Here is a 72,089-nt window from a genome sequence, read left to right as displayed (position 1 = left end):
CTGTGAGGCCGCAGTAGAAATGCACATGGTCACGGCCCGTCACACCACGGTGCAGTTAACAGTCGGATAATGCTGGAATAGAAATAGCTCATACGACGTTTTATAGTTGTTCCGAATGGCTGAAAGGCAAGGTGAATAGCGAGAGTCATAGAGAAGAGAGAGATGCAATATCGTTTAAATGTGTGGATAACGGCGCACATTTTTAGACAGTCTCTCCTGCAAGACATTCATAGTGTTTTCACATGAAAAATGAGTTGTGTCAAGACTGAAAAAAGAGATCTAGAGAGAGAAGTTTAAACCCCAGCTCTTTTCTCACCTCAGCACAGCTGGCCAATGACAGCGTGAAGCTGGTGTGAATGTCAGATCGTTGGTTTCGGAAAGTTACAGACAATCTGACAAGCACTTGTGAAGAAGCACACCAGTAGTTTAAAGTGTGATATATTGGGGCATAGGATTTTCTAACAGGGATGTGACACTGTATTAGTGCCAATACTAGCTTGTGAAAACAACTGGTGTAATAATAGGTAGTTGCCAATGGCAGATGATCTTTATTTGTTTAAGTATATGCCTGCACTGTGTAACAGTGATTTAAAATGTTTATCTGCCACGTAGCATTATGAGCTCACTCAACTGCAGCAAACCAGCTAATCCAATATTTATGGATGAACACTGTTGTTAAAATTACATTTCTAGTAATAGTCCTGAACATAATAGCTTGGGTGTCTTTAATGGATGGCAGCAATAGTTTGATCAAAGCCCTCAAGAGCCATTTTACCAGCCTATTGTTTTGTATCTGAAGACAGCATAGTTATGAAATATCATTAAGTGGTCTTGTATGAAATCTTAGATATAAATGGATAGATTTAGCTGAAACCATTTGTGACTTTGATGATCTGTTGGTCGTTAATTTATCTGTCACGAGGAAGCCACTGTCACGTTTCCTATGTAATTTTTCTTCAACTTGCCTCTGTGACACATGGAGTGGCTCTTTTGATATGTTTTCTTACGTAATTTTCTCCCGTGTGTGTGTGTGTGTGTGTGTGTGTGCCTATTGCAGAGGAGTTGGAAGAGGAGAAGGAGAGCCCGACAGAGACAGACCTAACAGAAAAACAGAAACACCAGCTTCGCCACAGAGAGCTCTTCCTCTCCCGGCAGTATGAGAGTCTACCTGCGACACACATCAGGTACTGTACAAAACTCACACACACACTGGATCCTACATCTCATCATCTGCAGGCAGTGCTCATGGATAGTTAGCCATACAGCCAGTGCTGCTCACTTCCTGTGTCTGTGTTTAACATAGTGCTTGTTCCCTCCCTCTCTTCCTATTAGGGGGAAGTGCAGTGTCGCATTATTGAATGAGACTGAAGCCGTTCTTTCATACCTTGATAAAGAGGTGAGTCAGAGAAACGAAAACTTGGGATTTGTCATCTCTTACTGGTTTTTGCTTGCTGCAGACTGTTAGAGCAGGTCTATTCATACATAGAGAAAGGCCTAGGGCTGCAACTAACGATTACTTTCACTGATTAATCAGTCCATAAAAGGTAAGAAAATAGTGAAAAATGTGCAGTACAATGTTTTAACGCCCAAGATGATGGTGTCAGATTACTCGTTTTGTCCAATCAACACTTCAATGCTCATTATCACACAAGACAAAGAAAGCAGAAAATTCCTCACATTTGAGAAGCTGCAACCATAGTATATTTAGAATTTCTGCTTAAAAAGTGATCTACATGAGTAATTGATTATCAAAATAGCATATTGTTTTTCTTTCGATTTGATTAATTGATAATTTTTCAGTTGCAGCAGTTATCTTTATTTCTTACTAAAACTTTACCTTCTTGTTTTTATTTTAGCACATTACAGTTTTGCAGATATTACAGTAAGGATTAATCTGGGGAACAGCTGGGGAGTACAGGTTTACCAATAGAATATCTTAGAAATCTTACAGTTCTTTCATCCTTTTTTCACACCGGGAATACCAGGAAATTTCCAAAAATGTTTAAGGTTCAAATGTATAATAGAGAAGTAACTGAGATTGACAGTGTAAGAACCATGTGGCTTAAAATACGGAGGCTGATTGGTGTGTTGTTTTCTTCAGGATACATTCTTCTACTCGCTGGTGTATGACCCAACACAGAAGACCCTTCTGGCTGACAAAGGAGAGATCAGAGTGGGACCGCGTTTTCAGGCAGATGTACCTGAAATACTACAAGAGGGTCAGTCAGAACTGCACATGAAGTGATTCACTCAACACATGATTTATTAATTACGCATGCAGCTTTTGTTGTTTACATCTGTGTCAAAACTTATTTTTTTTATCTCTCATTATCCACACCTTTAGTGTGTGTGGGGGTGGGTGTGTGATTGGTCTCAAAGGGTTACAGTGGGAAAAGGCAGTTGTTCTTTGGATGCGTGAGAATATGCAGGCTTTGATCTAATAATGGAGACAATAGCAACTCTTTTTCCCTTGTTGAAGTAAAGTAAAATCAGTCATCTGTTAGAGGTTTAGTTGGTGTTAAAGCACATGATTGACACTCCTTGTTTAGAGAGTGTCCACGCTTGACGTGAACAATGAGTGATATTGTCCCATGACCTGATTACACAAATGCAGCTTGAACGTTTCCATAAATCTTCCATATGAGGGTCAAGTATTAATGGTAACTTAAATCAATATTCCAGAAAAGCTGACTCAGCAATTAACCACCTCACAACTTCAGTAGGGTGAAAGGGATTTTTTTTTTCCTTGCTAGTGTAAACAAAAGTTGGAAAAATGTCTACATCCAGTATGCTCAGTAGAGGGCTTTAATTTTACAACTTGCTCACTGAAAGCATTTATTTGAAGCTGTAGAGTTGAAAGTCTATTATTGCTAAAAGACATACTCAAAGAAGATGGAGCTACAACTGTACATTGAGATGAATATGTACACAGTGAATAGTGGAAGAAACCAACCATTTTATCAAAAGCACTCTCTTCTGTTCAGTACCATCATATAGTATGTGGACATTTACAGATGATAGCAAATTACTGGCTCTACCAGAAAAGTGAATACAGCAACCTCATGGGTTGATAGTCATGATTACATTATCTAGCAAATAACCAAATTATTATTCAGTTTCTTCACCTTCCGACTGTGTTCACGCTCTTGTGCTGTCTGTAAGCTGTTGTCTGTGTGTGTGCTGCAGGTGAGGCAGATGACAGGGACCAGTCCAAGCTAGAAGAGAAGCTGTGGGATCCAGAGTGTCCACTCACCAACAAACAGATAGACCAATTCCTAGTAGTGGCACGGTAAGACCTTTCACCTCTGTCAATTTGGTCAGAAGGTTGTCAGTGTAGAGGTTTCATGTAGCAGCATGTTATGAACCTGATTCCTACTACTACTTAAACTCACTAACAGACAGATGGAACAATTTAACGTATTAGCATAGTAGAACCCTCACTGCTGTGAGGTTACATTATTCAGTGCCATTATTTTCCTCTGTTTGTTGATGCTAATGTGTAGTAGAAAATTACTGCATATGTATGTATAACTTGTCTGTGGATTAACTCCAATGGGGCATTGCCACCTTTATCCACACTTTGACGTGAGAGTGGTTCCAGACTGTCCAGACAGAATGATTATAGGACCTTACCTTCTTGAGATATGCTTGTTTTTGGTAACTGGTTCTGACTGCATTTTGGTGTTTAGAGCAGAAAACAAGATAGCTAAAAAGAACCATACACGCCCCTCTTTGTGACCTTGTTTTCTTGTATATCTAGAATAGTCAGTCTAGTTCTGTTTCCTGATTTGCACCATTTTTTGCTCCCTATTACTGGAAGCATATTCTGCTGTGTGTCTGTGTCTGGTTATTTTTTCTGGGAAAAAAAAGAAAAAATTAACGAAAACAATTATCCTTGCTGAAGAACATTTATAATGATGCAGTAATGAACTGGTATTTGAATATTACTGTGTTTTTTGTTTTTTTTTAATACATATTCTGTATGTTTGTGTGTATTTTTTCAGAGCGGTTGGGACCTTTGCTCGAGCGTTGGACTGCAGCAGTTCAGTTAGACAGCCAAGCTTACACATGAGTGCAGCTGCAGCCTCACGAGATATCACACTGGTGGGTTGGACACACACACATAAACACACACTCACGTTGTAGTACCTGATCGTAACTTAAATGATAGATTATAACCCCCTTTCTACGTTGGTTGCAGTTCCATGCGATGGACACACTGCATCGCCATAATTACGACCTGTCCAGTGCGCTGAGTGTACTGGTCCCAGCGGGTGGCCCGGTGCTATGCAGGGATGAGATGGAGGAGTGGAGCGCCTCGGAAGCCGCCATGTTCGAAGAGGCATTAGAGAAATACGGCAAAGACTTCAACGACATCCGACAAGACTTTGTAAGTCTGTGTTCATCACTGCACTCACACTCTGGCTTGTGCAAAGTCATGTCAGTAATCTGTAACTGCAAACTACCATAGTGATGCTTGATACAAAAACAATAATTTTTTAATGTTCTGTTTGATTTATTAATTTCAAGTATTTTGTGTTTGGTGTTCAGGTGTGTGCTAATGTCATATTTTGCATTGTTGTCAACCATGGTTCTACCGGCAAATTACCAGGATGCAAAACAAGTTATAGATAGATTAGTCAGCCCTAAATGTGGTTAATCTTATTTCCCCTGGACTCCAAAACTGAATGTCAGAATAATAAAGTTTGTTTATCTTGATGAGAAAATGAGACAAGACGAACAGGAAAAACATGCTACATTTCTCAACATCCAGTTTGTCCAATATCTGTTGTTTGTTTCAAGAGTATCTTAACACTAAATCCACCTTTTTGACTTATACGTATCCAGTCACTTTATTACACAATCTATCGATCCCATTTTATAGTGTTTTTTGCATAATAATTTTCCTTTTTCCAGAGAAAATCTAGTAATTCTGTTCACTTGACCCCCAAAAATATGTGAAAAATTGATGCCATACCCTGCGACGTTCACCTACCGTCATCCGCCGTTTAAGCGTAAGCCGCTCATCCTTTGTAAGCTTGAAAGATGTCTGTTCAGTGTTGGTAGTTTCACTCTTAATCCAGAACTGCAGTTGTGGTCAGCTTGAATACTTTTTCCTCCTTCTGGGAAAACTTGTCACAATGGTAATCCATTGTAATCTGCATGAGTTCAAGATGACCACAGCCACTGCTCTGTGAAGGACAAATTACCAATTTTAACAGCCGCCTTTCAAGCCTACAGGGGTGAGTATTTGATTCTATTGAACTTTCCTTTCCACCATCTACCTATACTGTACAATAAAGGCGGGATATGGGTGCTCATGAATACTTATTAAATGTGTGAATCACTGTGTGTGTTCTCGTCTGGGGCTCAGAACTAAGCAAAGCCGGTAATTTTCAGCCTCTGTGGTCACGATGCCCCTCGCTCATGAATATATATGAAGGCTTTTGCACCCAGATGGCGGGAACATGAGATATTAATATCGTTAATTTGCTCTCTGTCTCTCTCTCTGTCTTCCCCTCCCTCCACACTACTTCATTCTTTCCTCTTGTGAAGCTGCCATGGAAGTCTCTGACTAGTATCATAGAGTACTACTACATGTGGAAGACCACAGACAGATATGTGCAACAGGTGAGACGAAGTATTTTCAAAACAACACAATAATTTTTTTAATGGCTTTCTGCTGTGATGAGGACAGTCTGAAAGATTTTCAGTTTTTACCTTTGAGTGCCAGGCTTAAAGGTGCCCTGAGGAGTTTTCTTGTAAACAAACAAAGTTTCTGTTTACATTCAGTGTTTCGCACTGAAACACATTGTGTGCATCCTCAAAGCCTACCAAGTAAAACATTTGCAAGGTCATTTTTTTTACATTTAGATGAGAAAAACAAAACAAAACCACTGTTTGTAAAGTTTATATAAGATTTTGTTTGTCCTACCTTTAGGGTTTAAGCTTATGTTTATGATATTTTATTTATGTCTGTGTGCATGTATCTTACATATTTCTGTAGATATGTTCTGCATGTCTTCTGTTGTACTTTTATTGGCTACTGCATTGCAAATGGAGACTCCATTGATTTAGTATTGCACTTCCATAAAGTTGGACGACTGGTGAGAGACAGATTTGAAAAAGTGCTCAAAAAGCAGAAGCTGAGAAATCTTAAATTTTAGTCTGTAGTATGACTCAAACTTCAAAAACATTGCATCCTGCAACTCTCACAATGCAACTCAATTACATCTTTCTTTAGCTCTTCCTTCCCTGTTAAACCCTTTTGTCTTTGAAACTCCATGCACCTCCCTATATGTGACTGCTCCCTCCCTCCAGAGCCACAGAATACATTATACAGCTGTTTTTACAGGCTGAGTAGTACTCCCTATGACAAATAAGCTGACATTTTTATGTGTAAAATTGGTGAAGTGCCTCTTTAAGGGGACAATAAACTGAAGTGAATTTTGCATGCAGAAAAAGCTAAGAAAGTTGTCAAAAAAGCAAAAGCGAGGGTTGATAAGTAAATGGGAACACTGCTTTTAGAGAAGAGCATCAGCCAAATATATAACATGAATATCAATCCATAAACTGTTTTACCTACAAGCTGGTCTGACAAAGTATTTTTCATGTAATTCAGCTGTATAGTTTATCAGAGTAAGGTGACTAAAAACGATGGCATTTCAAGAAGAAAGGAAACCCCACCTTTGAAATGCATTGACACATTTAATGATTATCTTTTGTAATCCTGCAGTCCTATTTTCAGGCTGCCTATCAGAGTTAATTTTGAAAGGTGTCAAACTGTCTGAGAGGATTTTTTTTTTTTTTTAATCAAAGACAGCTGTTGATTTCTTTTGTTAATGAATCAATCCATTGTGATTCTCTCTGAGCAGAAGAGACTGAAGGCAGCGGAGGCAGAGAGCAAACTGAAGCAGGTTTATATCCCCACATAGTAAGTCATTTCATTTCACATTTATAGATGTTGGTATTATTACTGTACCTGTGACTGCGAGATGATCATTGTTTTATGCATAATTAATACGTTGTGATTTAAAACACTGCAGAATGCAGCTGCAGTCAGTCTGTTTCTTAAATCTCTTCCTTTTTTTCTTTCTGACAGTAACAAGCCCAACCCCAACCAGATCTCAATGACCAATGGCAAGATGGCGACAGTGAATGGAGCAGGCCCTGGGGCCTACCATGCAGCAGGCGGGGGCAGAGCCTGCGAGAGTTGCTATAGTGAGTTTTGTTTTGTTTGTGTGTGAGAGAGTGAGTGAGTTAAGCATGGCAAGTGTGAAAATAAATCACAAAGGCAGTGAACATGGATAAATTAAAGGAAAATAAATGCAGTGTTAGCCAGCTAAAAGGTTCATTTTTACTATTGAGCTCTTCTGACGCTTATTTATCTTGACAGCTGTTACTAATCCAGTGATCATCTCCCTTCGCTTTCACTTCTGCTCATCAATTCCTGAAAGCAAAGTTTGGACCTACTATGCTAACAAGTGAACAGTTCTGTTGATTATTTTTTTGATTAACTGTCAGAAAGTAGTGAAAATGGCCATTGCAATTTCACAAGGTGATGTCGTCAAATTGCTTGTTTTGTCCGACCAACAGTCCAAAACCCAAAATATTTAATTTACAAAAATATTACTCAAAGAAAAGAAAATAATTAATCTTTTATCAAAATTTTTGCTGTTTCATTTTCTGTCAACTGATGATTTGATTAATTGACTAATTGTTTCGGCACTAAACGCTATATTTTACCTTAAACGCAAACTGGTTTGCTGTCAAATGAAGCGCACCAAGGAGCTAGCACTTGCTAGCGTTCTTAGCGTCGTCAAAACAGCTACCTAAAGATAAAGCACAATAAAAGCCTTAAAATGGTTGACTGGCAGAAAGCTTTAATTGTAAAGCAGCGACAGGAAGCGTTATGTTTGTATTAGTAGAAGCTCAACTGCAACCACTCATTCTCTAAGCAGAGCAAATGAGAATCACAAAATATTTCTGAATTTATGATAGATTACTGTTTATGACAGCCAGTCACGGATTTTTACTTATATAGCATATTGTGGTTTAATTTCTTACGTCAAAAAGACGCTAAAAACTGGAATCAGGAATCGATATAGAAACAGAATGGATGAGCAACATAACACAATCAACAACATGCAAATTATACCCAACCCCACTAAATACTCTTTAATCCTGCCTACCAATACATTTATGCAGACAGTGGCATGCTCTGATGTATGGACATTGATAAAATCATTTAGTGAGAGACTTGAGCAACTGGAAAAGAAATCAATATGCTGAGTGTCTTTAGAGCAATTTTCTCCTGCAATGCTTCTAATCTTCATTAATGCGTTTCGTACATTAACAGCCATGCAGTCGGCCCAATGGTACTCATGGGGACCTCCAAACATGCAGTGCCGCCTGTGCGTTTCCTGCTGGATGTACTGGAAGAAGTACGGAGGCCTGAAGATGCCAAGCAGAGCAGAGGGCCCAGAGGAGAGGACCTCCCCGAGTCCAGCAAGCAATGTAAGCTCAGTCAGAAGGCACAAATGTAAAACACATGGGATGTAGTGGAGGAGAAGGGTGAATGTGAAGAAATCAGGGTGGCTGCAGTTCCTGAAAACATGTTTAAAATCACCTAATCTTATGGTCTTGAAGGATTACAGAAAAATAAGGCACTGTAAATGAGTTCCTAAAAATGTTGATCCACACAACTGCAGCTATGTAAAATTTCACATTATATACAGTATATGTGATGTTTTGATCTGTCAACATCAATTATTCAGTGAGCTTAAAACATCACATACTGTGTCTCACATATTAGCTGTAAATTCACACTTTTACTGCGTGGAGAAGAAAACTGACCAAAATTTGTCCTGTTTTTTATTGTAACCGGCAATAAAAGGCCACACAGCTGCTACACTGGAGTTTACCCTTTTTCATGCTGATGTAAATAATATTTTTAAGGAAATTCTACAAATAAATATGCTCTCTTTATGTTTCACATCACGGGTCTATTTTTGGTCTACCCTGTTTCTGGGCTAAATAAGCCTCTTACACATGACGAGATTTTGACTTCATAGAAGCAAGTACGGGTGTAATTGATAACATAAATGATGGCTCTGTTTAATTGAAGTATCTCAGTAAAATGTTAGTGAGCCTCCATGCACAACACCAAAACCCTGGAAGTGGCTGAAATAAATTATTAAAGTTATTAATTAGACCACTGCATTTCCTGCCATGAAAAAAGGTCTATTGTAGCCAACTTCTGTTCCACTAGCCTCCCTTCCACAATGTACACTCAACCTCCAGTTATCTAATGCAGTCTAATACAACAGCCCTGCAATAAATCCTTCATAAAGGTTATAATGTTCAGTTTTTGACAAAACTGTTTTTAGGAAGGTGCTAATTCAACTTGATGGTCATTTTGGAGGCTGTAGTTACCCTCATTGACATAAACGTGGACAAAATATACAGCAATACAGTTCAACAGCACCACAAACTGCAGCCTCCAAACTGACTATACAGTTGAGTCAACACATCTCTAAAATGATTTTAACAAAAATGTGACATATTACCTCCATGAAGGTATGATTTATTGGTGGGCTGTTTTATTCGACCATATAAGTTTTAGCTATGTGTACCTAATAAACGTTTTGGGGATTTGTTTTGGTGGCTTTTTTTCATAAATTTTTATTCAAAGGCTAAAACATGATGTTGGTATTTCACTCATAGTGAGAAGCTGGTTGAGAAAATAGATTTTTAGGCAGGGCCTTTTTAAACACTTAAAATGCTTTTTAATCAACTGTACAACTGTATTCAGTAGCCTTTTCTCTGTCCCTCCTTCCTTCCCAGGAGCCTCGCTCACGGAGTCACGGTCCTCGCCAGTCCAACCACATGGTGCCGATGCGAAACAGCGGCAGCCCCAAGTCCTCCATGAAGACCAAGCAGGCTTTCCTGCTGCAGGCCACCCGCCTCACCAAGCTGGCCCGGCACATGTGCCGTGACATCATCAGGCTGCGCCGTGCTGCGCGCCGGCCCTTTGTCCCCATTAACTGTGGGGCCATAAAGGCAGAGTGTAAGAGCTCTTTCAATTCCTCCTAACTTCTGCCACATGGACACACACATCTACAGACAAAACAAAACATATGCAGACATACAGAAACACACACACTCACCATCCTTCCTCACCCTGACTGCCTGCCATCAACCCCCCATCTCTGCCTGTCTCTGCCCCCCGTCTGTCTCTCTTTCTGTTTTTATTATTATTGTTATTATTATTATTTTGGTTTTTGTATTCTCCCACCCCCTGTTTCCAATAAAGACTGCCTGTCCTCATAACTATGAGTTTTGATCATCTTTTCATTCGTGTTTTTATTTTTTTATTCTTTTATCTATCATGGTTCTTATTCACTGTGAACTGAAAGCCATTGTTGGAATTACACACAAAGATTTTATTGGTAAAACAGGGCAAATCTACACGAGCACGCCTGCACACACTTTAAACATACACACATAATTGATTTTGCTCCTGTCATTAACAAGTGGACTGTAATAGGATCCAATAGAACTCATATACTAGTCTGAGCCATATATTTGCTGAAGTTAGAGAAAATGTATTTTACTAAGAGAAGCTCTATTTTGCACAGCGCCCCTGGTACAGGCATGCGCACACTGTGCTGTCATGGCTGGATGAGTTGTCTCAGCCACGAATGTTTATTGTAAATACTGAACTTAAGCTTCAGTGTGTTTGCCATCACCATTTTTTTTTTTTTTTTACATTTTTGTTACTTTTTGCGCACACATTTTTCCTCATGCTGTTAATGATATGTGGTTTTGTGTGTATTAGACAAAATTAATTGTGTTTTGGTTTATAATGAGCTTTAGACTGATAACACTTGAAAGAAGGGAGGTTAAAGCTGAAGTAAGGATCTTATTTGTCTGGTACAAAGAATAACTAGCTGCTCTTGCCTTCTTTGCTGCTGGCTGCATCTCCCACTGTAGATCAGACTCAGAAGGAGTCACCAACTGGACCATGTCCTCTTGGATGCTCCCTTGCCATACCATCCACCCAGCTATTCTCCTGTGTTCAAACCATGCAATATTCATATGAATCCATCGTGTTGCCTCTTCTCTTGTAAATCCTGCGGACAGGATTTGCCATTCAGAGCCATCCCCACCCCTCCACTTGGCCTCCTCGTTCTTTCATTTTCTAACAACTGTTGCAATATTCTCATCTCATCTTTCTACCTCTTTTCTTTCATCACTGTGTGAATGTGAGCGTAGACCTCCAATAAAGTCACACCTGAAAGCATCTCTTCCGAGTCCTTGTGCTTCATGTGTCCCGTGTTATCTGTCCATCAACTCCACAACACTCAGAGGAGCCATAAAGGCACGCCTTCCCCCACAGCATGGACTCAACATGCAGTGCCTGCTATCATAGTACCTTCATATTTTAATGTTATGTGTTAACAATATGTTGTTTTTTGTGTGTGTGCATGTAAGCATGTACTTTCATCTCTATGTGCATGTGGGAGAGATTATTTTTTTAGTGGACATGCCATCCCTTAAAGTAAGTCACCACATTAACAGAGTGATTTGCTCACTTGACTCCTGCCTCCTGTGTTGAAGCTCTGCATTCATTTTAAACATGAAAAGAGGTCATTTTCATTTACATAAGACATCCTTGTTTAATTCATAAACACGTTACCTTTTACCAACAGCTAGGACTGATTTTATACACAACTCTACCAACCTGCTGACGTGGTTTTTACTTGCATGATTCTGCAGAAATGTTGAACAGTATTTAGTATTCTTGGGCAGACAGTATCTCAGTAGATAGAGGGAGATCATGCAGTCTGAGAGACACTGCACTGCTTTGTAAAATGTGTGTGTGTGTTTGGTTTAGACATGTTAAGGGTGTCGGAAGGGCAGGGGACACGCCTACCCAAAACCAGAGCCGCCCAAAGGAGCACTCTGACCAGTGTTCTGCAGTTTCTAGGTAAATCAACACACACAAATGTTTGAGCAATACAATTTGTGTGTTTGTCAAATCAAAGGAATGTGAGTAGAAATTATTCAGATGGTCTATAGGAGCCAGTTGATGCAGCTCCAGTGTGGTGTCTCTTCCAGAGTCCCGTCCGGCAGCCCACGCCCCTCGCTCCCATCGCACCCCGGGCCTGCAGACGCCTCCCCCTCGACGCCTCCTCTCCTCTCTCCCACACGGCCCCCACGGCATGCTGGGAAAACGCAGCTACCATCACCACAGCAGGGCTGAGCCAGACAGGCGCTCAGGTACACACACAGACACACATTTCTTTAAAAAACAGAGCTGAACTAATTCCACAAAAGTAATTATGACTTGTTTTTCAATAATTGTTGCTTAACTTAATCCTGCCTAGAAGCAGAAAGTCATTACTTGTATTACATCTGTTAAACCCCCCCAAAAAAATTGGAAAATGCGTCCCGTCTAGCTTTTAACTAAGTTACTTATGATGTGAATGAACCTCGAGGACCAAACAGTGTTGATATCCAATGTTCTTGTCATCCTTTTGCTTGATAAAATCAAATTAGTGGAAATACACCCGGAGTTGATAACCTTTTCTGCCATTTCTTATCTAAACTAGCTCGTTGGAGAGAATGACAACTAATTCTAATGAAAACGAATCAGCAGATGGGGGTCATTTGGATAATTTGGATGATTCAACTTCAGTCTGACACTTTGTTTTTTATTGGTAACTTCACTATTTTTACTGAAATTGAAACACAGTCATTTGTTGCACCACTTGTAACTAGGAAAAGTAATAAACTAATCAATACTATTCACAACTGACAGATTCCCTCATGCATACTTTGCATCTTTCTCTTGTTTTTGCAGAGAACCCAGGTACAACAGGTGGACCCCTCCTGGTAGGTGTCTTATACCTTTTTTTTTTTATAAATCCTGTACAACTGCGTCACTGCTTTTGTAATAAAATTATATTAATTGTCTTTTTGCAGCATAACGGCCGCAACAGCAGCAGTGGAAACACCCGAGGCGGAGTGATGATCCGCAAGAGACGACCCAACTGGATCGATGCCCCTGATGACAGCTTCTTCCTTGTCACCCGGGAGACCAGGTAAGCAAAGGTGACCCTTTTCTGACCTCTGATTAGCTGACTGTGTGTGTGTGTGTGTGTGTGTGTGTGTGTGTGTGTGTGTGTGTGTGTGTGTGTGTGTGTGAGTGTATGTGAGTGTGTGAAGGGAAAGCAATTGATGCTGAGAGCTGTGACAGAAAAGGACACCAAGTTATTTTTTTCCTGTGGTGACCTCAGACAGCTGTGTAGTGCAAACACACAAACATAATACATATGTGCCTAAATTCACACAGATCCATTGAGTTGAAACAGTGGCAGGCTGGGGAAGCCTGCAGAGTCCTGTTGTCATCAATGTCCCTCTTTTAAATTTTTAAAAACACTAATACAGCTCATACAGCTTAGAAAAGCACCAATTTTGACTGAATTAAGATATTTTTTGATTAGAGGGAATGAATCCCAGAAGAAACTAAAAATAGACAGGGCCATAGCTACCATTGTCAAATATATGATGTTTATATCTTACAGTTAAACATTTTTGCTGATTTTCTGTATTTTCAGGCGAGTAAAATAGAAAAATTCTGCAGGATTCAGTGATGGTGATCGGACAACTGAGCGGGCATTCAGATGAAGTTGCCTATCATGTCACTTGGGCCAGCCACTCTAGTTCAGCCTAAGCAGATACAATGTAGATATCAGGTCTGGTTAAGCCGCTGATTATCTGCTCTTTGCTTGGGTGAGTGTAGTTTTTAGAGGAAGCTTGAAGGTACGTTAGGTCAGGGCTAGAGGATGGTGTCACCTGTCAGAGGGCTCAGTAGATTTATGACAGCAAAGCCTGATACTCACTGCAGGACTAAGTGATAGGCCGAAACATCATTTAACATCAGTACTGGGCTTCCATAGGAATGCTCACTTACATTATAATTGAACACAATTTTATACATGTGGGTGTTGGGGGGACTTCGACTCGTGACCTCAGTATTTCAAAACTCCTGGCTACGGCCCTGAAAGTAAACAGACTGAGCTGCTTTTGTTTGAGGCTGAAGTTTGGCCGTCACAATATATTACATTTTTAAGCTAATGCCTCACTGCCAGGTTTACATGCATTTAAGTATTGCTGCCTAGATTGATTCAGTTCATTTTTAGCTATGCTAGCCACGTGGCTCCAAAGATTGCAATGTCGGTCAGTCGGTCCACCAAAATGACTTTTGGATGGATTGCCATAAAATTTGATACATACTTTCAATCCCCTCACGATGAAGTGTAATAACTTAGCTGGTCCCTTAACTTTTCATGTAATGCCAAAATTTTAATTTGTCCAATACATTGGTTTATGACTAAATACTCACAAAACTAATGACATTCCCATCAGCCTCAGCTGTACTTTGTGTTTAGTGCCTAAGTACAGCCTGACAGAGCTGTTAGCATGGCTGTAGACTCTTGTTAAATGCTGCATTTACATTCCAGTTTTTTCAAGACTCAAATTGAATCAGATGAAATTGTGTGCAGAGAGATTTGATGATGCATTCAGTTGATGCTCAACAAATGAAAATGAAATAAAATTGCTCCTCCATTAACAAGTCTTCACAAAATGTGATGCCTCAGCCTACTCTTTCCACTGACCGATATAGGCTGGTATTGATTTTTTTGCCTTGTAAACAAATAATTTGCTTAAGACGGCATTACAGGTATCACATTTTGGAAAGAATGTCTTTTAAAAAACTACTGATCCAAATGTCTCAAGAACCCCAAACAGCGGATTACTCACTGTCATGGTCTGTTTCTCTTTGCAAACACTGACCATCAGTATGCGTTTTGTTGTAGACATGATTGAATATACAGCTGAATAAACATGCATTTATATTTTACACATAAAAAATCAGTTTCTTTTTTATTTTGCTCACATATAGAGACACACGCTCTCTCACGCACTCAGATGCACTGAATGAGTACATCTTTCTCTGTATGTGATAGAGAAAGATGTTCTTCCATTAAGCCTGTGTCTAAATGAGCCATGGCACCCAGCCCTCACAGCCGCCCTCCGACCGTCGGGGCTAAAATTAGAGCAGCTAACTGGTGCAGATGGGCCAGTGAGGAGCCAGACACTGCTGGGCCTTGAGTGGAAATATCATTACCACATTAACCATGGCTGCACTCGTATGGATCACTCATTTACCACCAAGATCACCGTGGCTGTGTGTTTGTGTGTGAGAGAGATGGCATTGTTCCTAATACTGTCCCCTTTGTAATATTATACTGTCATGCGCTCTCCTTGTAGAGACAATTAATGCTTTTCTGAATAAAAGACATTAATAGATCTGCTGTGAAAGGCTGCTGCTAATGAGAAATGATCGGAAGTTTCATTTTCTTCCCTTCTCTGTCTCTTTATTCAACTCTTTCTATCTCTTAATGTGATGAAGAACGCAGTGTGTTACAGAGCAGAGATAAGGAGTGGGAGATCACTCCCACTTATTAAGGAAGGAAAGAGAGACAAATAGAGACACAGACAAAAAGAGATGGCAAAATAAAACTTTTCTTAGCATAGGTTACACAGTGCGTTACAGAGTGTCATAAAACCTGATGATGAAGCTGATGAAAAGTCAGGGGAACAACAAATTATCATAATACTGTCATAATTCTGTGGGGGAAAATGAACATCTGTACCTAATTTTACGACAGTCCATCCAATAGTTGTTGGGACCTTTCCCTCTGAACCAAAAATGTCAGCCTACGGATGGTACTAGATGAAAAGTCAGGGAATTAACAGCCTTATTAGGGTTCATGCTTGGGGACCATGAATGTCTACACAATTCTGTGCCAGTTAATTTATTAGATGTTGAGATATTTCACTGGATAATCGACAACTTTGACCTGTTGGTGCCCACTGATAGAAAGTCAGGGGATCAACAAGGTCATTAGGATTCATCCTCTGGAAACCACGAATGTTTGTAGAAAAATTCCAGGGCAATCCTTCCAATAGTTGTTCAGATATCTCAGTCTGGCCCAAAGTGTTGGACTGACCAACTTACTGTATATTGCCATCCCTAGACCCACCCCAAAGTTATATAACCTTTATAGCCTTGTTCATATACTGAGATACCTAATCATTGGTGGAAAGTAGCTAAGTACATTTAGTCAAATATTATACTTAAGTAATTTTTTTTATGTATTTGTACTTTACTTGAGTATTTAAATTTTATGCTGTTGTATACTTATACTCCACTACATTTCAGAGGAAAATATTGTGCATTTAACAGCTATAGTTTCTAGTTATTTTACAGATCAAGCTTAACAAAAACATATGATAAGATTATTAAATGCAATCTATTTTTGAAGATTAAACCAGTGGTTGTAAACTGCTTAGATTGGTTTCATTTAAAGAACAGTTCAAGAACTTTTGCCCCAAAAGGTAAAATTATATAATATTTCCCAAAAAACAAAAATGTATTGTAAAAAGTATGTAGCAAAATTAGTTTATTTCTTCTTTGCTACCACATTAATCATCTCAAGACCCCTCAGATTTATCTTTGGAGGGACTTGACCCCTAGGTTGGGAACCACTGGACTATACTATCTAACCATACATAAAATAGTTACAACAGCAAATTGCTGCTTGTGCATCAGTGCATCAGTATTAGCAATCTAGTAATGTCATGTATAATAATATATCAGTCACAGGAAACATTTTTCTGCTGAATGAGTACTTTTACTTTTGATACTTACAGTACATTTTGCTGATAATACTTCTGTACTTTTAATTAAGTAGGATTTTGAATGCAGGATGTTTACTTGTAATGTTTTTTTTACATTGTAGTATTGGTACTTTTACTTAAGTAAAGGATCTGATTAATTTCTCTATCACTGTACCTAATATACAATACAGAGAAGTTGAATTTGGACAGAAAAATAACAGGAATCCGAAATGGGAAATGTTAGGAAACAGAACGAGAGAAAGCAAAACAGAAATATAAATGACAGCCTGATATGTTTGAGCGTGGATTTACATGTTTGCTCTCCTCCTTCCAACGGCCAGCTGAACAGACAAACAGCAGAGCTTTAGATAATGTGCGTCCAGAGCCAAATCTGTTTGCCGGTTTATATTCTGCTCTAACTCTAACTGACAATCTGTGTATCATGCTATGTACTAATCAGTCTCAGGGTTCACTGTGCTTGAAAGATGTGTGTGTAGATGCACGACCATTGCATGCAATTTCAGACCCATTTACTGTACTTGGATGCACCGGCACATAATGTACACAGAGTCATCATGAGTGCGCTAGCGCTCATTTTATCAACAGCAGGGATCTGGAGGGAAGTGATGTGTTTTCCTGTTCATAATACAAGAAAAGCATCCTCTGTGTTGCTGAGAGATCAGTGAAAAAGGAAGAAAATGAGAGCATGTCAGGAGGGCTTTGCTGTGCATTAAATCTCAAAGTGTTTTTCTTGACAGCCTAAAGGGAATCACCAACAATCACCCATACAGCACATTGTGGTTATGTATCTCACATTTGTCTCCAAATGAATTCCATTAGTGCTGTGTCCAACATTTGAGAGTGTGCCCCATGGTCTTGGCTTTAGTGCTGTTGGTCGCTGTGGGCTGTTAAAAGAGACTTCCTGTCAGGCCAAAGCCCACTGCAGTCTGGAAATTACCACCAAGCTCCTTTATAAACCTGAAAATCCTGCAGAGATGCATCTCTGTCTTACCTCACAACAGAGACATGTATTAGTAATTCTATTCCTGATGCCCAATCAATGTTGTACTCTGCTTTAATGAATCCTCCTGAAATGAGAAAAAGTGGTTGTTACTTTCTCAGCGGCCTGGAACCTCAACTTGGTGCCCTTAAACTGAACTTTTCTGCTTGCATTAAATTTCTCTCTTTATTAGTTTCTTCGTCTTATGTCTTGAATGCGTCAGTTATTGCTGGTGAGGCTTTACACTTTACACCTCATGTAAAGCCGTTGCTTGTGCTGAACGCAGAAAACACGCCTTTTTCTTAGTGATAGACAGGAAGACATTGCTAAAAACAGAATCATAGGTCGAGTAATTGCAACATTTTTACAATCAAACAATCAAGTGATTAACTACCTAAGTCCAGTAGCATGTATCATTGTCAAACTGCCGGTAAACCAATAGTAAACATGACAAATAAGCTGTCTCATAAAGCCCACATCTCAAAGCCAGTTTCATCATTGTTTCTATGTGTTGGCACCCTTTTTGCTGCAGGCTGTTGTTATCACATGGCAGTATGTGTAGTAGTAGTAGGTGGCTGCAGTAATGAGAAATACTGAGAAATAGCTAGAAGTTTATGGTCTACGTATACATTGTATGCAAATGTGTATTATCCGTAGGCTTATAGCTACTGTAACTTGCTGAAACATAAAGATGCAATCATGAATTATTGGCTGCTAACAAATTTTGAGCTGTATTGTTTAAATCTCAGGCACTCAAACACCACATTCAAAACATGCTTCATGAAGAATGAAACCGTTTTAAATAGTCAAGCTTCTCATGTGTGTCCTGTAAAAGAGATCTCCAGAGGCTTCCTGGTGAAAACAAAGGTTAAAGGAAATAAATAAATAAAAGAAAAATCAGACAATCAAATCTAAAAGTCCAAATTTCCCAAATCACAAACCAGCAGTTAAAATCCACCTTTAGAAATACACTTAATTGCTTTCTTGTCAAGAGTTAGATGAGAAGATTGATACCACTCTCACCTCTGTGCGCTTCCGCCAGCAGCTGGATAATTTAGTTTAGCACAAAGACTGGAAACAAGGGGAAACAGCTAGAAATTATATAGAAATAGGTTTAATAAGCAATATACCTAAAGCATTATTTCACAAATTATCTCTCACCACCAAGATCCATTTAGTGAGCTAACTGTTCTGGAGCTTTCAATCACACATCTTCCTCAGCAGACAGAGTTGCCCAGTTGTCATTGAACTGATTCAAATTTACATTTTTCCTGAGTACTTTCAGGACTTCTCGTCCATGTTGGCTTAAAAATTGAGATTTAAAGTTCATTCTCGACCTTGGAAACAGTAATTGGTGAGATTATTTTGACTGTTACTGCTACTAACTAGGCTACTGTTTCCAAGGTCAAGAATGAACGTCTGGATTGATTTGGAGTTTTTACTGATATTATCTTTGCATCAGTGTATCTTCTTCTGCACTTATGTCCTGTCTTGTCACCCCAGGAGGGCCAGACGGCTGCTGTCCCGCTCCCAGCTGAGGCACGCTTGCCGGCAGCCCTGCGAGCAGATCACCCTGCGCAGGGTCTCCCAGGGCCCGCCACAGGGGCTCGTCCTTGCCCCTCCGCACCCTCACCCCAGCCTGAGGATGCGAGGCCCCATCGTCATCCACGACTGATCGGACACAGACTTCCACAACCCCTACTGCATATACACTAACAAATCCTTACATCTTATTCTCCTCTTTAAATCCCCAAACCCTCCTTTGCTTTTTGTCCTTAAATTATAATCCTTGACAACACTTAAACAAGCTATCTAACTGTTTGGCAACAGAAGGATGTCACGAGCCATGATGCAATAGAAACATACACCTGACCTGACTGCAAGTGCTGCCTGTCTTTAATCCCCTGGGAATGTGTTTGTATGTGTATATACTGTATTTGGGTGCATGTGAGTGTGTGGCAGAGTGTGTGTATGTGTGTGTAATCATGCAACTACACATGAGAGTACGAGATGTTGACGTGTGCTGTTCTTGGTTTTTATGGATGGATGTAACGACGGAACTGTGTGTGATCTTTGTGTTGATGGTGAATTGTTGTGTTTTATCAGTTTGTATAAAGTTATTTTGAGTGGGGGCATGGGGCTGGATTAGGATGGGATGGGATGGGATGGGATGGGATGGGATGGGATGGGAAGGGAGGTGGGTGGGTGGGATTGCATTTGTGGGGACTGAGGTTATTTTATCATTGGAGAAGAGGCAAATGACCCAACGCTGACGTTAAAAAGAAAATGCACGATACGAAGACTGAACTAGCGGCGTTTTTTAAGAAACGCCTGCTTTAAATTGTGTTTTTTCCTGCAATTTTTTTCACGCTCTTCTTGAAGTTTTAATCAGTGAGCTGGAGTCGGTGTTAAAGAATGATTACCTGGAGACATTATTTTACAAACCTTCAATAACTTTTCCCAAAAAAGCTGTCAGTTATTCATGACAAATCTGCAGGTCTGAAAATATAACAAGGCAAAGAAATAGAGCCAGCTTAATATCAAACACCATAAGCCTCCCTCATGAACCAGTGTATAATATATTGTATATCTCATTACAGCACTGTAAATCTACTCATCCTATTTCTATGGCCGACCGTACCTTCCTAAGGTACTAAAGCACTTCCTTTGCAGCAGAAAAGGGCATGGATCTGTCATACTTTCCTCAAGGCTGCGATGCACCAGCAACATTTTGAGGCAAAAAGATGAGCAACTTTGCCAGCAGCTGTTTGGTAAAATGTATTTTCTTCATTGCATTTGATCTTTAAAGCCAACAGTCAAGTTTATCCTCTTTTCAGACCTCTCTCTCTCCCCCGCTGCATGACAATATTGCCAGAGGGCGTTGCCTCAAAAAGTTGCCGGTCAACCCGTCCAGCCTTCAGGCGTGTTTAATTATGAGTTTAAAACTGGCATCGCCGCCGCATGTCTTTGAGGTGAGAGCCTCCGCTGACCGATTGGGTCACATGATTTCTTCTCTTTCATTCAGAATGTTTATGTTAGTGTTTCCTGTAGGCTATGTCATGTGTTGAATTATGAATATGCTGAGAACAATAATAATAATAAAAAACAAGAATAACAACACAATGCCAGATTATGGTGTCCAGTCTCAGTGAGTCATTTCGGGGTGTTATATTCTGACAGCCTGCCCTGTCTCCCAGCCACCTACTCCATCTTTCTTTGTGCTGCTCTTGAGGGGGAGTGTAATAGCCTAGATGGGGTCTGATACACACTGTGACCTGTGTGAGGATGATGTCGCGAAATACCCCCACAAAATATGGCAATTTGACACATTTGATGTAGACTGAGAAGTGCTCTCAGAACATAAATCATGTTCTTGGAAGCTTACAGCCTGTGCCTGCTGTGTGTGTGTGTTTTTCCTTTTGCCGCTTACCCTCTTGTGTTCAGCACGCAGCTTTAAAAAACGTGACCACAGTCGACTGCTTCAACTGCTGGGTTTTCTTCACAGTCTGTGGTTCCCGCTGAAGGTGAAAATCATTGCGTCAACGAAAATATTTGATTGAAGCTGAAGCTGACATGTTGTAATTGGATTTGTCTTTCAGCTACAGGCATGCAGGACTACATGGGATTAGAAAAAAGCCTCAGCAGATGTAACATGTTCATCATGTCATCTGTAACAGCTGCACATTCAAAATTGGAGCACTTTTAGATACACTAAAGTGGCCAAAAGTATAAATGAACACCTGAACATCACACCCATATGTGATAGTTGAACATGTAATTCAAAATCCATGGGCCTTAATATGCTGCTGGAACCTGGCTGCAGGGATTTGTTCCCATTCAGCCACAAGAGCATCAGTGAGATCGGGCACTGATGGTGGGTGATAAGGCCTGGCTCGCAGTTGGTCCAGTTCATCCCAAAGGTGTTGGATGGGGTTGAGGTCAGGGCTCTATGCAGGCCAGTCAAGTTCACATGAAACTCAGAAAACCATTTCCTTATGGAACTGGCTTTGTGCCCAGGGGCATTGTCATGTTGAAACAGGAAAGGATCTTCCCCCAAACTGTTGCCACAAAGTTGAGAGCACACTCATTGTCTTTAACTGGAACTAAAGGGGCTAAATCCACATACTTTTGGCCAGATAATGTATCTACTGAGTTTATCACTGGCACAGTCAGAGCACAGCACCACCTTTAGGAATCTGCTGCCTTCAGGTGCTGTCAGAAATATTATAATAATGATATTATAATATTATAATATAGAAATTTTATGACGCACTAAGTGAGTTTTTTGTGATAGTTTATGTTTCCTTAGCAGACAGAGTATAGCAATATAATACAGGTGATAAAGAGGCATCATGTGGCAGGGCATTCAGGGCATCAGCAACTACAAACCCAGACACTCCACCCCCATAGCCACAGATGTCTCCTTCCTGAACAAGCTTAACGACTTTTATGCTTGCTTCGAGAGAGACAATAGGGAAACTGCCACCAAGCTCGCATGCACCCTCAGCTGACCACCCGACCATCACACTCACCTCCACAGATGTCTACACTGTACTGAGCCGGATCAACGCACGCAAGGTTGCTGGACCAGACTGGATCCCCGATCGCGTACTCAAGGCATGTGCAGAGCAGCTAGCTGGGGTCTTTACGGATATTTTCAACCTGTCCCTCGCCCAAGCAGCTGTGCCAGCATGCTTTAAATCCACCTCCATTGTGCCAGTGCCGAAACACTCTAGTCCAACGTGCCTGAACGACTACCGCCCTGTAGCACTCACACCCATTGTTATGAAGTGCTTTGAGTGGCTGGTCCTAGCACACCTAAAGGACTTCCTCCCATCCACACTGGACCCATACCAGTTTGCCTTCCGCAGCAATAGGAGCACAGAGGATGCAGTCTCCATGGCACTGCACTCTGTACTCACAAACTTGGACAATAAGAACACTTATGCACGAATGCTGTTTGTTGACTTCAGCTCTGCATTCAACACTCATCCCTTCCAAGTTAATCACCAAAATTTGGAAACCTGGGCATTAACACCTCCATTTGCAATTGGATTATGGACTTCCTGACAAACAGACCTCAGTTTGTTAGGTCAGGCCACAACTGCTCCACCACCATCACACTTAACACTGGCGTACCACAGGGCTGTGTGCTGAGCCCCTTCCTCTTCTCCCTCTTCACACTCGACTGCAGGCCTGCACATGAATCTAACGCCATCATCAAGTTTGCAGACGATACTACGGTTATTGGTCTCATCAGCAACAACGATGAGACTGCCTATAGGGAGGAGGTCCAGCACCTGGCCACATGGTGCTCAGACAATAACTTGCTCCTTAACACCTCCAACACAAAGGAGCTCATCATGGATTTCAGGAAGGAGAGAGAAGGCACACATGACCCCATCCACATTAACAGGATGGCTGTTGAGCGTGTCTCCAGCTTCAAGTTCCTGGGGACCCATATTCGGGAGAACCTGTCCTGGACCACCAACACCTTCTGCCTGGTCAAGAAGGCTCACCAGTGCCTCTTCTTCCTGAGGACACTGCAGAGGAACCAACTGTCCTCAGCTATCCTGGTGAACTTCTATCGCTGCACAGTAGAGAGCATCCTAACCAACTGTGTCACAGTCTGGTATGGGAACTGCTCTGCTGCAGAGCACAAGGCACTGGAGCGGGTTGTAAAAACTGCCCAGCACATCACAGGGACTCCACTTCCAGCCATTGAGGACATCCAGAGGAAACGTTGTCTGCGTCGAGCCCGCAGCATTCCTAAGGACTCCTCTCACCCCGCCCAGAGACTGTTTTCTCCCCTGCCTCAGGGATAAGGACCAGCAGACTGAGAAACAGCTTTTTTCCCAGAGCTGTCTTCCCACTGAACTCTGCCCCCCGCCGATTCCACTGTCCCCTCATATACCTTAACTTAAATGCTGCTATATTGTTTTTGCTGCTGCTGCTAATTTTTTTTTTTTTGCTACATGTACCACATGTTCATTTGCACTACTGGACTATTTATTTATACATATAATGCGTCATTTGCACTCCAGTACTATGTACTGAATACTGCAATAACTCATCTACTGCACTGTTAACTGTTTCTTTCCATAATTTACACTACTTAATATTCATTGCACTACTTCCATCAGTATACTTCTTTTTATAGTAATGCCATCTGTATATAATGTCCATGGTACCACTTGTAAAATATTTTCATTATACTGCTCTATCCTGCATTTATGCACACACTTTATATCCTGCACTTGCTTATTGCACTTCTGGTTGGACCTAAACTGCATTTCGTTGCCTTGTACATGTGTAATGACAATAAAGTTGAATCTAATCTAATCTACAGAGTGAAATGTACAGGATATGATTCATTAGTATGATTTGGCATTGATACTTTCACTCTCCAATAAACTCAAACTTGTCATCTATTTTGAGTTTTACCGCTATTATGTATTATTGGTTATGTGAGCATACATTTGTTTAATGGCCTAAATCACAATGTGGGGCTGCAAAAAATAAAAACTTGTAGTTTGAACTTTGTAGCTCTTATTTTCCCAAATTAATTCTGGTTTCCAATACGGTCACTTGTGCTAAATCATCTCTGTGTATGGAAAGTGGAAACTTAAAAGAAAGACTTAAATGAATTGTGATTTTCTTCATATTTTACATCACCTGTTTTCTTGAAATCTGTAGCTTATATTTTCCAGTTGCTTTTTACCTAATATTTTTTCCCTTTTGATTTTATGTGTCTTGTTTTAATTGACTTTGCTGTTTATTTTATCCTGTGTAAAACTTTGCATGTGGTGATGATGATGTTGAGGCATTTTAAATGGCAGACATTTTGGTTGTTATTGTTTTCTTTTTCGTGAGATGCCTTAATAAGCATTTAAGACAGCATATTCATAAAAAAAATCACTGTTTCACTGTGTTGTGTTTTACTCTTTACTTGTGCAAATAAAGGCCAAGAGTAAAAAAGACTCAAGCATGATGAGATGTCAGGTATATAAGTTTCATTATTATTAGATTCCTTCTGAAATACTCGCACAGTCAACAGAAAAGTATTTTTAGACAGGAAACAACTGTTAAAGGTGGAAGTCGGAGCTTTGTGAGAGGAACGTGAACGCAGCACGTAAATCGGCTCTGTGTAAGCCGTGTGACCACCAGCGTCCCGCTAAATTTTCATCCAGTCTCCATTATTTCCAACAGCTACATTGATTTAAAACAAAAACAGTCAAATTATCAAGTATTTGTGCTCCACAGGTGGTTGAGTCTGTCTTAAACCGATTTCCTGCCCGACTTTCGCCGAAGCTCCAGTGGCGCAATCGGTTAGCGCGCGGTACTTATATGACAGTATTCAGCAGAGCAATGCCGAGGTTGTGAGTTCGAGCCTCACCTGGAGCAGAGTTTTTAGACTAACCCTTACCTGTGTACGTGCAGGTAAATCCGTGAGCCGAGTGAGAGGGGGACTACCTGTAGCTACTACACAGCAATGACGTCACACAATAATCCCCTTACATAACAGTTGTGGATGCTATATTTAGGTACATCTTTAAATGCACGTCATAAACACACTGGCTTCTTACTTCCTGTCAGCAGTTTTGTTTAATCGATGAAAGCAAAATAAAGTGGCATATTATATCACTGTTACTGTAACGCAAGAAAAGGTTTTTAGGACTCTACATCAAATATATCCAGTAAAACATGATATTGTATATTATGACTTATCTTAAGTTTTGAAGGACTTCTTTTCTTTCATTGCATAAGGTGGTACACTAAGCCAACAATACAAGGTAGAGTGTACTTTGTTTTAAGAGATGTACAAAAAAAAAACGTTTTCTTTGGACAGTTATGTATAACAGAAATCCCCCAAACATAAGACAAGGCAGGTTTATTTGTATAGAACCTTTCAACAATAAGGTCAATCAAAGTGCTTTACATAAGACATAAAAAGACTTTAAGACAAGATATCAAGAAGAACTTAACTTTGACACCTTTAATAAATACTGGTTGAACATAGCTCCTTAACTGCTAAACATATAACTTTTTTGTGCATGTAGTGAAATATATTTTTAAATTAAGTTTTTTCTTATATCTCTGAGTCATATTTTATATGTATACACACATACTGTATGTTCTTATATGATCATAATAATAATAATAATAATGATAATAATAATAATGATAGCAATAGTAGCAATCCTCCATCAAACACTTGTGGTCTAACAACACATTTTAGCATTTTAGCTAGTTCACAATCATCAACCAAAACCGAACTATCTTGGATTTTTCACTTTGGACATTTTTATTTCATACAAACTATGTTTAATGAAGATAGTTTTGGCTCCGTCCTCTCAGGAAAGTCGTTTCAGCAGCGCCCCCTTCCGGTCGACAGCTGAAACTGCTACTCTGATGTGAAACCAGCTTTTCACCACTAGAGGGCGGCGCAACTGCACCAAACGGAGCCCAGAGCTTCTGTGGCTCAAAGCATAGCTTTCTAACCGTAGAGGCGTAGTTATCCTCCTCAAGAACATTTTGACATGTGACTGCTGCAGATCAGTGTGTCACTAGTCCGCCTCTGGTCACTCTTATAATCTTTTATATTCACAAATCTATTCAGTGACATTTTCAATCCAGCTATTCAGAAAAAAATACTTTGGCACACACACACACACCTTATTTTTACAGCATGTGCATACTGCTCAGGTTCTTCACTATCTTAACATCTGTGTTACTGACGACCCCACCCATCAACCGTCAATCTATATTGATAGACCTCATTTATTTCACTACATGCTGTATATATCTGTGTCCCTGTATGTGCTTTGTGTGAATGTTTGTGTGCAGGTCTGTCACTGTAAGCCCTTTAAAGCTGGGAATGAACAAGCAGAAGATTGCTGTAATGATGTGACCCAGATGTCCCCGGTGCAGATTCTCCGGGCTGAAAACGAGAGTGCAGATCAGGGCCTCGTACCTCCCCCCCGCCGTCTCTCCCTCCCTCTCTCTATCCGGCCTGGGACACAATCACAGAGTATTTAGCAGCAGGGAATATGTGTGTATGTATGCATGTAAGTGCATGTGTGCATATCATTTGAGGGAATGTTGTAGTGTGTGCATGTGTTGTCGGCATCTGTGTGTGTGTTTGTTTAAGCTCATCCAGATCCATGTAAACACAAGGGATCAGATTTTGGAGTGTGTGCCACTTGTTCTTTCTGCTCCGGATTAGACATAACAGTTTTTTAATTTACTCTCCTCAGCTGCTTCCATAAGACGCTAAAGCCTGGCATCGCCCCAGTAGAGACCCCCCAACTCCCCCTCCTCTTCCTCCCCCCATCCCCTGAGGTGACCAGGTGGCTGAACAATCACACACCCCACCCTGACAGTAGGCTCAGCGGGCCACTTTACTCAATGAGATGCTCGGCAGTTGGAGTGGCGCAAGCGTCTGTATGTGTGGAAATACGTGTGTGTGTGTGTGTGTGTGTGTGTGTGTGTGTGTGTGTGTGTGTGTGTGAGGGATTGAGGGGAAAGGGGACAAAAGACAGAGAGTTTAATATCTGGGATAAGCTGTGATTGAACATCCTGATCAGAGCAGAATGATCAAATTCTGCCAGTGATAATCCCTCATCTTGGAAAATTATCTCTATCTGTCTGTAACATGCTCACACACACGAACACAGTATTTAAACAGGGTCTTAATCTGGCCTGTGTCTCATAACCCTGGTTAGTTCCTTAGGGAACTGTTCTGATATCTGATGAGTTTTTCATTAATAAGACACAAATCTAATCCTGAGGGAGAAACGCAAAATGACAACAGATAAGTCCTGCTTTCCCCACACACACACACACACACACACACACACACACACACGCACACATACACACAACATCATAATTCTGATCCACTGATACACTATCTAACTAAACACACTTATACTCTTGTTTATGCTTTAATCTCCCCAACCCAGTTTTATTCACTGGAAATAGAGGCGGCTCTGGCCCTGCCTGTAAAGAGCTTGAGTGTTCTTAGCCCAGTCCAGTTTATTGTCCATGTGTACTCCCAGGTACTTGTAATCCTCTACAATTACATTTTACAACTCTGTTTCTGAGCAATCATCAAAGTACTACAATACCTGTGAGCCTCGGCCACCGTTGCTGTGGAGAAGAAGCCAGAGCAGCGAACAGAGTGGTAGTGCTTTGTTGTTGAAGTTGTGAACAAAACACAACGCCATTGTTGTCGAATTTATCCAAAATTGACCCAGAAATCAAAACTGAATTAATTTTCTCAGCACCTTAATCTTTATCGGGAGTCACAGTTAACTTTTCAATGCACACAAGCTTATACCTTTAACTTTTCATTAAAGAACAACATTTTCTAGCTCATGTTTTGTACTGATGATAAGCCAGGAGAGTTTCATGCCCATCCAAGCCATGATAGTGCTGCAACTGTGAGTCACGTAACATTGACAAAATGAATGCGCTTTCGGATGCTGATAGATGATCTGACAAGCTTGTTTGAGTCATACTGAGGCCTTAAGAATCAACCAGCATAGGTAATGCCCCCTGGTGGTTTGGAGGTTTTATGCCTTGACCATGAACTGAAACATACCTGGTTTGAGTCTAACTGGAGGATATTTGTTGTTGCATATCATTCCCCATCTCTCTCCCCCCTCATTTTGTCTCATCTCTCTACTGTTCTGTTGACTCACTAATAAAGAAAATACACAAAACATTACACACAAAAAAACAGCTGCAAAGATTATTTGAAAATGAGGAACACATTTTCTTGTAACAGCGTTCCAAATGAGACTCTGAGACCAGGCAGAGCTCATGTAAAACATGTACTAATCATGTCATGTGGGGAACCACCAGACCTGCTGCAGATCCATGACCCATTTTGGGGTTTGACATCTTTCATTTCCATGAACAACTGTTTCCTATTTCTCCTCCAAAACAGGCAGTCTGCTGTATCAGACCAAGGAAGGGATACTAGATTTGTGGGTACTAGATTAATCTGCTAGGGCAAAAATGAGCTGTTGGCCTCCTATTAAACCTGTTCCTCCCATTCTCTGTTCAATATGTACATTTTTTCTATGCCAAAATACTACCTGTTGACACTTCTGTGGCCCAGAGGAAGTTCCTCACTGTTCTCATTGGTAATCCAGCCTTGGGTACTGTGTCAGTTTGTATTTATTACTGATGTGTGCTGTGGCTGGATTGAGCTTGAAGTGCCTCCTTCCTCTATTGGCTTTCCACTGCGGCTTTAACTGCACTACTAGACTCTGTGCTGAAGTGGAGTTCCTCTTTTAAAAACATCCAACAGAGTACTAGAGTGGACTGCTTCATGTCTGAATCCTTCAGCAGTTAGTATAGAAGAGTGTGGAAATAATAATTACCATCCCCTATGACATTCAGTAACAAAGAGTTTCCCTTCGGAGATCAATAAAGTATTTCTGATTCTGATTCCTAGAGGTATGATCAGTGGAGGGATAACAGTGTAATTTCTTTTGACATATGCAGAAAATGACCATGTGTTGCACAATAACACAGGGGTAAATGTTCAGACCCAGACAAGGTGTAGCTGCATGTTGAAAACCAGATAAGGAGTAAAAAAACACACAATAAAGAAGAAATTTTTGTACAGTACAATGAAGACTACATGTGAGAACAGCATGTGTTTTTGGCTGTGACTGTTTCAGGTCCTTCACCCAGAGAGCAAAGTGCAAGAGGGTCAAAACTACTGGTTCGGTTTTTAGAGATGCATATTTTTAGGAACAGGTGTTCTCTTCTGAAATTACAAAGTTTTTAGATTTGACTGATTAAAAACATAGTGTCATGAATTAAACAATCAATCACATGTATGCCTACAGAATGAGCTGCTACACCCAAACGAGGTGACAATTATCACCTAACATGAGTGTGAAACTAAAGCAAAGTTGCTTGAGAATAGATCCCTGGATGTGGTTACATTCAGATAACTGATGACCATGTGTTGGGCCTCCACAGTGAAGTTGATCCTTCTCAACATCCTTGTCATTACAGTTTCTTCACCTATGACGAGATTTGTTGTCATGCTTGGTTGAGTTTTGAAATGAGTGGTTAAACCTAATACCTATGTGTAAATTCTTAAAATAACCTAATGTCTAGTGAATTATAGTAAAATGAAACGAGTCTTCTTTCTGTTTAAGACTCCCACTGGAACCCCTTCAAGCATCACTGTTGTGCTTGTTATTTACTCCGGGGCACTCGTGCTCGTTTGTGTGGTGATTTAAAAACATATAGAGGAAGAGGATAATATAATATTTCAATCTCAACTAAACTACCTTTAATTGTATTTATATTTTGAGCCGCCAGGTTGCGGTCAATCGACTCCCGCTGCGGCGTTGACCGTTGACTCCGCCTACCCAGACCAGCTTCGGTGTACGCCAAAATTAGTTACGAGTGTGTTCTACAGATCCAGTGCATCACAAAACGTCTGTAATGGACCAATGAAAATGTAGTTTTGGACAGGGGCAGAGCTAATTGACAGAAGAAGCAGCCAATTAACTGACGTTTTGCCTAGACGTTGTAACCAATCACTGTGCATATGCCAAAAATAACACCTCCTCTTGTTCAGCACCCAAAGTCGAAGGATAGCTCTGGCCTTTCAATTGAAGAAAGTGCTAGATTTGTCAGTGTTGTATAATATAACCAATTCTCAGTGTCCATATTTGTTTTGGAGCGATCGGAATTGTCTTCATTTAATGTGAGAGACAGAACTGGCGTCAAACATGCGTAAAAATCAACGCTGTCCAAGCAGGGAACCACCGAGAAAGGAATTATCGCCGCTCATCTGAGGCCAATCTCGATTATTTTTGTCAAATAAGGAAACATAAAATAGCTAGTTAGCTAACGTTAGCTCCGTAGATAGCTAGGTTACCGACATATCTTCACACAAAAGCAGAATTCAGCAGATAATCAAGAGTGGATCTACATTCGCAGCAGCAGGAAAACGTAAGTAGCATGCTAATATGTACGCTAACGTCATTAGCTTGAGTTTGACAAGCTGGGGGATTGCGTTGGCTCCAACGACAGCTAACTGTTAGGTTAACATTAGCAAGGCAGCTAATGTTAGCTCATATCAACACACTAGCAAACAAGGCCTTTCCGTAGAGGGACCAGTGTTAAGTGGAATGGAGTTAAGCATGTGGTCAGTGGATTGGTATTTAACACAGAAACGCATTTCCAAAAACAGTCAGACGGTTCATGCAACATAAATTGTGTTGTGCAATAACGTTAGCGTACAAACAGACCATTGCCAAAATAAAACCTGACCCATCATCTGAAGTTTCAAAGTAACTTGGCTACCGCCAATGTTAGCCAATTCTGAATGAGGCAAATTTAAAGTAATACTAATGTTAACAGTCAAACGACACGTTCGCCTCCATTGCTTAGTCTGGTCCCAAGTGAGCTAATCTAGCATTGTATAGACTACACTAGCTATAACTAGCTAATGACAGCTTAGCGGACTTTGTCATATGGGTGTCAATGGTTAGCTATGTGATGTTAGCTTGGCACTGTAATGGTGTTTCTAACGATATAACATTATTTAAACAAGCACACAGCCACAAACTTCCATGTGTCCTATTAATTTCAATAAGTAGCTATGTAACGATATTAATGCCCTGAGTTAACCGTCAATACGTGTGAAACAAAAATGCATGCAGTGCCAGCTGGATAACTACAGTACTGTATGTTCTGTTGTGTATGCAGTGACCTTAGAGGGTAATTATAACCGCAAGCCCAAGTTTTTACGTCTTTGTTCAAGCCCGTGAAATCTGTCAGTACACATGAAATGTAATCTAGGAAGATAACACTTAATGTTAGTCACAAGCTGGTAAGGTGTTTATAACCAGTCATGTTTCACTGCGGCAACAGCACTGCTCCTCCCAACACTTAACCGGTTCTCTAGTGCTCATTATTTACTTAAATATGTAATATTTACTGATTATATGTAGGCATATAACAAATATAGCATACCTTTTTTTTAATAAGGCTCAGTATGTATTGTGGAGCTGAACAACTGTCTAAATAACTGTGAAATGAACTATGGTGAACAAAATATTGAAACTAAAACTAAACATATACTGTATAACCAAATAATTACCTACACTTATTTTAGTTTGAAATGTATTAATTGTTTTGCTTGTTAACTGATCAAGTACAGTGGCAGTTGTACAGTTCGAAGTTTGTGCTTCATACCTCAGTCAATTTATGGTACATCAAAGTCAGCTGCTATGTATGTTTATTTCTCTGTAATATGTTCTATATGTTGTATATATTCCAGGCTTTATTAGGGAGGGGCAGGTCCATAAGCACAGGGCAGCTGTTTAATATGTACACGGTTTGCCCTGACCATAAACATGGGCTTGGTTGGTAACTCCTAACTTTGCTTTAGCTATACCGCAGTACAGTCCTGTATGAGCACATGTGATTGACCATAACTCAAAGACTGTAAAAATGTGCTGCTTAATAATAATGATGATGATGTATTAATAAAATTGGCCTTTGAGTTTATTTGGGTTTCTATGAGCCATAGGTGTTGTTATTTTTTTGAAAGCAATCTGCGGCGAGGTGCTGAGTTCTGCTTCCAACTTCTTGAACCTTGCAGACTGTTCTCTTCATAGATATTTTCGAAAATTGTTTGTGATGTGTCTGATGTGATCAGTTAGGTAAGTCTTTGCAACAACTCAGATCAGTAATTAAACCTATCAATCATCTCTAGTAGTTTCTTTTCTTTTTTTATTTGCCAATATTGCAATAGCGATTTCTGGAAGTTTTCATGTAACCAAGGCTTATTCCAAGTTTGACTCAGTCCAAACAAGAGTCTCCCCTAAGCTGTCAAAATTACAAGTTCTGCTCTCACGTTCCCTATGAGCAGGCACCCCGCCAGCAACGCAAAGAGTACTCCAATTTCTGATGCACGTCTCTTGATTCCAATGCAAAGAAAATGTTTGCTAAGATTTCATGTTGAAAGTGAAGCTCTTGACTTCACATGTGAAGAGGGCCAAGTGTGCGAGTAGACCTACTTTGCTATCTCTTTTTATTACCGTTACAGTTTGGGAATTTTATATGATCTTAGATGATTAAGCCATTCTAAATTGCCTTACTATATTGCAGAGATTTGTCATCTAAGCTAAGGATAATGGTAAATTCACATTTCATCATCAATTTTGTATTGTGCAGAGTTGAAATTTAGCCTTGCCTTCCTACTCACCTTCTCCAGTATATCAGATTGCGATAAGGTGCACAGGTGACCAGCATATGACATCACTTGGTGTTAGGCTTGCACCCTTCTAGATAGATGCTGGAGGAGTTCAGTAGCTGATAATCTTATCTGAGTCAGCAGTCACTGTGTAAAGACTGAGAAGCAGATGAAACACAGTGTCAGTGGGAGATTGTGACAGTCAACAAGCTTATTTTAGAGTTTGACAGATCTTAAAGGCCCTGGCTGTTCTCAGATGGAACTGTAGGCGTCAAAAGGGGCTTTTAAAAAACATAGGAGCCCACATTGGTCCTCCATAATAGGGAAGTATTTGCAGTGGTTTGAAAATTCTCACTGTGACAAGCCTAACTGTTTCACAATTTTCATGTTCATGTCAGTTTGACTGCAGCTTTCTCATTTGCTTATGTAGATTATTCACTTAAGGCAAGAAGTACAGTATCAGCAACATGAAAGCAACTGGGTAACATTTACCACTGAGCCATGCAGATATGTTTTTTGTATGTGCTTATTTCATTGATGAAATATTCTTGGAATATAAGATATTACATAGGGGTAACAGGACTATATTTGCTATTAATGTTGGTGCACTGATATTAAGTGCTGAAGCTTCATACTGGGTGTCATGTTATTTATACACATTTAAAACACACACACATTTTTGATAAACGCATCAAAAATAGAGACACAATGCGTGATATACTGTATAGTAGAGCTGCAATGATTATCGGTTAGTTTATTGATGGAAAATTAACTGGCAACTATTATTGATTAATAATTTTTAACAAGAATTCACAGGTTTGAGCTTCTCTAATGTGAATATTTTCTGCTTTTCTTATTCTATGATGGTTAACTGAATATCTTTGGGTTTTGAACTGTTGGTCGGACAAACAAGACATCATCACGGAGTCTGGGTACTTGTGACAGGCATTTTTCCCAATTTGCTGACATTTTATAGACCAAATGACTAATTGAGAAGATAACTGGTAGATCAATCGATAAAGAAAAGAATTGCTAGCTGCAGACCTAATATATAGTTGTCATTTTTTAAAGAAAATCAATTCAGTTGTTGATATTGTTTGTCAGATCTATTGAGAAGAACAATGTCAACAAGAAACCAAAACCTCCACCCCACTCTCCTTTTTGTCTCTGCTTCACACACAATAGCTATCCTCAATCTTTATATTACGTTGTTTACACTTTGTGATGATTAACAGACTTGGCTGGGTTTATTGATAGTATCTTAGTACCTAGATAATCTTTGTTTTAGTTTGTAAGTCACTTGTGAAGGGAGATGATGGTTTTTAAGAAGATTTTAGGAAACTGCTGCCAGGACTCTAGTTGAGCTGTTTTTCTTCTTGAATGAAGTGTCCAGGTTCCAGCTCCTCGAATATGAACATTTGCTGCTTTTCTGTGTTTTATGTTATTTTAAATTTAATATCTTTGGGTTTTGAAGTTTTGGTCGGACGTTTGAAGATGTCAACTTACACTCTCAGACCTTGTGATTTTTTTTTAATGCAATTTCATAGGCTAAATGAATAATTGATTAATCAAAAAAAATAACAGCAAATGTATCGATAATGAAAATAATCATTAGTTGCAGCCCTAATTGCCTCTCTCTTCATGTGGTATCACCTCAGACTTTGAGAGTCTCACTAAGTTGTATATTGTGGTTGTTGGTCTCCACATTGTGCACTTTGATGCTTTTGTCACTGAGGATTGCAGAGATTTACCAATGTCACCATTAGCCTAGTTTTCAATTGTCACTTTTAATCCATGAGCTTTGTTTTATAGTGTTTGCTGTCATCTCACAGTCATGAAGTGAAAATCTGCAATCTGAAACAAATGCATGAGAGCAAGTGGTACCAGAGTGATTTCCATTGACTGGTATGATTCAGGAGTTGATTGGCCAACCTTGGAAACACTCTGCAGCAGCTTAGTGCGCAAAGGGGAGATGAAGAAATGGAGGGTCAATAAAGTGTGTTGAAGTGCTGCATGTTTGATCTGTGCACTTTTGTTCTGTGTGTAATAAAAGAAATGTAAAAAGGGAGGCAAGGCATGGTCAGAGTTGGTGTATAGTAAAGGTTAAAATGGTTTCACCGGTAAAGATAAAAAAGATCGAATTTAAATATGTAACACTAACGAATGTCAGGTGTGTGAATAGATATAATGGGAAGGTGTGGCTTTAGAAGTCATTACAGTTACACAGGGCACCAATTACGCAACATGAGCTGTGTCCCAATTCAGGGTTGCCTGCTTCAAAGTCCGTATTTCAAGACTGAGTACGTCATAACAGTTTGACGAGGCTGTCCCATTCCAGATGCTTCTCCAAATGTGGCTGTGAAATGTGACCTGGTGTATCCTCTGCAGTCCTCCAGCACTATCCGACAATCCACTCTGGGTTGGTTAGTTTAATGGTGCATTCAGGTGGTCCTCCTCACCTCGTAAATATGTGGAAATGTCATAATTTCATCATTTATCAGGTATTTTCCTGCAGGTGGTCGTCAGTCACATGGTCCATCACATGGACTGGACCAATGAAAAGGCCACAGCAAAGTGTAAATGGTGTAAAATGTTATGAATTAACTTTGTACATTGTTTGCAGTTGTCTATCATATGTTGAGGTGAAATGTTATAACTTGTGTCGACTCCAGTATCATGGAACTTTGCTGATATTTACCACTTTGTTGTTTGAGGGCAACATCAGGTTGATAAATATGAACAATTTTGTGCTAACAAGTTGACAAGAACTACCAGAATTTTGTGAAGACACGCAGATTCAGCTAAGTCTTCGGGTCTAGAAGAATGGGGTCGCTTGATTGGGGTCTCACCAGGACACATCTCTAATGGATGCCTTTACTTTGGTGGCAGAGTGGAACTGATCACATTTACACTGAGAGTAAAAGCAGAGATGTTTGGGTTAATCACGGTCTGCAGTCGCCCCCTCTGACAAATGAAGGTAGTCTTAATAAATATGGAGGTTATTCAGTCTCAAAGGACTAGTCTGATATTAAGACACAGGCTTAGGGAAAAAATAACATTAACGTACTGCTTCTGTCTGACATCCACAGTCTGGATGTGAAGATGTTGTGTGGAATAACTAACTAAAACCATTGACAAGCATACAAGAGCGGTGGCACCGCAGTAATGGCGGCTTGTGTACTTCTGCTTGGAACCTGGATTCGCCTATAATTATCCGACACTGAGTTCGCCTGCGAACAGTTGCCATAAGTTAAGCGACTTTACAGAGAATGGCAGTGGATATTGAGATTACAGTTTGTTTACGTAAAGACAGTTTGCTGGTTAAATAAGCGATAAGGCACAACATGATGTCCAGAGTTGAATTACCTAAGAAACCAAGGGGGGCGAGTTTAATTAACTGGAGACAAATTATTGAGGCAATGAACAGATTGATTTATTAAACACTATTCCTGCCTGACCTAGGTAGTATATTGTCCATTTAGCAGGAGGTAGCGGGCTGGCTAGGCTGCCTGGCTAACGTTTGCAAGCAGACTAGTTGGCTAAATTATTATCTGCAGTTAATCCTCCTGCCACCCTTAGTCGGTTTCTACTGTAATGTCACAAGGTACAGAAAACTAAAGATTAAAGAACCAAGCAGCTAGTAACTAAAGCTTTGTCGTGATAACATGAGGAAAAATAGATGAGCTAGCTAACATGTAAGCTAATGTAACTAACTCTTAATGCTAGCCAATCATGGTTGGACAGGGTGTCATCAGTAACCTATATTTGCTTATACTACATGATAGACAATTGTCCGTAACTTTGTTTAAAATGTCCTGGTTGGTCGTCTTGGTATTGTTAACCACTCTAGTGCCCCCTATAAGGGCTCTTATTGGCTCATTAAAGAAAAACTTGAATAATAGAGCGGAGAAACATCAAATGCAGATGCTTCTGTGCACCAGGGCTCACTGAATGGTTTGGTGAGTATGAAAATGATGTGAATAAAATGCTATGGCCTTTACAGTCACCAGATCTCAACCCAGATTCACACCTATGGAAGATTTTGGACCAACCTGGAAGACAATGCTCTCCACCCCCATCTCCGTAAGACCAAATATAAACCTTCTTCAAATGTCTGTGATTGTCTCTGATGCTATACTGTATAAATGAGGGAATATCTTGAGGAGGAAAGGTGTTCATCCCTCCAATAGAGTTCCACAGACTTGGAGGCTCGTGGTGGCCTGACTCCATACTAAGACACTTCATGTTGGTTTTTCCTTTAATTTGTCACCCATCTGTATGTGTTGATGTGTACACATGGATAGTGCTGGAAGCTGTGTGTTAACCTTGCTTCCAGAATAGCATTAACTGTTTTGTGCGTGTGTGCCTGCTCTAAGAGCAGCACTCAGGCTCTCTGCAGCATTATGTAATCCCCAACCTTCCGCTTCCCTCTTCGTAGCCAGTGGTTTTGGCAGACATGTGCGTCTTAGCATGAGGGGGTGTTTGTTTCGACCTGTGGTTACAGCATGGGTGACAGCAGTTTTGAGGGGGTTTAATGGTTGAGAGTTCCTGGTTTCAGTCTGATGTCTCAATGGAGATATTTTCTGGGGTTTTCTGTGCGCCCACGTGAGTGTGTGTTTTTTGCCAGCAGTCTATTGTAACCATTGTCAGCCAGAGAAATCTCATAGTATCTGCATGTGTTCTTGCAGTCTGCATGTCTCCTTTCAGGGTCTGGCTGCTGCGACTGCTTTAATGGATGGATGATGCAACTCCCCTTTCCTCTCTACCAGGCGACTGAGTGTGTGTGTGTGTGTCTTTTAGAGCAAGTGAGAGAGAGACATAGAGAGGGGGATGTCGCTGAATGAAGCTTAGCCTGGGTGTTTGCCCTGCAGGGTGGGTGGTTGCTAGGCAATGGCAGTGTGTTTGTTTTATTTTTAGAGAGAATCACTGCTGGTGAACATAACAGATTTCTCTTTCTCTCACACACACACGTGAACACGCTTTCTTACCATACATGAACATATAGGCTACTTCTGAGTGGCAGTAGCTGGTGGCAGCAGTGATATCTTGATGAGAGGGATTTCTGTTGATACAATCATGTAGCAGAAAAGCAATAGAAATGTGAATGGCGTGGCCCACTGCCCCACCCTGGACATGAAATCTAAACCGGCCTAACTTATTTATAGAACGTCTTTTTCTCGCACATAGTCTATGACACTGAACACATGCGCAGAACAGACACAAACACACACACATACACGTTCTTCTGAAACCAGCTGTAGTCACTCCTTGCATGTACCAGCCTTTTTTGGGCACATGCCTGTCATGCCGTGTGTGCGCTCATGTGGGAGGTAATGCAGAGCGAGTAATCAATATGTTGAGAGAAAAAAAACGTACGTCGATTTTTAGCGCTGTTTTATTGATTTCAAGATCTCATGAGTGATTCACCAACCAACCAATATATACTACAAGTAGCTCCATACTGCAGGAGTTGCAGAATTGATTGGTATGATGGGAAAGTATATAGTGCAGGTCAAAAATGGCAGTGATATGGTGTAAGGCAGGTGAGAATTTGAAGACTGTGGCCAGTGTAACGACCAGGAGTTGCTGCGAATGTGTATTCAGGTACAGTTGCCAGTAAATTACAAAAAAGTCTGACTTTAATTGTTGTTTGTCATATAGTAGAATATAATGAGTTCTCATTTGTTTATTAAATACAGCTCCAATCAGGCTCTTTAGGGTCGATACTGATCACCGATTTGATACAGAATACGTTTTCTATACATCACAAACATTTCCACATTCGAGTTTTACCCATGTTATTTTCAAGTTGGATTAATAAGTTCCTCTGTACTTTCACGAATTTCATAAGCAATTAATTACATTTTCATTTCAGTCTGTATCGAGCGCAATGACCACAGAGCAGCTTGAATTATTGGACGATGAAACAGCAATTTCTGTTTGTTTTGGGGTTTTGTCTGTCTACCAGGAGATAACCAACCACCTCCATTAGCTATGTTAGCTTGTAGCATGCTATCACTGTCTCCCAGTGCCCATAAGGGGCAGAGGAAGCGTTCAGACTGACTTAAGTCAATCTGAACGCTTCCCCACATTTGTATGAGGCCAGTCCGTTGACACAGCGGGGGTGCCAGGGCTCCGGCAAAACTGCACAGGGTGGTCCAGCTAAAACAGTTGAACCTGGCTCAACTTTTGTCGGACCACAACATCATCCGGCAAGACACTGCATTGGCCAGTCAAATACATGCAAGTGCACATTCCCGGTAGATTACTTTGTAGTGTGAATGCCATATTTACAGCTTACCTTGTGATCATCGCAATGAAATATAAAATGATTTTTGCCATGATAACTTTCCAGAGCCTTCAAACTCATGGATCTGTTACTCAAACTGGACTTCCTGGATTGAACCAACACAGCCCCTTGAATGGTTTTAATGCAGACTGTTTTCACTCAGAATGCCCACTAAACTACCAAAGATGCTGTCTGCCTGCCCGACTGCATCGGCATCCATATTCAGCCTTTGATTGTGGTTAGTTCATGTTCAGAGAGAGTGTATGGTGGTCAGACTGGGCAAAGTTTAAGTAGAGGCAAAAACCAAAAACTAACCCTCAAAGACAGATTTCATTCCCATTCATCTTTTGGCGGGTGAGAATTTCAGACCGTGCTGATTCAGTAATGTCACACTCTATATTCTGCCAACAAGTTAACTAATAGTATTAGTTACCTTGTGTTCAGAGTGAAAGAGGCTCTGTGTGCTTAAAGGAGCTTTACAGCTGCAGTGTAATCGTCAGAGCTGTGGTTCCTTCTCTGCTATCTTTGTCTTGTTGTCAGGATCTCTGGCTCTCACCATCCATTGAGTAATTAAAAGCACTCTGTAATCACAGTATGAAGCAGCCTACTGAACTACTGACACCAAAAACTAGTGATTCACAGTGGGATTTATAGGCTATTATCTAGACTATAGAATATTATGTGATGTTTTGTAGATCTGACAAAAGGAGTCAGTTTTGCTTCATTCGCATTTGAAATGTTTTAAACATTGAATTGAAAAATTACCAATTACTAAACACAAAAATGTGAATGAGAACTGATGTTACCTATATTGTAGCCCCACCGATACTGTATATTTGGGAGTTTCACAATCCAATAACAATATATCAACTGATACTAATGTTTTTTTACATAAAAAACAACAAACTTAGATTTGATTTTAAAGAATTGTGACCAAGATAACATACTAAGACAATTTAAAGAAAAATCAACTTTTCAGTTCTCTTTGGTGCTATGTAGCTATGTAATGGTGACACTGTTTCTAAAATACCTTAAACCTAGTTTGGCATTCTGTACTGCAATTTCTTGTTACTTATCAGCTGACATATACACCGATCTGCAATAGGCTGAAAATGGCCAATTTATCAGTCTGCTCTTAATTCTAACTCTGTATACAGTATATTTATGGTACAGTAGTGCATTTGGATAAAAGTGGCTGACTTGGTGAAGGATAGATTATCTTTGTCCTTGCTGGTGATGGTTTAACGGTTCCATTTCTATGTTTCTTTCTTCTCTTTCCATGATTTATCTCCAGCTGTAGGCAGCAATGGGTGCATTCCTGGACAAGCCGAAGACGGAGAAGCATAGTGCCCACGGTGAGGGTAATGGACTGCGCTATGGCCTGAGCTCCATGCAGGGCTGGCGGGTCGAGATGGAGGACGCCCACACAGCTGTGGTGGGCCTCCCCCATGGACTCACCGACTGGTCCTTCTTTGCTGTCTACGATGGCCATGCAGGCTCCCGGGTGGCCAACTACTGCTCCGGCCACTTGCTGGAACACATCTTGTCAGGAGGGACCGACTTCGGTTCAGGACCCGGCTCCGTGGAGGGCGTGAAGGACGGCATTCGCTCGGGTTTCCTGAACATTGACGAATACATGCGCAGCTTCTCCGACCTGCGGCAGGGCCTGGACCGCAGTGGATCAACAGCCGTGTGTGTGTTGCTCAGCCCGACCCACCTCTACTTCATTAACTGCGGTGACTCGCGGGCCGTGCTGAGTCGGGACACCAAGGTGGGCTTCTCCACCCAGGACCACAAGCCCTGCAACCCCCGTGAAAAGGAGCGCATCCAGAACGCTGGCGGCTCAGTCATGATCCAGAGGGTAAACGGCTCCCTGGCTGTGTCCCGGGCCCTGGGGGACTATGACTACAAATGTGTGGATGGTAAGGGCCCCACGGAGCAGCTGGTGAGCCCCGAGCCCGAGGTGTGTGTGTTGGAGCGGGCGGCCGAAGGAGACGAGTTTGTGGTGCTGGCATGTGATGGAATCTGGGATGTCATGTCCAACGAGGAGCTGTGTGAGTTTGTCCGCTCACGACTCCTCGTGTGCGATGACCTGGAGAAGGTCTGTAACTCAGTGGTGGACACCTGTCTGCATAAGGTAAGCTTTTTTTTCCACGTATGATGTACATTGGAGATGAAAGGTTATACATAGTTAACTGCCTTGCAGCTTGTCTTTAATTTTGCTGGGTTTTTTTACGATATCCTGGTGATACTGATTTGAATGTGTAAAGTAAACCTTGACTAATCGGTTTAGAAATTTGATTTACTCACGCATGTTTTTGAGTATTAATGAAGATACTTGATAAGACTCCCATTTGCTTGGTCATCCTGGTTACTGTGACACAAATGAATAGTTAAAGCTGTTAAGTCTTTGCTTTGACTAATTTATTGATAAAGTGGGTGGTAATGAGGGTTTAGTATTGTTTGGTTTAATTAAATTCTGATTCAGATATCTCGTCTGCTTATCGAATGAGGTTCTTATCAGGCTTGCCTCTAATTCTTAGAATTGAGAAAAATATCACGTCAAGACCAAAAGCTGATCAAAAGCTATTTTTCCTATTAAGAATAGAATATAAATATACAAAATAATAACTAAATATACTGAAATAAATTATGAACAACTGCATTACAAAAGTGATGTAATGTTTGTTTAGTAAAACTTAATATCTCACAGTGAGAGATCAGATAAATCAGATGATAAATAATGCATTGTTGCTTTTAACTGCCTGTCCCTGCCCATTGGCCTTCTCAGCTATTGATCTGAGAAAAAGCAAGAATCACTCTTTGCCTTAGCTCAGTGGTTCTCAAACTTTTTCTGTCACGCCTCCCTTCAGAAGCTGAAAAAAGTTGATGCACTCCCTAGGGCTGCCACTAGCAACTATTTTTCTATTGATTAATCTATCGACTATTTTATGATTAATCGATTAATGTAAATGATTTATTTTCACAATCAAATAGACCATTTAATTTGAGTTCATTTTATTTTGACAAACTGTATATCATTGTATAATACAGCACAAAACAAAATGTAAACAAAGGTTTACATATAAAAGTGCAAAACTGTAGGTTTAAACTGGCAACTCCAGCATGATAAAAATAAACATACATACTGGCACCGTCTATCAACGTAAAATAAGCCCAGATTCTAACGTAAACACTTATTCGGTTGCTTTCTAAGGTAGCAGGCAGACGACTTTATGGCTTTATATTAAACAGCTACAAGGACAAAAGATATAAAAAATCTCTCCTTACTAATGAGTAGACAACACTGTGGTTTCAGAAACGGAATCCGACTTCACGCTGCGGTGGCCAATCCGGCTATCAGACCAGTCAAACGGCTCCACAGTCAGTAAACCAGTTCATGGACCAAACTATGATACTCTCCAAGTATACCACGAAGCGTCCTTTGCTTTGTGTTCATGTTTTGTGGGGGAGACAGCTGTGGTCGAGCGACCTAGAGAGTGAATAAGGAGAGGGAGCGACGGTAGGAGAAGACTTGTGAATTAGAGAATAAAACGTTATTTTGTGATTGTTTCTCAGAGGTTAAGTGCTAAAGAACAAATACGCACGCCCGTACCGCCGCACTGTTGTCATGACACAGCAATTACTTTGTGATATTGAAGAAAAACAATGAAAAACCATGCGTCGGTTAAAAATATTGATTGTCAGATTATGTTGACTACTCACGGCAGCCCTATGATTTTTTTTTTCCATATCATATATGAGAGCCACTGCCTTAGCTGAACCCATCCAACAGTCCACATCTCAGATTTTTGCCTACCACGTATAACTTATTTTGTGTCTTGAGTACTCCAAGAACCAGCAAGTGCACAGCAGCCTAGTTATTTTTACCTTACGAGATGGGTTATCTCAAGTAACAGCCTCACGCTGTCATAAATCTACTCTGCTGCCACCACCTTTTGTGATGTATGTGACACTGTACACATACAGAAATTTACTTTGACCACATTGACTTTTACAAGGTAATGACAAGGTGACTAACTATTGGTTTAAGGCCAGAGCTCCATCTTGTCTGTAACTGTGTGTCCTATAAATGCCAATTAATATGCTGTCCAGTGTTCAGGCAGTGGCCCCCAGCCAGAGGTTGTGCTGTTCTGTTTCTATGATACAGCTATTGCAAGTGAATAAATTCTAAAGATTTTAAAACTGAAACGATTAGTTGATTTTTCGATCAACAGAGAATTAGTAATCGCCTTTTTTAAGCAGAAATGCCAAATATTGGCTGATTCTAGCTTTTCTGTAAGGCTTTGCTGCTTTTATTTCTTATATGATTGTAAATTTCAAATTTTGACTGTCTTACAAAACAAGACATTTGAGGAAGTCACCTTGTGTGATGGGAACATGTGATGGACACTGTTCAGTATATTCTGAGGTTTAATTGACCAAACGAATAATCTATTAATCCAGAAAATAATCTGCAGATTAATTGTCAGTGAAAGTAATCTTTGGTTGAAGCCCTATAAGGTACTGAATAATCATTAGTTGGAATTATCTTCCAGCAACTTTCTGTATAAAAGGTAAACATGTCGAAAACAGCTTATTACAGCCATGTTGTTTTTCCAACGTTTTTCTGTATAGGAGAAATGCTTGTACGCTGTTGTCTCCAAGTCACAACCCATCCTAACAACAGCACAAGTAAAAGCAGTGTTTACAATAAAGATGCCCTGTGGAGTTATGATCACATTCATTGTTACTCACCAAAACTCATTGTTCTGTATCCTTGACATCTTACAAAAATGTTGAATACTTTCCTTTTTTGTATAGAACATTTTGAGACCTGCATTGTTTACATCCATGTTTACTTGCTAGCAGTCTTCCCCCTCCATGTCTTTGCTGACACATTGCTGTATATCTTGGCATGCTACTGCCATTTGTAGATCAGTAAATAAAGTGAAACTACCTGCAGCTCTTCATCTGTTAAACTTTTTACTCTGAAAAAAAAGTCCATCTCCAATATTTGAGATTGTCCAAAATTGTCCAAAAGTAGATTTTGACCAACTTGTAACCTCAGTTAAAACATTAATAATAAAGCCCAAACTATAAAAATCGGCCACGCTGATATATCAGATGTTATTTGCTCATTGGTCTCGGCGTATATATATGTCAGCCGATAAATGACAAGAAATTGAAATACAAAAATGCAACAGATCAGCAAGTTTTGAAACTGTCATTAATTGTCTATAGTTTGTCCTCTAGAGTGTAGTGACTATTTTTCAACTGTAAAATGTCCTGCCCAGTACATGTCTTGGTTGCAATTGTTTGTTTTTTTAAAAAGGGGGGGGGGTTTATGGGGTGTGAAAAGAAAATTAATACCGGCCTATATATCATTATCAGATTTTTTTAAAACTCTCAAATATCAATATCAGTATTGGTCGGGCTATAGTTACTAACCTATGTTACTGCCAGCTACTATCACTCATTACTTACACCATCTGTAGTCCTCAAGCTTAGTCTCTGAAAAGCAGCTACAGGAATTGTTGAAATATATAAAACAGCATGCTAATGCTGCCAGTTTTTTTTGTTTGTTTGTTTTAAGCAGCAAGTTTACTCTTCGATGCTTGATCAGTGTTGTTTTTTTCTGCTGTTTTTTGAAGTAGTGGAAAAAGCACAGACTGCTGGCTGGTTGCCTTAGATTTATATTGACAGGGAAAGCCTGAATTTGTTTTAAACAAGAATTAGGACCATGATGACTGCGTAGTGATCGGGGTCAGGTAACCAAAACCTCGCCAATATCATGTTGATCTTTCAAACCATTTTTGTGTCACAGGAAAAAAAAACCAAAAATATTTCCCTGTACATTTTAACAACTACAAAATATGTTATGTTATGTACTACATAGATTTTCTTTAACTCTTTGTCTGTCTCTGCCTGTCCGCGTTCCTGCAGGGGAGCAGGGACAATATGAGTGTGGTGTTGGTGAGTTTTCCTGGAGCTCCCAAGATCTCAGAGGAGGCTGTGAAGAAAGAAGAGGAATTGGATAAATACCTGGAGACCCGTGTTGAGGGTCAGCACACACAACACGTGCACACGCACACCTTCACACATACAAAGATAATAATAACCTGATAGTATGCATTTATCATGATATTCAGTAGGACACAGTTACATTAATCTAGAATTAAGTGTCACAAAGAGTAGTAGTTTCAGTGTTTTTTGAGGAACAAAATATTTTACTACTTTTCTACCAACATCTTTCCTATTTTTCAACTACACCAAGCATTTTAACTATTACTACTAAACATTTAACTGTTCAGAGGAAGTTAAATGCCTACACTGTTCTTTGGGCACAGCAGTCTTTCGGTGCCTTTTTCAAAAATGCTTTTTTAAAAAGGTTAACTGTCCCACATACTGTGCTCAGTTTCTGTGTACATAACCAGGACAAAATAAACATTCTTTAGGTAGTATAAATATTTATCAGTCTGCTACACAGTGGTGTTGCAAATGGTAAGTAGTGGTGTATTCCACTACTATGGGTGATTTCCAGCCTCTGTAGAGAAAGGTGGGGGTTTAACAAGCTAAATCTTGATGTATAATATACTATAACCTCAGCATCCAACATAACCTCTCACAAACCTCTTGTCCTCTTTGTGTTTGTGTGTAGAGCTACTGGGAAACTGTGGGGAAGCGGGAGTCCCTGACCTGGTGTCTGTCCTGAGGAGCATTGCCACAGAGAACATCCCCAACCTTCCACCTGGCGGAGGCCTGGCCAGCAAGTAAATACACTACTAGGAACAACATTTAACTGCATTTTACACACACATAGAACATACAGTTAACCAGTGGACTTGACTATCCACATACATTATCTTCTTATGGCTTAGAAACTTGTAAGATTCCAAAATTTACCACTAGGATATTTCATCCTAATGTACACACAAGTCATAATTTAATGTGTTGAACTATAATTTTGATCACTAACTTTACAAGTCACTAATAATAATAACTTTCTTTGTATAGCACTTTTCTTAACATAGTTACAAAGTTCTTTAAAAAAGGACACGAGACAGCATTACCATTATAGAATAAAAAGGGCTTTAACTAAAGATTGTTTTCATTATTGATCAATCTGCCAATTATTTTCTCCATTAAACATTTTGTCTATAAAATGTAAAAAAAAAAATGTGAAAAATGTCGGCTATAACTTTCCATATTAAAATTGCTTGTTTTATTCGACCAACAGTCCCAAACTCAAAGATATATTTAATTTAATATCAGATACGACAAAGAAAAGCAGCAAATCCTCACATTTGTGATGCTGCAACTGGAGATTTTTTGTCAATTTTTGTTTGCTTGAACAACGTCTAAATTAATAATCGGTTATCAAAATAGTTGCTGATTAATTTTCTGTCAATCAAGCTAGTTTTTCTATAGCTCCACAGATAAATTAGATAAAATAATAAATAAAATAACATAACAATGTCCAGAAGATATAAAATCATACAAGTCAGTTAAAAGCCAGTTTAAAAAGGTATGTTTTTAAGATGACAATACCAGAAGTAGCTTCACAGTTTGTGAACGGTAATTCATTTAAAGTGTGAATGACCTATTTACCTGTTTATTTTTATGATTTGTTTTATATTTTATATTATATATATTTCTCATTAAATTGCAGCAGTCGAGCATGCATCACTTTGTTTATTAAGTGCTGATTACTTTATTAATTTTTAAGTTCACAAGGAGCAGATAAATGCACTGTCACACATAGAGCTGAAACAGTTGATTAATTCGATTAGTCGATTGCCAAAAAATGATCTATTTTCACAAAACTAGACAGAATATCTTTGGGTTTAGGAGCAGACTAAAATGGCGATTTGAAGATGTCACCCTGGGCTCAGTTTTCAGAAGTTTTATGGATGATTACACAAGAAAATAATCAGCAGATGAATTGATAATGAAAATAATCGTTAGTTGCAGCTCTGGTCACACTTAGCCGAGCATGTTCCCACATAAACAATTGCATGCACTCCAACACGGACAGCATATGGGAACTTAAAAACGTATAAACATGCAGATAACACTCAGCAAAACACTTTAATGTGCGCATTCATAATGAAATTCTGTAGTCTCTTTATGCATGAATAGTGGATACTCAAGTATCGACTCAGTTGCTTTCTTACTTCCATTAAAATGTTAATCAATATACATTTGCAAAGTATGAACAGAGACTGTATTATGTAGGGAGTTGTTCGAGCTGTGTGCTGTTTGTGTGTTTGCAGACGGAGTGTGATCGAGGCGGTGTACAACAAGCTGAACCCTCACAGAGAAGAGGAAGGGGTGAGTTGATCACCCTCTAAACCCCTCACCTCTCTAACCTTTCACCCCTCCTCAACATGACATCATAAACACACACTAGAACAGACAAGGACACTCTTTTGTGTGTGTGTGTGTGTGTTTGTGAATGTATGTATGAGAATGAGAGTGAGAGAGAATTAATGTGATTTTAAGTGTGAAAGAGGGTGGAGGATAGACTTAACAGAATAACCTTTGCAAGCTCAGTGAAACTCAGTTGACTGCATGCTATGTTGACAAGTATTGAAACCTGGTGTGGTCAGTTTCAATTTTGTATTTAAAATTGAAACAGGATATACAGTAAGACCTCGATAAACCTCAGCAGTGAATGCACGCCCTTAAAACCAGCAAAGCCTACGGATGTCTTGAATGAACTGACCTGAATTAACAGTTTGATAGCATCAAAGCATCTGAATTTTTGATAATTGGAAGCCTTTCAAATGAAATCTCTTGAATATACTAACCATAATATTTTAGTTGTGTACAATGAATAGCATTTTTAAACATCCCTTCCAGATATGTTTTAAGTAACTTTTATGGTAGACCTTCATTGTCAAATTGATTGTGACTGACTATCACTGCACAGCAACTCTATCAAGTCTATTTTCCATTCTTCAGTCTTGTGTTTCTCAATTAGGTGAATAATAAACCAATAGGATCATGTAATTCTACTTAACTTTATTGTGAAAATGAGTCACCACATACCACAAGCATCAAAATCATGCCATGTTCATTCAGGAAAACTTTGTAAATGTTTTGGAGTAGTGCTTGAATTAGAATTAAAAAGTAACTACACTGACTAACCGATGATTACAAGTTATACATTCTTGGACACATTTTCCTATATACATTAAAAACAACAAAAATGTAAATCAATTCAGTTAAATGGTTAATGCTCTCCTGGCATAGTCTTTTTTTTAATGATCTTTTTAGTGAAACTTACTCAGATATAATGCTTCCCAGGTTTTTCAGTTTTTATCAAATTCATATGCAATAGAAGAATTATCACGTTTAGCATCTTACAGAAATAGTTGTCAAGGCCACAGGAAATTCTAAAGAAGAGATCAGTGTCAGGTTTTAAACAGCCTGGAAGGGTGGATGTGATGGTGGAGGTGTGTGTATATGTATGAGAGCACATGAGAGATGTATTTGTTATATTAATGTCAGTGGAGTCTTGACTTGCAGGCTCTTTTCTCTGGGCTGTGTGGGCTGACCCCCCCCCCCCGTTACACCATACAGCGAATATCACAAAGGGTTGTTGGTCACAGGCTCAGAGGTAGCATTTGCATGGGCCTGTCCGGCTGGTACAAGAATGTCTCTGACATCATCACGCTAGTGTGTGGTAGATATGTGTGACACTGATGTGAGTATTGTGCAGCTGTTTGTTGTGTGTGTGTGTGTGTGTGTGTTGGTGTGTGTTTGACCATGGAGCGTGCCTGCAGAGTCTGACCCCTAGCGTGTCACCTCAGGCCTGTGCGGGGGGAGAGGAGGAGAGTGAGGAGGGAGGTGGCAGCACAGCGGCTCATCTGCTGGAGGCTCTGCGGCAGTTCCGCCTGCACCACCGGGGGCAGTACCGCACAGTGCTGGAGGAGTCCCTGGCCGCCTACCAACTGCGGGGGGAGAGCGCTGCCGAGGGAGCAAGGGAGGGAAGGAGGACCCTCAACGATGATGACAACGAAGGCCAAAAGCAGCCCGCCTCCCCTCCCTCTCCCCCCTCGCCCCCGCCCTCACCCGCCACTGTAGAGCTGGAGTCCAGCCAAGATGCGCCCGCCCCAGAGTCCGATCCCTCCTCTGACTGAGCACCCCGCCTACATAACCAACCACCCACCCACCACAAGAGCGCTAGTCAGATGTGCTATGACCTCTCCTCCTCTTTCCTTCATCACAGAACTTGAATGGACACATTGGCCACTTCCAATGGTCAATCAATGGTCTGCCATTGCCATTCATGAATATTTTAATGATGCAATGGAAGTAAAAATGGCCCCTCTGTCTATTCAAGTTCTGTCTCCGAGCTACATATATACCTTCCTAATGAGGACTCTTTCTTTTTTTTTGGTGTGTGTTTCCCCGGTCCTCTGACCACCTTGGCTTGGATTCCCAAACTTGCCAGCCACTTTTACAACTTGATCAAACAGACTGATGTTTACAATAGAAAAGAATCAATGACAAATTATTATCACATGCAGAAGTGGCTGGTGAAGAAAAAATTAACCTTGCACTCCATGGCCTACATTTACCAGTATTGGCTTCTGGCTGATGTCCCACTAACACCCCCTCCCCTCCCAGCCTCACCCCCACACCTGCTTACAGTGGACGAACTGACAAAGAAAAGGAGAGAAGACCCTCCGAACTGCAGCTGTGTTCAACACACTGCACTGACTTCAGGCGTACTCCATCTACAGTCGACTCGAAATACACTCTTTTGCGTATATGTTTGTGTGTTTGTGTGTGTGTGTGTGTGTGTGTGTGTATGTGTGTCTGCATGAGTTTGAGTGACCGAGCAAGAGACCAGTCATCACTACTGAAATGTGTGTTTTTGGTAGTGGGTGATACTTGAGTGTTAGCCCATTTATCAGCTTGTTCAGCAATGTTAGGTTGTTCAAACCAGTCTGGGTACTGAAAAACTGGGCAGTTTAACACAAAGGGACACTGAGGTAGGTGTAGGTGGGTGGTGGGAGTGTACTTGTAGTTTGAGCTTCATTTCATTAAAATCATTCCCTCACCACATATACGCAATTCCACATCACCACATTTTAGTACGCTGCCTCACAGTCACCCACAAAGAGGTTAAAATTTGTTCCTGGTTGTTGTTATTCAGGTGGATGTAAATGTGCCTGTAACACGCAAGAGGGCAAAACATACTGGTGACCAAAGGGGCCATAAAATGAACATGTGTTTAAATGAAAATTAGACTAAAAGTCTATAGCCACGCTATACGCGCTATAAGCCTTACACACGACCCTGTAAGGCTGTAATGGTGGTTACACACCAGAAAATATTGGATGTATGATAAATGGAGAGAAACCTTCACGGTGCCAGATGAAAGGTCATATTGTTTCCAAAATCAAAAGGGTTTATCCTTTTGCAAAGTGTGTGTTTTTTATTTCCTTAGACATACAGTATCTTGCACTACATTGTGTGACATGGCTCAACTTTTGTCTTAGCTGTGTCAGCTTTGTCAGTGTTACCTGTAAACTGCTGTTAGCAGCTCAAATCACAGCCTAGCCCCATCCGGGACTGTCTCATCCAGACAGTCACAGATGGTTCCATAGAAGAGCTCAGGGAAGGGGCTGTGTGCTGCTTTTTAACGGTGGTGGAGAAATTAACCAGATGTACATTTGGCAAACCAACCAGTTAGTCTTCATCCTTAAAGTCTTTCCTCTTTCAAAAAAATACTTTTTGAAAACACTAACGATACAACTACATCTGTGGTTCTCACCAACTGTCAAATAGCAGCGGGTGTTTTCCGTCCTCTGGCAGCAGTGATGAGTGACATTAAGATTCAGCGCACCAAAATGAGGCGAAGAAGACACTGCGCTAGAAAACATACTTACTTGGACAAAAAACACAAATGTAAGATTTATGCTTTATCAGAAGTGTTTTCAAACTGTATTTTTCAGTTTTACAAGAGAAAATACTTCAAAGGTGAATTGAAGACATGTTAGCATGATAAAGCTAGCTGTTTTGAGCCGAATACTAATGTCATAATTGGTAACATGCTATTGTTAGCATTCATCTCAAAGCACAGCTTAGCTGAAGTGCAGCTACTCTGATAAAGTACATCTTAGGCAGATGAAAGCTGAGCTATGTCAGACTGTGTAGAGCTGAACCTGAGAAATTTAAGATGAAAACAAAAGTCTCTGTAGATACGATTAACCATCTCACTTTAGGTAACAATATGGCTTTTCTTTTGGTGACACCCTCAGGCTAACACATTTTTTCCCCCCAAACGTGTTAACATGCTTACAGTTAGCACACATGTTAACAACTATTGCAAGTAAACATGCTAACAGTTAACATGTAACAGTATTTGTCTTGTTTGCATGCTAATGTTCAGTATGAAGTGTTTATCATGTTAGCTTGCTTGTATGTTAACATGCTAGCATATGTTATCATTCATGTGTAAGACAGCTGTGGCTGACAGGCATGTTGCTGAACTGAAGTGTTGGACAAGCAGTGGAAAAGTTGTCCTGATGATGGCACTAGATGGGGGATTGGGACCATTTACAGTTTCTTTCAAATATCACATCAAGTAGTAGTTAGAATATTTAACTCTGAAGTGTTAAATACATGTATATATGTTAACTGTGGCAGGATGAGGTTCAGCCTGAATATAGCCTATATACAGAATATTTCATTCCTCACAGGTTATGACTGTTGTCTTTTCAAAACAACACAATCTGAAACTCATTGTGAACGTTTGATTCAAACAGACTGAACCTACAGTGTTATTCTTCTTTGAAAGCAGGTAGAGGGAGGTTATTGTAAGTCTGTATAATGCCCAGTACCCAGTGCTCTGGTAATGCATGCACTGCACTTATCTATCTATAAGGCACTTAACTATCGGAGGGGAGGTTATGCTAAACACTGTGTGTATGTATGTGTGTTTCTGTATGTATGAGTTGAATTTGTATGCAATTATGTGGGCCAAATCAGTCCCACACAGTTAAAATGACAAATGAACAAATAAAAATGATTTGAGGTATAATGCTATGAATTGTGTCAAGTGTATGAGTATCTCTCACTATAATCTGACTGTACAGCTGTGTTTCTTGTCTTTTGGTCCTGTACCAAATCAGTCACCTTGCAAATGAGTAGACCAGGATTGTGATTAGGGATAGAAAAAGCAGAAAAGTAATACTTTCCCATTCAAAATGAGTTGTATGACACAAAAAATCATTAAAATCCTTAACGGTGGCATTTGATACAGGGCCATCCCCTGACACTTATAGTGGAATTTTTCAGTGTCCTTACTATATAAAATGTGTTGTATATGTTTCTGTGTAGGCTGCAAAGGTTTTGGGAACAAGCAGAAAATAAATCCTCACCTTCCTTGCCCTCCTCTGTCAGCTTTTAGCTCTAGCCTTGACTCGCATTTTCATCTCAGCTGCTTAAAGACATTTTAATCTGTCGTCTCCTTTAAAACAATAGCAGCTCTCAGGTTTGAAACCTCAAAATATATGCCTGCCACTGCATTGCTTGAGCTGGCGGTGACGAGTGGAGGGGAGCTGCGTAGACTATAGGGACTCCATTCTCTCCGTTTCTCCCCCTGCTTTTCAGTCTGACAGTTGGCCTCGTGATTCTCCGCAAGGTGAGTCATCAGAGGTCTGGGTTCTGGTTGTGTTAACATACAGGCTGGGCAGGGGAATCTCACTGTCTTTCACCATTATCCATTCAATTTCAGTAGATAAGAGGGCAGTGAGGCTCAAAATTTGCCGTTATTTAAGGCATCAGGACATAATTGTAACTACTGTGCAGTGAAAGACACAGCAACAACAAACCTAACACACCTCTCCATCTCTTTTCCTTTTTACTCATCCAGAGTGCCGGTGAGCTGGAAGACCCCTGGTAGCCATGGCAATGACCCCCGTCTCCTCCTGGTGATCGGTGCATCAGCCCAAAGGAGGAGTGTCTCTCCATTGCGCCATGTCTTTCTCCACTAAAAGAGGACATGTGGTGTGTGTTGGAGTGCGTGAGTGTGCGTATGTTGGTTGTGCGTGTGTGTGTGTTTGCAGCTGTGGGACAAAGACGACAACAACTACACACACACGCATACTGCTTTAAACCTGGAGGAAAACAAAATCACTTTTCAGAAATGTCAAGATTTTATGAACTGAAGCATTGTGATGGTAGAGATGATTTTTACCATTGAGGTGTTATTTTCTTTTTTTTTCTTTTCTTGAATGTTGACATTGAACACCTGACTTCACAATGACATGAGGACCTATAGTGTGTGTGTGTGTGCGTTTGTGTGTGCGAGAGAGAGTTTGTGTGTGAGAGTGTTTCAAGGAGGGCCAAGAGAAGACAGATGGTGGATAAAGACTTTGTATGTAATTCTTCTCCTGGACTTTTTTATTTTGTGCTCCTGGGTCTGATAATTGCCTAACACCTTTGCTTCTCCCCTCTTAAAAGACACACACACTCTCTCTAACACACACAGACACACCAAAACCATAAACAACCCCCTTCCACCCCCACTTCCACCTGTGCACGTATGTGATGTGCCACCTTCGCAGGGCACTGCATGAGGACTTTGGTTCTACATGTACAGCTACATGGTTTTCTAGTCGACCCGGATGGACAGCCATTGGTTGAGACTGACTGAACCCGAAGGACCTCTGCACTCTGATTGGCTCCTGCCATGTGAGAAGTGGAAATGATTTGGATTTTTTTTGTTGTTGTTGTTGATGCTATTAGGATGATGACGATGATAATCATGATAGGGAAATGGGAGGTTATCTAGTTCACTGAAGAGCCGAGTGCAAGTTGGACTCATGGAGGCGGGGTAGTGGGTCGAGTGGGGGGGCTGTGGTATCACTGGTTGGACTTCCTGTAGGAGGAGGGTTAGGGCAGAGTCAACCAGGCCTCCCCACCTCCCTCCCCACCATCATGGTTGGAAGTACACATGACGGCGGACTGTCCTGACAGAGGAAAGTTTTGTTTTTTTTTTTTTTTTTTTTTTTTTTTTTTTTTAATGTTGTCCATGAGGTTACTAGCTGCTCGCTATGTAGAGTGAGTGAACTCCCTGTTTTAACCCTGTTCCTGGTTCTCAGACTGCATTGGTAATGTTTGTATTGCTGTTGTTTGATTGCACTCACATTTGATTACAGAAAGCGTCTATATATGAAATAAAATACCTGCCAAGGATCCAGTGGTGGCTGCGTATGTTAATAAGAGAGGTCATGTCGTGTTTGTGTACGTCTGCGGGTCCTTGTGTTGGCTGTCGATACCTGTGTAATCTGCTGATGTTTAGACCACATTTACCACTTTCAGGGGCCTGAATCACAAAGCCAGATTAGTGGGTAAACCAGTGATCTTTGGGTTTAACTCACGTTTTCCTGTATCACGAAGCTGGCTCACTTTTAACTGGTACCATGGTCACCTTTGCTGCATGGCTAATCTACTCTGTAGCAGGCAGCATTGGAATGTAATTAAGCATATTTTCTCAAGTACTGTACTTAAGTACAAATTTGAAGAACTTTACATGAATATTTTCTTCTCATGCCACTTTCTACTTCTACTCCACTACAATTCACAGGGAAATATTGTACTTGTTACTCCACAACATTTGTCTGACAGCTTTAGCTACTAGTTACTTTTCAAATTAAGATTTTTGCATCCAAGCATAAGAAGAGTTTATAAAATATGATGCTTCATTATAAATTAAACAGTTTATATACTGATTGACTGAAAATATTTAGCAGCTACTTTGATAATCGTCAAAGATAATTTTTCATGTAAAAATGGCAAACATTTCATTGTTCCAGCATCTCCAATGTGAGGATTTGCTGCTTTTCCTTTTAATATTTTTAATTTATTTTTAATAATTTTGAATTGCGTGCTGTTGGTTAGACAAAACAAGCATTGTGAAGGAGTCACTAGGTAATTGTGACGGCATTTCACCCTTCTTATTTTTTATAAACCAAACAATTAATCGATTAATGGTGAAAATAATCAGCAGATTATTCCATAATGAAAATAATCATTAGTTGCAGTCTGATACAAAATAGTTGGAAAATTAGCTCCACCTTAACCATCTACAACAGTAAAATGCTGCTTCTACATTAATGCACGAGTAATCTGATGATATAATATATTTCGTCACTGGGGCCATTTTTCTGCATGAGTACTTTTACGTTTAATACTAAGCACATTTTCTGGTTATACTTAAAAGTATGTAACATTTTCAATGGAGTATTTTTACAGTGTGGTATTAGTGCTTTAGTTTAAAGGGACAGTTCACCCCAACATCAAAAATACATATTGTTTGTCTTACCTGTGGTGCTATTTATCCATCTAGATGGATGTTTTTCTGTGAGTTGCTGAGTTTTGGAGATATCAGCCGTAGAGATGTCTGCCTTTTTTGAATATAATGGGACTATATGGCACTCGGCTTGTGGTGTTATAAATGTAGCATTTCGATCTGACAGACCTCATGAGTCATTAACTTTCTTCTCCTCTCCTCTCCTTTGGAATCAGAAACAGTCTTACATTACTTTTAAATTCATAATAGTTCATCACAAGACAAAAAAGCAAAAAATACCAAATGCATTTCAAAAGACATAAGTTACACAATTATTTATAGCCTTAGCCTTATTTTTGATATTTGGATATTTTTCCTAGTGTTCCTTCAGCTGATTCTAGTCAAGCTGTGTGATTACATTGAAGACATTTCACCTCGTTGAATTTCACTGCTGCAATTTTAGAAATTTCCCCGCCAGTATCGCTCTTTGATCTCATACTCATGTACTTCATTCATGGTTCTGATGATGTTGCTTGTAATTAACAACTCCAGCTCTTTCACAAGAACGAGCTACTGGCTTGATGGGAAAACCCAGAGTTAACTGTGCCTGTTGATAACCAGCTTTGTGATACCAGTTAGCCGGGAAACACTAAGAGAGCCAGACTAAGTTGAACTTGCTTCATGATACAGGCCCCAGAACAGATTTAAAAACAAACATGACTGGGTTAAAGTCATAATTATTTCATACATAATTTCTGTTTTCAACTGTTGTAGCTTTTATTGTCTCAATGTTGCTCCTGTGACAGTTAAATTCTCTTATGGGGCAAATTATGTTACAGTGAGGGCCGCAGTTGGGAGTAGTCCGTGGGTCAGCACCCTGCTAAAGTGTCTTTAGGCAAGATACTGAAGTCCTACCAGCTCCAGGGATCCTGCTCTGTAGCCGACCTTGACCTCTTTGGCAGAGAGAATATACACATACTTTTTCTGTAGGTAGGTACTTTATGAATCCCCAGAGAGAAATTGTAGCAGCATACACAAGTAGTACACACTAGAGCAGATACTTGAAATCATAAAAATCAAACAAGTGTCCAAATACCAGCAGATATCCTAGAAATAGAAGAAAAGTGTAACTGTATGTAATTGTATAAAATGAGTATGTAACAGTTTTAAAAATAGACTACAAGACAGCATCAGGTAACCAGAGTAAATACTGTATATACACAATGTGATGTACCTGCATACATAATGTGAAAAGTGCAAAAAACAGTATCCACTCTGCCAGTATGTATTGAAAAAGATTGAATATATTAGTCTGGTTCCAGAGCTCTGAATTGGTGCCCACATCTGAAGATTGCTTCAGTGATTCAAATAGAATGAATGAAGTGAAACAAAATGGTAATTCAGTCTGATTATCAGGCTATGAATATGTGTAATGTGTACATAAAAACCCAACCTACTGTACAAATGTCCACCCAATAAACATTGTAGGCTGTGGTTAAGTATTTACTGCAATTATTGCCTGGGCCCCTGCAGTAAAGCATCAGACATTGACAGATGTTCGTCTTTACTGTACATCTGCAAATCAACGTCTAAACATCGAACCAGTCTCTGGAGGCAGTTAACTTAAAGGCCCCATGTTACACCCACACAGGTGATTTCACTTGACTGGCTGATTAGATGTTCTCTCTTGACTGTGTGGGCGTGTACAGACTGTGGGCGTGTACAGACTGTGGGCGTGTACAGACTGTGGTCGACATCTTCCTCACTCTCCTATTAGCTTTGTTTCACCTGTTGAGGCAGGAAAAACAAAGACACCTTTATCATTCTTGTTAGTACAAAGAGTTTGGTGTCATTACATAGCAGTTAATTCCCTGTGTAACTCCAATCAACCGGAGTAAATACCCCACCCCCACCCCCATTGAGGTGCATCAAAATCCTGAGACATTTGAATTTGCTCAAATAAAGTCTATCTATCTATCATAATTTGAGATAAATGCTAACATCATCATGCTAACATGCTGATGTTTTACATGTAACATGTTTACCATGTCCTCCGTCTTAGTTTAGTGTGTTAGCATGCTAACATTTGCTAATTAGCACTAAACACAAAGTGCAGCTGAGGCTGATGGGAATGTCATTAGTTTTTCAGGTATTTGCTTACTCTCACCAACAAAGTCTAACTATCACTGAGCATATTGCATCTGTCGTTCAGTCATATATTTGCACTATATAACATCTGGAAGATCTGGTCTTATCTGACTGAGTATGCCACTCAGCGCCTTTTACAGGCGCTGGTCATCCCTGGCCTTGACTACTGTAATGCCCTTCTGGCAATGCTGCCAGCATGTACAGTAAAAATCTCTGCCAATGGTCCAGCAGCACGTCTGGTCTTCAACCTACCAGCCAAAGACAGCTCATTACTCTCCACTGGCTCCCTGTTGCCGCTCACATTAAGTTCAAGTCAGCAACACTTGCCTACAGAGTGGCCACTAGCTCTACATGAATTCCTTCATTCAGCTTTATGAGCCTTCTCAAAATTCACTACAATCTGCAAATGAACGATGACTAGTCCTACTGTCACTCGAAGGCTTTTCCTTAATGTACTGTGGCTTGGACTGTATCTCATTTGTACATCGCTTTGGACAAAAACTTCTGCCAAATGAATAAATGCAAATGTATTTGGTTCTTAACCAAAGTATTGGACAAATTAAAATTTTGACCTGATGGAAAGTTACGGGGTCACTGAAGTTATTACTATTCATCCTGAAGGGAACATAAATATCTGTACCAAATCTCACAAAAAGCAAAAATGTCAACCTCATGGTGGCGCTAGAGGAAAAGTCAGGAAAACGTCACTAAAATGTATGAACAGATTTCATGAGGTTTGGTAGTCGGACAGGTTTTCCATTTCCTACTATTAAAAGACAATCTTCTGAACAACAAAATGATCCATCCATCTGTCCACTTTATACATGCATTTGTCTTTTCCCTTTTCTCAATTATACAGTATAAATAACACCAGAATGCCTTGCAAAAAAGTCATTTTGATAAATGATCGTATGTGCTGCATTGACACCACACACACACACACCCTTTCTAATCTGTCACTCTGTCATAATTTGATCATAATCCCTAATCATAATCACGTCGTATCTTAAAGGTGTTCTCAATCTGGAGTGGGATTATGGGATTGCAGAGCATGTGTGTTAGAGTGTGAATGAGCGATCCAAATATATTACAGTGGTGTCTGTGTGTGTGTGTGTGTGTGTGTGTGTGTTTGGGAGGGGTAAAGGGGTGAATTTAATTTGATGATGGTGGGGTACGGAGTGCACCATCTCACTGATTCACCCACTGAATCCACTTTAAGCCTAATATTACAAAACAAGACACTGACTCGTTAAAATGTGTTTGTGCTCCCCTCCTCAGTTCATCTTTAATCTCTTTCACTTGAATTTGTTTTTGTAGAAGTATATGACATAAAACAAAACAAGATTAGTTCAACAAACACAGATCTACCACCTCTTTGGTTTTTGTTGCACAGTCACATTTCTTAGGGATGTAGGGATGGCAGTTGGTTGGTTGGTTGATCCACCACTTTGTGCAGACTGAAATATCTCAACAACTATTGGATTGATTGCCATGAAATTTGCTACAGATATTCATGGTCCACAGAGGATGTTTTCTAACACCTTTGGAGATCTTTTGACTTTTCCTCTTGCACCATCAGCAGGTCAAAGTTTTCACTTATCCAGTGAAATATCTCTGCATCTACCAGTGGCAGAAAAAGTACTCAAAAAGTACTTACTTACAAGTAAAAGTGCATTCAAAATGATACTCGAGTAAAAGAACATAAGGATTATCAGCAAAATGGACTTAAAGTATCAAAAATCAAAGTACTCATTCTGCAGAATGGCCCCTTTGAGAGTAATGGATTATGTAACCCTTTTTGTGCACAAGAGAATAACTAGTGCACATAGGATATGGATCTTGTGCAAGATGAAAAATATGTTTTTGGAAAATACTCAAGTAAAAAGTACCTCAAAATTGTCAACAGTACCAACATCAGGTCAAAGTTTTATTTTGTCCAATACTCTGGGTTATGACCAAATACCTACAAACTTATGACCCATCAGCCTCAACTGTACTTTGTATTTAGTGCTAATTAGCAACTGTTAGCATGCTAAAAAGCTAGTGAACATGGTTAGCATGCTGATGTTAACATTGCTGTGGCAAGTGCAGCTTCACAGAGTTACTAGTGTGGCTGTAGACTTTTGTTTAATTACATAAACACATCACATATTTTCAGACTTTCAGCTCTCCAGTTTAGTCCTCTTTCTTATTTCACTCTTTCTCCTCTTATCTGAATTGTAAGCAGCTTCTGTGAAAACCTCAGAGCTTCTCAGTCCAACACCTGTAACCTGGAGCTTTTTGAAAAGCTGCAGCTGATTCAGAAACTCCATTTACAGGGCACAAACATGGTGACACTGAATCTGCCCTGTGTTACAATATTTCTATAATATATTTAAATTTATTGTGGCTGTGTAAGCATTGTGTTTATTCCTTCCTCTCCTGAACAGGCAGTGAAGGTGTTCAGTGCCAATGGTTGTTGTGCTCTCTTCATCTCAAGGACAGCTGACCCAGTTGACCCAGACACGCTGAATGAACATGTGCCAATAGCTTTGTTAGCAGGAAGGAAAATGGAGTGTTTCTTTCTCCTCGCTCTTGGTCTCCTTCTCTTATATTTAATTTTTATCACCTACTCCCGTGCTTTCACTCGAGTTCTTCTTCTTCCACCCACTCTTGCCTTTTCACAGCAAAGGATTTTTTTTCTGTTTGTTGCTGTAACCTTGGGTCGAGAGAAATGGTGCACAGGCATCATGTTTCAAACAAGACACCTCTCCTCTGAATTCAGTTTTAAGGCTGAGGGCTCAAAGGAGTGCAATTTCCATACACGGTGAAATATAATATACTGATGGCCCCCTAAAGTCTGCGTGGATGTGTGTCTGAGCCTGAATGATGTGTGTGTGTGTGTGTGTGTGTGTGTGTGCATTGATGTCTCTGCATGTTTGTGTGTCTCAGCATATGATTTTGAGTGGAGTAATTTAGCAGATGAGCGTGTGGCCATTGTTAGAGGGATAATCTGGCTGTTGCTGCTCAGATAGGTTAACATGCAGCAGATTAGACCAGATTACCCCCAACCACACCAGACAGGACAGGGGCTAGCCTCCTCCCCCTCCCTCCCTAACCCTCCCTTTCCCTGCCCTCTTTGCCTTCCTCCTCTTTTCACTCATTCTGACCCCAACTTCATTTCATTTCATCCTCTCTTGGCTTTTTATTCCTACATCCATGTCCCACTTTTTTTTATCTATCTCATCAGGTTGTCCTTTAATCTATCTTCTCCACCATTTATTCCTCTCATCCAACTAATCATTTCATGTCTTCTCTAGAGTAGAAACACATACACATCTATTATGTCCAACCTAATACTTGTCTCATTTGTGGTCTGATAAACAGTAAATTCAGTGCCCCATATTGCTATTTTCCAAGCTACTGTAGCTGTCATGGGTGGTACCAGTCATTTGTTGATGTTAGCGGACCCCATTTCTAAGCTAACGTTAGCTATTGTTGCACACTGTTGGTGCTGTAGGGGAGCTGAAGAGAGGCAAGGCACTCAGGAGCGGGCATAAACGTCACATCCATTGGATTTTACGCAGAAAATCCATCAACTCCACTATTGTGACACTTCAAATTTCAAATCACACCAGAATTTTCCACAATAATATCTCCGGATGAAGGAATTTAAGATTTAATCCGACTCATTCTCTTCACTTCCTTTTCTTTGATGCAGTGTTTTGTTTTCTTAACCCACTGAGTTTGCATGAATATGTGTCATTTGAGGGTATTAATGTATTAGCTGTGCATGCAGTATATATATATATATATATATATATATATATATATATATATATATATATATATATATATATATATATATATATATATATATATATATATATATATATATATATGTGTGTGTGTGTGTATGTGTGTGTCCTTACATCTATACTGTATGTCCGTGTGTTGTACGTCTGACAGCCAGACGTTTGTTCAGGCTCCAGCTGTTTGTATTTTTGGCCAATGGAGTTTGTTTGCTGGGCAGCTGCTGTGTTTGTGTCATTCAAGTTATTAATTAAAAACACCATGAGTGGTGAGATGACACTAACAAAACACAGGATAATGATGTAATTACTGCCTTAACATCTGGCCCAGCTGTCCTAATATATAGTCTAGAGAGCAGCCTAGAAAGCAGTGCAGCACATCAGAGGAATTATTAGTCAAATTATCTGATTATTTTGTTTGTTCATCTATCAGTAAGGTGTTTGTGTTTTAACGTCTGTGCTCGTCACCCATCTGTCATGTGTGGATGCTTATTTGTGAGCATCTGTGTGTGTTTGTGTGTCACAGACGAATGCCTCACCAGTAAAAGTAGCAGGATTAACTTTGCGGTATTGGGTTACAAACCAATCAGGGGGCAGGATTAGTTGCTCAGGTACAGTTACTTGAGTACCTGTCCTCAGCTTTCTGTGACAGAGGTCAAGATGTGGTCAAATGATGACCACACACACACAGCCTTCCTTCCTTTGGACCAGCATTTGTATGATGATGAGGAAGATTAACAATGTATGGCTTGATTTCTTTGGATTAATCAATTAATCCTTGTCAAATGTCAGAAAATAGTTATAACTGCCCATCACAAGCTCCCAGAGCCCCAAGGTAACGTCTTCAAATTGCTCGATTTGTCTGATCAACATGCCAAAACCAAAAGATATTCAATTTACAGTGATATTAAACAGAGCAAATATTCATATTTGAAAGACTGGAACCAGCATTTTCCTTTATTAAATACTTAAAGGAATAGTTCAACATTTTAGCAAATACACTCTGGCTTTCTTGCCAAGAGTTAGATGAGAAGATCGATACCACTCTCATGTCGTTAAATGCGTTAAATATGAAGCTACAGCCAGGAGACTGTTAGCTTAGCTTAGCATAAAGGCATAAAGACTGGAAGCAGGGGGAAACAGCTAGCCTGCGCTGTTTCTCCCTGCTTCCAGTCTTTTTGCCTTGATCATCTCATCTAACTCTTGGCGTGTATTTGCCAAAATGTTGAATTGTTGTTGATTACTTTTCTGGCAACCAACTAACTGATTGACCGACTATCCGACACTTGATTAACCGACACTCTGAAACTTAAGCATTGGGTTAGTATGTCCACAAAGCGCTGTCCTCCCACTGTCTCCACATCTCAATTTTCATCCTTCTCGCTCTACCACAATTTACCCCCCTCCTTCCTGTTTTTTGGGGTACCATTGTGCACCAAACTCTCCTGGAGCTCTGTAAGAGCACAAAAGCACAATAAAGACTGAGGAAGTGATTAGTAGCTTAACAAGGAGGAGGCTTTGCGGGGAATTAGGGGGGCTGTACGGCCTATTCCATGAGACGGGGTGAGGGGGTTAAAGTTTCTGGGCTTAAGAGGTCAGTGTTAAGTTATGGAGGTCAGTGGAGAGGTTAATTAGGAGCTGGGCTTTTGTTTACGGGGGATAAGGAGACGGAGTGGCGATTCACTTTGTGTCTTCGCTGTGTTCCTCCAGCCACTCTGGAAGTGTCATCCACCAGCTTTTAGCTGCTTTCCCTCCTCCTCCCTTCTAATTGTCCTGTTGCTGAAAGGAAATGTAGCTGAATTAGCTTAATTGTCACCATTACAACACACTAGTCACACCCTCATCACCACAACACACACACCTTGAGTATGTTTCCCTCAAGAATGTTTGGTGTGTCCTTCCTGCTTCAGTTGGAAGAATGTCTTTTCAACTTGGAGGAGCCCTGGCCATGACTGTCGCTCAGAGACTGTGTGTTTGTCCATTGTTTCTGCTGTTAAAACACACACAGAGAGAAACATGCTGCGATCCTCTGTAGACTCAAGTATCTCAAGTAGAGCAGGATGAGCTACACGATTTAAATGTGTGTTTGTGGGAAGAAGGGAAACATAAACTTAATTGACACTGAAACAGCTGCCTTGGCTGTGCAATGTGTCTGCAAAAAGCTTTTAGATCACCTTTATTCAACTTTGGTTGTGAATATGTCAGTAGAGTTGTACTGTTGGTCTTAGATGTTTGTTTTCTTCTGATTGTTCTTGAAAGAGTACTCCACCAATTTAGCTTTGCACTCCTTTAACACTGTCAGACTCACGATGGACAGTAAAAAACAAACATTGAATAAAAATCGATGCAGCAGAACCAGAGATGTCGTCTTTTTTAATTCCACGTATTCTTCTTCCTTGTCAAAACCGCCTACATTACCCACAATGCAACTCGTCCATCAAACGTTTTGTTGGAGATTCCAGCATGTTATGCTAGAAACAGCTAATGTAGCCTCGAGATGCTAGCCTCAAGCAGAGATGAGGAGCAGAAAATTACGTCCTAATGACTTTTCTTAAACACTTTTTATTGACCTAGATGGAAAACGTCATGAGGTTGAGAAAAGATGTGAAGGAGAATTCCTAAGGACTTAGGAAAAGAACCGCAGTGCTCAGAGAATCCGACTGCGCTTACACTAGGCTTTGTAATTATACAACGACGAATGTTATTGACGTGGATCTGATGTGGTGAAACTTTTTTCTTTTTCCTCTCTTTATTGAACATTATAAACATACAGACATTCAGCTGGTAGAGGTGGAGTGGACATTCTTGCACAATTCAAAATTCCAATGTGTGAAAAAATAAGATCAAAGGAAGTATAAAAATGTAAACAAATGTAATTAAATATAAAAAAATAAAGTGTCTAAACATAATAAATAAGCAATAACATCAGGGGACTCAAAAAATAATTCTTTAAAATATAACAATGGGCATTTGTCACAAGGGTTAGTGTATTGAATTCAACCAGAAAAATATTAAGGCTTGAGAAGGACTTAGAGAATCTTGCCTTATGTATGTGAAATTTACCAACTACAAGTATAAGATTTGTCATGTAACTCAAAGGTTTATTAATACATTCGAATTTAGTAATAATGTCTTTAGGCATTATTGTTATAGAATGTTGTGTCTTGTTATAAACAAACTTCTCTATGTCCCTTCACAACACAGATGAGCAGGGACACTGACAAATTGAGGATGGACCTTTCAGTCATGTTGATCGTATATTTTCATTAACAGCCAAACAGTGCTTCGCTTTGAATGTTGCTGCCGCAAACAACTGTGGGACGACATTATGTCCTTTTCTTTTGTAAAGGATGGCCCAGTGGATCCTATGCTAAAGGAGATAAGAAAGGAAGCATTGAAGCACCTTTTCTTAGCATTTAGAGAATTCAACCAGCTCTTATCATGGCTGCCACTTAGATACTTCTGGGTCATTTCACTCAGTTAGGAACCTTCCTAAGCAAAAAAGACTATTCGACCGCAACCCTTGTCAGCTCCTTTCTTTTTAACGCCACAGTCCCAAGTTTTTTTAATTTTCAAACTTGTAGCCTAGTGACTTAACGCTATGTTAGCCGCTACTAACATAACGCACCAACTGTCTACGCTCGAGTTGCATTGTGGGTGATGTAAGCACCAGGTTTTGACAAGGAAGAAGATTGGAAGACGATATCTCTAGTTCTACAGCATTGATACTTTTTAACTGTCTATTGTGAGTCTGACAATGTTATGGGAGTGCAATGCTAAATCAGTGGTGTTCTCTTTTAATGTCCTTACACTGGCTGCCAGTGTGCAAAACAAACAGTGATTTTAAGATCCTACTCATTAACTTTTAAAGCACTTCATAGCCTGGCCCCAGATTGTGTCTTTGAGTTACCCTCTCTTTATCAACTTGCCCACAATCTGAGGTCCTCGGGCAGGAACCTGTTGGCTGTTGCCATAGCTGGTTTTAAGACTAAAGACTGAAGGGGACAGAGCTTTTGTTGTTTGGACACCTCAACCATGTTATGACCTGCTTGACGAACTAAAGACTTACAAAATCAATATCAAAACTTGCTCTTATTGAACTGCTTTCTTACAATTACATTTTAAAAGATATGTATTGGTGTATATATATATATATATATATGTGTGTGTGTGTGTGTGTGTATATTGGTACTTTATTAGTCCCTTTTTCCTAATCTTATTATTTGGCTTAAATTTTTCAGTGTTCACCTCATTTTTCCTATTGTTTGTTATTGTTTTATCTTTGGTTATTATTTGTAATTGTTAATTTTGATAATTGCTTTATACATAAACATATATTATATTATTATTATTATTATAAATCTTATTTGATTTGATTAAATAAAGGAAGGAGAGATTACCATGACAAGCATGAGCCCTATGCATCATCTGGGGTGAAAAACTGGCACACAACTCATCACACACCATGCAGGGACATCTGTCTGTTGGGGTAATTGGCATTAACCCTTTTAAGCTGGGTGACCCCCTTTTTCACGCCCAACACATCTGCACTGGAGCTCAGATTTGGAAGTGTGTGTGTGACAAAATAGAATGAGATGGTGCACGTTAAAGGTAGGAAAGTTTGTGTTTTGAGGGAAGTTCTCAATTTGCTGAGCCCCAAAATATCTAGTTTATTTTCATATTTCACACACACACACACACACCTACCTTAACTTTGCATGAAGGGTGCCACACTCCAAAGCATAAGGCCCAGGGCAACAAAAATGTGTTAATGCTGATTGAATATGCTGCTCTATTAGACTAATGTTAGCAGGCTGTATAGGCCTGATGCTAATCCAAGGTAACAGAATGGAGCTGCAGCGCAGCTTATCTCTGAACTTATGGATATTAGAGAATAGAAAAGTGATTAGAAAGTGATTAGAGTGGCGGGAGACCACTTAGAGAAACATATGCTTTCAGGTCTGGGTGAGATTTCCAATCACACCATCCACATTACTCCTATTAATGATGCGAGCAGCCTACCAGCAGGACCAGAGAGGTCATGAGATTTAGTTGATAGCAGACAGTGATGTCAGTTCAGTTTTGTTTCAAGATGTGTTTCCTCTTGTTTCTATCTCTTTTTTTTATATGACACATCATCATCATCATCACAATCGCAGTCTGTTTTTCTCTGCTTTAGGGGCCTCATGGTCTTCTTGTTATTTAGTTATTATTTGTTTATTATCATTTATTCTCTTTTAGCTTTTATATGTCAAAATTCATAATTACCTTTTGCTGTCTGAGTTTGTCTTCACACACAATCACAAAACAGGAGATGAAACAGTATTAAACTGATTTTAATTTTAAAAACTGGCAGCAGTGTAGGCCTATATAATAATCATAATAATAATAATAAGAAGAATAATAACGATAATATACTTTATTTGTACAGCCCTTTTCAAAACAAAGTTACAAAGTGCTTCACATGGTTGAACCAAGATTAAAACATGTCAGGACCACAATGAGGCAAATAAAGTCAGACAATTAAAAATAATACAAAAATAAAATGGAATCCTCAACAATAATATAAGATAAAATAAATAACAACAACAATAATAAAACATATAATAAATACAAAACAGTGTGCAAGCTTTAATAATAAATAATACATTTAAAAAGATGTCACAAGTAGGCTATATTTGACCAGTCTGTTCTATCAAACATCTTGCAAACATGAAGAAATTTACACCACAACCAAAGAAATAAATGTTCACAGTTTATTTTTTATTTTCAACACACAATCAGGTGATATTTTTTGAAATTAAATACAATTAATTAGCATATGATACAGAGTCATGTGGATATATTTTTAAATTATTTGGACCCACTTTTTTCCTTTATGATTCAGCAGGGGCTCCGTTTAATGTCTCTCTGTCTGTCTGGAGGCTTCTGGATCACACAAAACTTACTGAACTGAAAACTATACAGATCTAAAATAAAATGTGTAACTGTAATCCCTTATGATGGTTGTGCTGATTTGAATTTACTGCCTGACTCATGCTAATCTGTTTTAGAGCTCCGGAAAAAGTAAATAGACCTTGAGTTAATCTTTTTTTAAATTCAAACTATCTGTTTCCTGCTTGATGAAATGGTTTACAGCAGAAAGGCAGTTCAGAAGGGACTTTATGTGTCCAGCTTGTGCTGAAAAGGAGGGAGATAAATCCTCTGTGTTTGATTGACAGTGCTGCCTTGACAACCCCGCATCAAGCTCCAGGGTGTCCAATGAGGAGTCAGATCCAGGGTCCCTCCCTGGCTCCCAGGTGAGCTAAAGAGTCAGACTTCATCAGATTTCTGTCAGACTGTTTCCGAGATACACTTCGTCTCCTCGTTGGCTTCACTCTGTCATCCAGATGGTGTTCAGATCGCCGCTCGACATTTTCTCAGCGTCCCGTATCCTCCTGCCCCACTTCACGGATGGGCCCCCTATTCTGGCCCGCTCCCGTTCCCCAGAGGACCCTCCCTCCGCCTGTCCTCCTCTGGCTCTCCCGGGACTGTGTTTTTCTGCGGCTCAGATCGCCAGCGTCTGCGAGATTCTGGAGGAGACGGGAGACATCGAGCGGCTGGCCCGCTTCCTCTGGTCGCTCCCGGTGACCACAGACGGCCGAGACTCCATCTCTGAGCACGAGTCTGTGCAGCGGGCTCGCGCTGTGGTGGCCTACCACACGGGGAGTTTCCGCGAGCTTTATCACATTCTGGAGACGCACCGCTTTACGCGCGCCTCGCACGGTAAACTGCAGGCGATGTGGCTGGAAGCTCACTACCGGGAGGCTGAGAAGCTCCGGGGTCGACCGCTCGGACCGGTTGACAAGTACCGCGTGAGGAAGAAGTTCCCATTACCGAGGACCATTTGGGACGGAGAGCAGAAGACGCACTGCTTCAAAGAGCGCACACGGGGGCTACTAAGAGAGTGGTACCTGCAGGACCCGTACCCGAACCCGGGGAAGAAGCGGGAGCTGGCGCACGCAACCGGACTCACACCGACTCAAGTTGGGAACTGGTTCAAAAACCGGAGACAGAGAGACCGGGCGGCTGCAGCCAAAAACAGGTCAGTGACTTTGACTTGAAATAAGTTGTCCATTGAGCGTCACAGTTGGGAACTTATAGGGAGCAGGAAGAAACATGCACGCATTGCACTCGAGAGTTGGCTAAAGGAACCATTAACTGGGCTTTTATCAAAATACTGTTAAAATCAAGGCGACTCTATGTGTCCAAAATTGAATCAGTCTCTTTATTGATCACTCACTTACTCTTCCACTCACTCGTAGAGATAATTTCGTCTCCACAGGCAGCCAAGGTTGTGCGTAAAAGGGCCATTCATGCGTAAAAGCGCGCGGCCATTCAGCTTGTCGGTTTTTTGTTTTCCTTCTGTCGGTCTGACCTGCTCGATCTTTCTTCGCTTCTGTCTCTCACTATAATTTGCTTCAGGGTCAGTGTGTGGGTCAACCATCCTGTTGGTGAAGGCAAAACGTGCATGAATGAGTGCAAATTGCTTACCACTCATGCACAGAAGATTATTGGTTGTCATGCTTTGACAATGGTTTTATTTCAGATTTCGATCAATTTTAAAGATTTATTTTAGGTTTAGTTAAGTGTTTTATTTTTGTTCCTTTTTGTATTTAATTTCCACACTTGGGTTTAAATTTAGGCGGACTCTTCTTTTTCTCTCTTCATTTTCAGGTTGCAGCACCACCGGATGTGTCCAGGCGGTGCGCGTTCACTTAGCGGAGGAGAGTGCAGCCCAGACGAAAGCGGGGAGCGCGCAGATGGAGAGACTCTTCTTTCAGTAACGGACAGTGACTCTGACTTGGATGTCTGAGACTTTTAAATCTATGAAATGGACCTTCAGGGGCCAGTGATGCTTGTCGAGGATTACCGGAGAGAGGAGGATGATGTATGCAGGACAAAAGGCTGCTCAGGGTTTGGGTTGCAGTAAATGTTCATGCCATAAAACAGCTTCATCCTAAATATAACCCCAGCCCACCAAACAGATGATTTGTTTTTTTTCTTTTGTTTCCTGAGAATTTAATTGATTTTTAACTTTGCTGCTTGTTCACTGATCACCAGACCCACATTTTTGATTTCTAACTACATCACTGGATGGTGAAGGTGCACATCTGATGAACCAGCTCGCACCATCAACCACATTAAATGTGGACCCCTGTAGGACTTTAACCCAGGGACCCTCACGTGGGAGAACCTTTACAGACTGAAACCTGTCAGTGAGATAATGTTCTTATTTTCTCTAATTATGTGTCTTTATTTTATTTTTAAATGAAACTAGTTGTTTCTTTAGACCCCTGGATGATGTCCACTGCTGTAGACAATCAACACGCACTGAAGCCTACCTCCCTGTCTGTTTGTGTGTTTAGGAACTTTTTTTGTTTCTTTACCTTCATTTCTACTTTATTTAAAGTTCACAGAGTTCACTGTGCAGTCTGTGTGTGATGATACGTCGTCCTTTATGTTCAAGTTGATGCTGAATAAATGTTTTGGTATTTTATATAAATAAACTTATTTAATATATGACTGGTTTTGTGCCCACTTTTCTTTAATGACACCATACTCTAATATTAAGGACAGTGTGTGTGTATGTGTGTGTGTGGTCAATAGTGACTTCATTATACCTTATGGTAGCCTAATATCTGTCCAAACTGCACTGCACTATAATGACTACAATTTCCACTATCACCATACAAACAGTACCATTCACACATATGTACAGTTGTAGGCAGATATAAGGACACGTTTGAGTGTTTATTCATGTATTTGTCAACAATTGTAACTTCTATAATCAAACATAAGTAACCAGTGTAGTAAATTAATTATTAACACAGTATAATATAGCTGTAATCATATTTAATGATATACCGTATGATTACACATGAACAAATGCTTACAGTGTGTTATAAAGTATTTATTAACTGTTAATACACAAGTAGGCCTACAAATGATTCACAGACTGATTTAAAACAGTTTATAAATGTGTTGGTTAAGTGTTACCTAAGTGTAAGTTATGATACATTTTTGTTAATCTATAATATGATCCATCTATATTTCTCAAAGAAAAACACAATAGAAGAATTTACTCAATTAAAAAGTAACAAATGTTTTTAAAATCAACACTTGTTATTTTTCCACTGAGCTCTGGGTTGAAATGTTCTTAGCGTCTTTGGGATTAACAGCAAATGACTGAGAAGCAATAAGTTTAACGAGTATGGAGGATTCTATTTCTATTTTCTAACTCGTCTACTGGCAGTGGTGGAAAGTAACTAAGTACATTTACTCAAGTATAATTTTACTTGTATTTTACTTGAGTATTTCCTTTTTATGCTACTTTGTGTTTCTACTCCACTACAATTCAGAGGCAAATATTGAACTTTTTATTCCACTACATTTATTTAATAACTTTAATTACTAGTTACTTTGCAGATACAGATTAATTATATACAATATAATCAGCAAATACATTAATACATATTATTATAGGTTAAGATACATTCTCAAGGGGAGTAAATTCACAAGAATGCATCAATTATTATAATTCAATAATATAATGTGCATTATTCTGAAATGGGCCATTCTGCATAATGAGTTCTTTTACTTTTGGTACTTAAATAGTATTTTGACGCTAATACTTAGTGTTACTTAGTACTAGTAAAAATTTGAATGCAAGATTTGTATTTCTGCATTGTGTCTACTGTCTTAAATCAGATTGTCCCAATAGTTTCCAAGACGTCTGCACAGTATGCCTCTTACATATTTTAGGTTTTTTATTTGCTCCTGCAAAAATAATGATTGTAAACTGTATATCCACACACGCCTCCAATATACCTCCCCCATTGTTGTAAAAATGAAAACAGTTTAAAAAAACAAAACAGTTATTCTCTTCCTTTGTGTCATCTGCTGACCTGCAGTGGGTGACAGATTTTTCTGCAGGGCTACAACACAACTCTGGAAACACCACAGTGTGAAGGCAGAGTGGCGCCACCCAGTGGTCAAAGTAAAGACAGCGCGCCCTTGTTACTGGAATAATGCAACAAATTCCAGTCGTATTTTCGTTTATGTTATGTTTATGTCAGTCTAATACAGAAAATACACAGTTAAAAAGTACACAAACTAAGCCTTGATAATAATCTACTTTGTAGATTGAGATTTTTAAATATAAAATATAGAATCAGTTTTAAAAATATGATGCATTTTCAGCAGTTTTAAAAGCAGTTAAAAGTATCTCCACTTTGACCAAAACATTATTTATTAAAATGCCGTTCACACATTTATGCATGATATATACAATGTTCTGGAAGGCACCATTCTGCATAATAACTACTTTTACTTTTGATACTTTAAGTATGTTTTGCTGCTAAAATGTTTGTACTTAGACCTTGACTTAAAATTTTGAGTAAAGGACTTTTACCTGTAATGGAGTGTATTTTACGTTGTAGTATTTCTATGTTTTACTTAAGTAAAGGAACTGAGTACTTTATCCCACCTTTGATATTTCACAACAACTT

General features: G+C 39.9%; 3 protein-coding genes, 1 long non-coding RNA gene and 1 other non-coding gene across 8 annotated transcripts in view; 4 read left to right on the top strand and 1 right to left on the bottom strand.

Moving 5' to 3' along the window:
* mta3 (metastasis associated 1 family, member 3) overlaps positions 1-19,890 on the top strand; it is a 26,749-nt gene extending 6,859 nt beyond the window's left edge. Inside the window, exons 4-19 of one of the 3 annotated variants that reach the window (XR_006375955.1) lie at positions 1,058-1,184; positions 1,333-1,396; positions 2,102-2,219; positions 3,187-3,289; positions 4,005-4,104; positions 4,202-4,390; positions 5,557-5,631; positions 6,876-6,934; positions 7,103-7,221; positions 8,360-8,517; positions 9,847-10,069; positions 11,900-11,992; positions 12,124-12,285; positions 12,618-12,725; positions 12,869-12,900; positions 12,991-13,071. Coding sequence is in view for 2 of the 3 variants with exons in the window: in XM_044178564.1 (XP_044034499.1) it covers positions 1,058-1,184; positions 1,333-1,396; positions 2,102-2,219; positions 3,187-3,289; positions 4,005-4,104; positions 4,202-4,390; positions 5,557-5,631; positions 6,876-6,934; positions 7,103-7,221; positions 8,360-8,517; positions 9,847-10,069; positions 11,900-11,992; positions 12,124-12,285; positions 12,869-12,900; positions 12,991-13,109; positions 19,259-19,430 (1,913 nt within the window). In the remaining variant the exon portion in view is untranslated. Of the gene's footprint in view, positions 1-1,057; positions 1,185-1,332; positions 1,397-2,101; positions 2,220-3,186; positions 3,290-4,004; positions 4,105-4,201; positions 4,391-5,556; positions 5,632-6,875; positions 6,935-7,102; positions 7,222-8,359; positions 8,518-9,846; positions 10,070-11,899; positions 11,993-12,123; positions 12,286-12,617; positions 12,726-12,868; positions 12,901-12,990; positions 13,120-19,258 lie in introns of those variants that run through there. The other 2 variants (XM_044178564.1, XM_044178565.1) reach the window with 2 other exon arrangements.
* LOC122867589 lies at positions 13,128-25,238 on the bottom strand. The gene is made up of 3 exons (XR_006375956.1): positions 25,182-25,238; positions 21,186-21,273; positions 13,128-17,843 (listed from the first exon to the last, which is right to left on the bottom strand). It is a non-coding gene; the product is annotated as an uncharacterized LOC122867589 (long non-coding RNA).
* On the top strand, positions 25,066-25,159 carry trnai-uau. Its single transcript has 2 exons — positions 25,066-25,103; positions 25,124-25,159. It is a non-coding gene; the product is annotated as a tRNA-Ile (tRNA).
* Positions 25,239-30,345: 5,107 nt separating the features above from the next.
* On the top strand, positions 30,346-54,504 carry ppm1bb (protein phosphatase, Mg2+/Mn2+ dependent, 1Bb). 2 transcript variants are annotated; one of them, XM_044178426.1, is made up of 7 exons: positions 30,346-30,745; positions 40,580-41,422; positions 45,232-45,349; positions 45,947-46,058; positions 47,562-47,619; positions 49,104-52,948; positions 53,180-54,504. In XM_044178426.1, exons 2-6 carry the CDS (start codon positions 40,592-40,594, stop codon positions 49,431-49,433), a joined length of 1,449 nt encoding a protein of 482 aa, XP_044034361.1. In that variant the 5' UTR covers positions 30,346-30,745; positions 40,580-40,591; the 3' UTR covers positions 49,434-52,948; positions 53,180-54,504. The 2 variants fall into 2 exon arrangements, with proteins under 2 accessions (XP_044034361.1, XP_044034362.1); XM_044178427.1 differs by lacking the exon at positions 49,104-52,948 and having other exon boundaries at positions 30,350-30,745.
* Positions 54,505-66,970: 12,466 nt separating this feature from the next.
* Positions 66,971-70,104, top strand: six3b (SIX homeobox 3b). The gene is made up of 2 exons (XM_044177935.1): positions 66,971-68,623; positions 69,256-70,104. Exons 1-2 carry the CDS (start codon positions 67,929-67,931, stop codon positions 69,392-69,394), a joined length of 834 nt encoding a protein of 277 aa, XP_044033870.1. The 5' UTR covers positions 66,971-67,928; the 3' UTR covers positions 69,395-70,104.
* The last annotated feature ends 1,985 nt before the right edge of the window (positions 70,105-72,089 follow it).

The sequence above is a fragment of the Siniperca chuatsi genome, linkage group LG20 (assembly GCF_020085105.1).
Source record: "Siniperca chuatsi isolate FFG_IHB_CAS linkage group LG20, ASM2008510v1, whole genome shotgun sequence".
NCBI classification, from domain to species: domain Eukaryota; kingdom Metazoa; phylum Chordata; class Actinopteri; order Centrarchiformes; family Sinipercidae; genus Siniperca; species Siniperca chuatsi.
This window is presented reverse-complemented; position numbering and strand designations above follow the sequence as displayed.

What these genes read in the sequence shown, in the direction of transcription:
- ppm1bb (XM_044178426.1), top strand. Translation starts at nt 40,592, where the DNA reads ATGGGTGCATTCCTGGACAAGCCGAAGACGGAGAAGCATAGTGCCCAC. An exon ending in CCTGGAGACCCGTGTTGAGG is followed by an intron (nt 45,350 to 45,946) that starts GTCAGCACACAC and finishes GTTTGTGTGTAG; the next exon opens with AGCTACTGGGAAACTGTGGG. An exon ending in CTCACAGAGAAGAGGAAGGG is followed by an intron (nt 47,620 to 49,103) that starts GTGAGTTGATCA and finishes GTGTCACCTCAG; the next exon opens with GCCTGTGCGGGGGGAGAGGA.
- six3b (XM_044177935.1), top strand. Translation starts at nt 67,929, where the DNA reads ATGGTGTTCAGATCGCCGCTCGACATTTTCTCAGCGTCCCGTATCCTC. An exon ending in GCGGCTGCAGCCAAAAACAG is followed by an intron (nt 68,624 to 69,255) that starts GTCAGTGACTTT and finishes CTTCATTTTCAG; the next exon opens with GTTGCAGCACCACCGGATGT.